Raw genomic sequence first — 72,089 nt, 5'->3', positions numbered from 1 at the left:
AACATGATGCGTAACACAAAATGAACCTCATTGGTTCTTGGTGAGATTCATACATGATGCATAACACAAAATGAACTTCATTGGTTCTTGGTGAGATTCATACATGATGCATAACACAAAATGAACTTCATTGGTTCTTGGTGAGATTCAAACATGATGCGTAACATTGGTTCTTGGTGAGATTCAAACAATGAACAGAATGAACTCATTGGTTCTTGGTGAGATTCAAACATGATGCGTAACACAAAATGAACCTCATTGGTTCTTGGTGAGATTCAAACATGATGCGTAACACAAAATGAACTTCATTGGTTCTTGGTGAGATTCATACATGATGCATAACACAAAATGAACTTCATTGGTTCTTGGTGAGATTCAAACATGATGCGTAACACGAGAATGAACCTCATTGGTTCTTGGTGAGATTCAAACATGATGCGTAACACGAGAATAAACCTCACTGGTTCTTGGTGAGATTCAAACATGATGCGTAACACGAGAATGAACCTCATTGGTTCTTGGTGAGATTCAAACATGATGCGTAACACGAGAATGAACCTCATTGGTTCTTGGTGAGATTCAAACATGATGCGTAACACGAGAATAAACCTCACTGGTTCTCGCACATCAACCAAACATGCTCGAGCTTCCATTTACCAGATCTGATGTGTATTGATCAATGTTTATATGTGAATAAAAGCCTAAATTAAATCTGTTCATCATATAAAGTGAACATGTCTCTTCGGAAAATTTGGACTAAACTGCTGGATTAGTTTTACAATCTCTTTATGAACTTTTTGAAGCATCAAAGTGGTAGTTGTGTAGCTGTCTATGGAGGGACAGAAATTGCTCAGATTTCATCAAAAATGTCTTCATTTGTGTTCCGAAGATGAACGAAAGTCTTACAGGTTTGGAAACGACATGAGGATGAACTAACCCTTTCAAAACTACTTATATTTTTTACGTTTAATAGTTTGTGTCTAATGATATATATATATTTTTTTTTTTTACCCAGATCTAATTTGCTGTGCACAGGAGGCCGTGAAGTGGACGATGTTTGTGTGTGCACCAGGAAGTTTCTGACACACTACCATATTTGAAGTCCCTCATTCTTGGAAACCTTTGTCACACGCTCCGCAATCATGCAGATGGATCCTGTGTTGGTTGAATCCGCTGTGGTGTTTGCCATGGTGATTTCCGTTCACATGGCCGTGTGGAATCAGCTGTCCTGGTGTTGCATCGCTCTGGCCGTCCAGGCTTTTTACGTGCAGCACAAATGGGATCGCCTCCTTCGGACCGGCGCCGCCGTGTTCCAGTTCCGCCCTTCAGCCAACAGCGGCGTCTTACCGGCCAGCATGGTGCTGCCTCTGCTGGGTCTCGCTTTGAGGGGACGCTGCGTCTCTGTGGGAAACGTTTACATGGAGCGCTTCGCCATGGTCATAACAGTGATAGGCATGATGCTGGCACTGTTCCTGTCACTCATCGCGCTGGGAATCACTCGCCCGGTGCCCACAAACACCTGCGTTATAGCCGGTATCGCCAGCAGTGCCATTCTGTACACAGTGAAGCAAACGCTGACCGTGTCCGAGGTGATTGAAGTCTTGGAGGTGTTGCTGATTTTTGTGTACCTCAGCTTGATCCTGTTGTACCTGCTCCCACGCTGCTTCACTCCCGGCGAGGCCCTCCTCATCCTCGGCGGGATTAGTTTCATTATCAATCAGCTCATTAAGCGCTCTCTGGTCTCATCCGGGAACGCAAACTCTGACCCGCTTCCGTATTTCCTCCCGGTTGCCGTGTTAGGTTTGGTGCTGCTGGGAATCTTCTTCGCCGTGCTCTTCGTATTCATGGAATCGGAAACCTGGTCCGCGTCGCTTTTCTTCCACACCATGACTGCTGTTTTGGGCTTGGGCTTGTTGGTTCCTTGGCTCTCCCTGCTCACGCAGCACCACCCCGTCACCTGGCTGATGCATTTCATCACCGAGAGCAACACCCGGCTTTGGCTCATTGGATTCTGGGCTGCACTGTTGCTTCTAGCTATTGCCGTTGTGATGCATCAAAATAGTCATCGTTCGGGCGGCAGTAAGAAGCACCAGGCGTCGACGACCGTACGGAAGTACTTCCACCTCCTCACCGTGTTAACCTTCGCACCCGGACTCGCGCTAGACCGCCCTCTGCTTCATTTGTCTGCAGTCGCATGCCTCTCAGTGCTTTTGTTCCTCGAATTCGTCCGCTATTTCCGCATTCCGACCTCTCGGGCCTCCGCTGAGACACCTTCTCACTTTATTTCTGGACGAAAGAGACTCTGGACCACTCATTCTCACTCACATCTACCTTCTCCTCGGAGTCGCCCTTCCCATCTGGCTCTCACCCGGAAACTGCACTCCTAAAGGAGGCCTAGGGGGCGCCAGTGGTCTGGTGCCATACGCCGGTGTTCTGGCCGTGGGAGTCGGCGACACCGTGGCGTCTATATTCGGCAGCACGGTCGGCGAAATCCGCTGGCCCGGCACCAAGAAGACCTTCGAGGGCACAGCGACCTCCGTGTTCGCTCAGATCATCGCCGTGGTGGTTTTCCTCATCGCCGACAGCAGTATAAACCTGAACGCCAGCTACTCGTGGGTGGTGGGCTCAATCACCATGGTGGCCATGTTGGAGGCGTACACGTCGCAGATAGACAACCTGCTGCTTCCTCTGTACCTCTACATCCTCCTGCTGCTATGAGATCAAACCCAAACTCACATTATGCCAACGCACAGATATTAACAGCATTAAATTCATATGGTACGTTACAGGCCCTAGTATTATCTGACATGGAATTATTCCAGTTTTGAAAGCAAAATGCAAAAATAAAACATCATTAGTGTGTTTATGACCCTAGGACAGTGAATAAAAATGCACAGAAATGTATTCAATAATAAACCATTTCCTATAGCAACCTGATACTAAAACAAAGTGGCACAAAAATAAACGTTTGAAGGTAAAGTGTGTATTTTTGTACCACTAGTGGCACCAAATGGAATTGCACGTTTTTATATCTCCCATTTTAATTTTAGTTTTGTGTCGTTTTGTCATTTTTATTACATTTTGGGGGTTTATGTCTGTATATTTGTTTTTTTTTTTAAATAAATTTTATTTCAGTTTAAGTTTGTTATTGTAGTATAAGTTAATGAAGTTAAATGAAGATGAGAAATGTTACTTTGGCAACTCGCTGACATAAAATAAGTTTATATTCATTTCAGTAAAAGGGGACCTATTATTTCACAACATGTAATATAAGTCTCTGGTGTCCAGAATGTGTCTGTAAAGTTTCAGCTCAAAATACCCCACAGATCATTTATTATAGCTTGTCAAATTTCCCCTATTTGAGTGTGAGCAAAAACATGCAGTTTTTGTGTGTGTCCCTTTAAATGCAAATGAGCTGCTGCTCCCCGCCCCCTTTCCAGAAGAGGGCGGAGCTTTAACAGCTCAACAACAACAAAGCTGGAGAATCTCACACAGCCAAAATGATGATTGTCAGTAACGGTGTTCAGCCTTACATTGTTCAAACCGGAGTCGACACTGATGGAGAGACTCAGGAAGAAGTTACAACTTTTACAATGAAACTGAACGTTTCTGAATGGTTAGTGGATACATTTGTGCCGTCATGTTAATCTTTTGTGCAAATCCAGTGTTGAATTGACCCTCGTTTGTGAAGCAGTCCGACGTAAAACGTCAACAACACTCTACTACAACAACTCTTCCTCTTCTCTAAAGCAGCCCAACATGGCCCCGCCCCCTTTGTTGTGTGTTCCTGGGGGCGGGGTTTATGTAAATTATGGGGTTTGTGATGTCACTAACCTGGGAAGAAGCTCGTTGTAGTCTCTAAAATGTGATTTCTGTAAAAGAAAATATCACCGTTTGCATTGAACTTTGAGCGTCGTAACTTTGCAGATGTTGTTTATGCTCAAACAGCAACATTACACACTAACTAAAGTTAAAAAAGTGAGATCATAATCAAGGACCCCTTTAACATTTATTATATTTCAAGTAACAAAACTAGTTAACCATAATAACAATGGTTTGAAAACACAGTTTGGTGCCGCTTGTGGTGCAGAAATAACTGCAGCTTTAAGGATTCTTCAAATTTTGTATTTTTATTTTTCAAGGTTTACATGTGATAATTATGCTGTTTTGAATGTTTATTTTGTGTGTGCTCACGGGAAGCTCTGATGTCTTGAGTTGCTGTTAATATTTCATTCGCTCAAATCCTGCGTCTGTCACTCCAGTATAAATGACAGGGATTGAGTTGCACATTATTAATATTAAAGAAAGAAATGGAAAATGTAACACCCTTTATCAATGCCTGCACTTGCTGATAAACACACATCTTGGATGCAAACACTGAACGAAGGGCACGATTTCTACTTTTTGGTTATTTAATTTAGGTGAATCTCATGAGAAGTGTATTTTTCTATTTTCTATAGAGCTGCTTTCCAACAACACGTATCGTAAAAGTGCTATAAAAATGGAATTTAATTAATATTTTGCATGAAATTTGCCTGTTTTTAGAGCCATATGATTTTTGTGACATTACTTGACAATTATGTCTCATTACAAATTGCAAACATACTTGACCAATTTAATAATATTTAATTATATATATTTATTAATGGTTCTTAAAACAGGCTTTCATCCAAATATAATTTTTTTTTTTGTGTGTGTGTGTGTGTGTGTGTGTGAAATATGGCATGTTTTTGACGTTTCATCAGATTCACCCATTTATCAAAATGTAATTTCTCCTTTCAGTCCTTTATTACAGCATATTATGCATCACTTGAGCCATTGAAGAACACTTTTGTTTTTCTATTATTGTATAACCCTGTACAAAAATACTCAAATATTATTTTGTTGCTATGAATAGAATACCTGCCTTTATGTCCAATGCAATAGGAAGGACCGGTAGCACAGCTTGTCGCCTTAAAAAGTGTTTTGTATTCTCAATAGTTCAGTGCTATCAGTGGTCCGTCTGCATGGGTCTGTATGTAGATATTAATGTACAGATCACTGTCCTGTAAAAGCATGTATGCAATTGAGCTGTTGTGTCTTTACTCTGATAAAGATGGCGTAATTCAAGCATTTTGTAAATTATGTATGTTTAAACTTTAATTTATTAATGATATTTGACCGAGGCCTTTTACGTAGTTATTGGCGTTTTGGGTCGAGTGGATTACGTTGACAGTTGTCATGGGAACTGTGGTTGAAGCATCAGTCACCTGTTCAGTTTGCAATGCGTTCTGGGACATTTAAAAGTGACACTCGGCATCTGTGGACATTTGCATGACACTCATGTGTAAGCTCGTTTTTTTAAACTACCTGGCAAATGTGTTACTTTATGGTCCATATTTTGACATTGGGATTTGACAAAGATTGTTGGATTTTTATTTTGTAAATGGTCATTTTAATATTTTGTGTATATTTACAGAAAAAAAAAAAACTTTTTTGTTCAATTAATTACTTTGCATCAAAAGAATGGTTGAATATCTTTTACAACAAAAGTGACCCAGCATGAAACACTGTAATAATTTGTTGGAATAGTTGACATTTTTCAATGTTAAATATCTTTTTTTATTATTATTATTGATATCTTTATTGAAGTTTGTTTTAAATCTTTTTCACCAATGACTATAAATATGATTTTCCTGTCATGAGAACTGCAGTTTGGTCCTTTTATTTTCTTCGTCTGGAAATCCAGATCATATCAACATTCATAACTTTTCTATATTGTATTGATTTTGTTGGGTACACAGAGAATGGTGCGTTGAAGGAAATAAACTGAATTTCTAATAAGATTAAATGTTTCTTGTTTACTAAAATATGTCAGATTAAAAATAGAGACTCTTCGGTTAGCAAAAACTAGCCTTTTATTAACACTGTTGTGGCTGGAGGTGAAATATACAGAATGATTCACATTTTATGGTCCATTTACAAAATTTCATATTTAAAGGGGTTATTGTTATCCTGTGATTTAAAAAGTCCAGTCCTGGTATCTCAAGTGTCTTCTGTGTCATTGGTAACAAGTGTCATCGGTAACAAGTGTCATCAGGCCTGTGTTAATGTTGAATGTTGTTTAGGTGTAGAGGGAAGGGAAGGGCAGCTCTTCTGTTGGCTGTAGCCTGAGAGAGAAAAACAGACTCACTTTACACTTGCTAACACATGGCCTGCATTACCCAGCATGCACTGTTCTTACCAGTTCTCAGGACTCCAAACGGTGTTTTGAGACTCCATAATGTGGAAAGTGTAAACGTGGCGTGAGTTGTCAGATGTGTTTGCAGCGCTGCGGTGGACCACTTCCCCGTGAATCAGAACTGCTCCACCTACAGTACCAACATTTATATACACACACACACTACTGTTCAAAAGTTCGATTTTTAAAGTAATAATTTTATTCAGCCAAAGATGCAATAAATTGATCAAAAGTGACAGAAAAGACTGATAATGTTACAGAAGATTCAAATAAATGCTGTTCTTTTGAACTTTCTATTCATCAAATAATCCTGAAAAAAATATATATATCAGTTTCCACATAAATGATGCAGCACTACTGTTTTCAATGTCGATAATAATGTTTTTTGAGCCACAAATCAGCATATTAGAATGATTTCTGAAGGATCATGTGACACTGAAGACTGGAGTAATGATGCTGAAAATTCAGCTTTGATCACAGAAATAAATTATATTTGTCAAAGCCGACATACTGATCTACTATTCAAGCTTATTAATATACTTCTGAGACTAAATTTAAACTGTTGCTGCGTCCAAAATTGAATACTTCTCTACTATATAGTATGCGAAAAATAACCGGATGACCTTCTGCTTCTGGTGAGATTCTGAAGTGCGCATACGATGGACACTTTCGTACTACATAGAACTTAATTTTTCAACGGTTGTGAAGAAAATTTAAATTCAAATGTAGTACGCGATTTCGGACACAGTGAAAATCTCCTCCTAGACCTTTCAAGCTACAACTCGGGTCAGACCTTCAGACTGTTCTGACTCGGGTTTCTATATCTTTTCTAACTGATTCGACTTACGATTTTCATTTAACATGTTAGCCATTTGTTAAATCATACTAACAACATGTTAATCATGCATGTTGATTAGCATGTTGCTAGCATGATTTAGCACATTGTTAGAAACAAGCTAACAGTGTGCCAATTCATGTTTGCAACATGCTAGCAAATGCTAATTCATGCTAACAATGTGCTAAATATGCTAGCAATATGCTCAATTATGCTGGCAAAATGTTAAACATGCTAACATGCTAATTTATGCTACTAATGTGTTAATCATACTTGCAAGATGTTATATCCCGTTAGAAACATGTTACCAATTTGTTAAAACATGCTAGCAATGTGCTCAATCATACTAGAAACATGTTAAAACATGCAAACAATGTGTTAAATCAGGCAAGCAACATGGTAATCATGCTAGCAATGTACTACTACTAGATACTAGAAACATGTTAGCAATGTGTGTTAAAACATATTAGCAATTCAAGCTAGCAACATGTTAAATCATGTCAGAAACATGCTAGCAAAATGCTAATTCATGCTAACAATGTGCTAAAAGATGCTAGCAGTGTGTTAAATAATGCTAGCAACACATTAAAACATGCAAACAATAGGTACGTCCCAATTTGCATACTTATGCACTATTCTATGACGTTTTTAAGTACAAATAGTGCGAGTAGTGTGTTCACACTGAAAATTCCAAAAAGGAAAAAGTGCTAATGTATGCTAACAATGTGTTAATCAAACTAGCAACATGTTAAATCATGTTAGAAATATGTTACCAACTTGTTAAAAAATGCTAGCAATGTGCTCAATCATGCTAACAACATGTTAAAAAATGCAAACAATGTGTTAAATCATGTTAACAAATGCTAAAACATGCTAGCAATGTGTTAAATCAGGCAAGCAACATGCTAATCATGCTAGCAATGTGCTAATCATGCTAACAATGTGCTAAATCATACTAGAAACATGTTAGCAATGCGTGTTCATGCTAGCAATATACTAGCAATTCAAGCTAACAATGTGCTAAAAAGGCTAACAGGATGCTAATTCATGCTAGCAATGTATTAAAATCTGCTACAAAGATGCTAACAAAATGCAAAATAATGCTAGACACATAGTAAGACATGTTAACAACATGATAAAACATGTTAGGAAGCTTATAAAACTTTCAGTCAGTTTTGAATTGTAATAATATTTCACAATATTACTGTTTTTACTGCATTTTTGATCAAATACATCCATGCTTGGTGAGCAGAAGAGACTTATTTCAAAAATGTTTAATTAACAGTTTCATTAACTCACCTTTTTTAACAGGAGCGGGAACGAAGAGCTTGTCGTCATAATTCTTCTCTCGGCCAATGAAATCAGTCAGAGGAAACGTGCCTTTAGGTGTCCGCACCATTCGCCTGGTAATCCCATCTTTCACACACATAAAAAGAGCCACACAAACTCATTTTAAATACACAAATTCATGCAAAACAAGCTTCACTCCAATATCATGCATGCCCAAATGACGTAAAATGCCATGAATCTGCTTAATGCGTTTGAAATTACCGTTGTGTGATCCCGGTATGAACCACAGGCAGCCGTTCTCCAGTGTAGCGTCTTCCAGAGCGATCCATACGCCCATCACCCTTCCCAGAGGCTGCGTGTAAAGGAAGGTGGCATCCTGGTGAGGTGTCACTGAAGTCAAGGGTCAAAGGTCAACAAAGTGTTTTTGTATCGCTTTCTCATTGGTTAAAGATGTAGGCGGGCCTTACCTTCTCCACCAATCCCTGGTTGCTGTTTACAGAAAAGACACAGAAGAGGCGAGTAATGAAAATTTTACCCTTTCACTGAATGTAAGCATCATTTACAAGCCAACATATAGTTACTCTACCTTAAAGATGTACATACTCTGCAGAATAACTGGATTTATCAGGCCGAGTTTCTTACCCAGGTTCTGCAGATAAGAAGCAAACACACACATTATGAAACCGGGTTGTGTTGTTTTAAAGAGGTTTTGGGCCCTAAAGTGTCTCATAAATCTGATTAAAACAAATGAGCGTTTACACGAAGACCACAATTTACTTTCGTTTACATGAAAATTTGGTCTTTACTTGAACTTTTGGTGAGTGGGTGACTGCTTTAAACAGCGGCTCATACGCATGGAGAGCTGTTGGGAAGATAAAACACAAATACATAAGGGGCAAAAGAAATGAAAATAAATCAGATGATAGGGTGTGCTTAAAAATGAATATCTTATATGGCCTGTCAATACTCACCATGGCCGATTTTATTCAAGGAATGTTCTCTTGGCACAATGAACTCTCCTGAAAACACAACAGGTTCATTATGGGATGAATTTCCTGGGCGTTTTTTGTTTACATCTCAGCACAACAAACCTTTATCATCAAACACGCCTTTCTCAAAGAAGAAACGGATCTTGTCTCCGCTTGTGATGAAATAGTCTGCATTTCCCTAGACAAACACAAAATACGACATGATGTGACTGAGTTGACCATTCTAAATGTACATGAATTTACATGGGACTTTTTTCCAGTAGGGTTGGTAATATGTTTAAAGGGTTAGTTCACCCAAAAATGAAAATAATGTCATTATTTACTCACCCTCATGCCATTCTACACTCCTTCATTCATCTTCAGAACACAAATTAAGATATTTTGATAAAATCTGATGGCTCAGTGCATACTGCATTGACGGCAAGATCATCAACACCTTCAATGCCCAGAAAGCTACTAAAGACATTTAAAACAGTTCATGTGACTACAGTGGTTCAACCTTAATGTTATGAAGCAACGAGAATACTTTTTGTGTGCCAAAAAAATCAAAATAATGACTTTTCAACAACATAGTGATGGGCAGATTTCAAAACACTACTTTGGAGCTTTACAAATCGAATCAGTGATTCAGATCTCTACGAAGCCCCGCACATGTCACGCAAGAAAAAAAATTGAATTGTGTGCACAATTTACTATTTCGTTCCCTCGATTTACTAATTCGTGCACATGATTTACTATTTCTTTCCCTCGATTTACTAATTTGTGCGCACAATTTACTATTTCGTTCCCTCCATTTACTAATTCGTGAGCACGATTTACTATTTCGTTCCCTCCATTTACTACGGAGCCCCTAAAGGGACCTTTGCAAAAATAAAAAATGAAGGAGTTTCGTGTGCTCACGAGATACTTTAGCGTGCGCACGAGAAACTTTCGCGTGCGCGTGTTACAATTTCCGGTTTGTGAACTTGTGCACATGAACTAATACAGCTGTATTTGCTCAAAATCTGGCTTTCTTAGACCAGATCGTCTAGGATGAATCCAGCTAATTATTCGTTTTAATTAAACGTGCCTTCCTTATATCTAAAGTGCTTTATGTCAATGGCTCTGCTCGCAATAAGCGCTGTTAGAATTGAATGGAGAAAATAAGCATGTCTCCGCCACCTGTAAGGATGCTTTAAATCCGTTAAAAATAAAGGGCCATTTGATCTTGTGAAATATGAAATTTTAGTACGCCTACATTTTACAGTTCCAGTACTTTTACATGGGAAAATATAAATATGGCCTACTGCCCTAACGAAATACAAAGTTTCATCATTTTTACTGTACCAATGTTTTTTCATGAACCATTAAACGTGGCATTATGACAGTGCACACTGAGCCCATTTCACAGCGCGATTCTTGGATGCCACAAAGTTAAATACGTTAAAATGGACAAACGTCCTTGAAAAATGATGCACTTCCCTAACGAAAGCCACATTTTGAGCACTTTTTACTGTATCAGCCTTATTTATTTATTTAACTTAGCAAAAACAACAATGCACACAACTATTCATATCCCGGCCGTCACAGAGAATGCTTTAAAGCAGACAGACATAAGGCCGTGATATAAACTGCCCTACGAAAGCCACATTTCAGCAAATAGATCGTTATTAATTTATGCACATCCATACTCGCATTTTCTGCATATTTTTGAGCAAAAAAGTATCTCGTGCGCACGCGAAAGTTTCTCGTGCGCACGCGAAACTCCGTCATTTTTTAATTTTTGCAAAGGTCCCTTTAGGGGCTCCGTAATTTACTAATTCATGAGCACGATTTACTATTTCTTTCCCTCGATTTACTAATTCGTGCGCATGATTTACTATTTCGTTCCCTCCATTTACTAATTTGTGCGCACGATTTACTATTTCGTTCCCTCCATTTACTAATTTGTGCGCACGATTTACTATTTCGTTCCCTCCATTTACTAATTTGTGCGCACGATTTACTATTTCGTTCCCTCCATTTACTAATTTGAGCGCACGATTTACTATTTCGTTCCCTCCATTTACTAATTCGTGTGCACGATTTACTATTTCGTTCCCTCCATTTACTAATTCGTGAGCACGATTTACTATTTCATTCCCTCGATTTACTAATTCGTGCGCACGATTTACTATTTCGTTCCCTCCATTTACTAATTCATGAGCACGATTTACTATTTTGTTCCCTCGATTTACTAATTCGTGAGCACGATTTACTATTTCGTTCCCTCCATTTACTAATTCATGAGCACGATTTACTATTTCATTCCCTCGATTTACTAATTCGTGCGCACGATTTACTATTTCGTTCCCTCCATTTACTAATTCATGAGCACGATTTACTATTTTGTTCCCTCGATTTACTAATTCGTGAGCACGATTTACTATTTCGTTCCCTCGATTTACTAATTCATGAGCACGATTTACTATTTCGTTCCCTCGATTTACTAATCCGTGCGCATGATTTACTATTTCGTTCCCTCGATTTACTAATTCGTGTGCATGATTTACTATTTCGTTCCCTCGATTTACTAATTAGTGCGCACGATTTACTATTTCGTTCCCTCAATATACTAATTTGTGCACATGATTTACTATTTCGTTCCCTCGATTTACTAATTTGTGCGCACGATTTACTAAAATGTGCACACGTTTTACTAATTTGTTCCCTTGATTTATAAATTATGTGCATGATTTATAAATCGAGGGAATGAAATAGTAAATCGTGCGCATGATTTACTATTTCGTTCCCTCGATTTACTAATTCGTGCACATGATTTACTATTTCGTTCCCTCGATTTACTAATTCGTGCACATGATTTACTATTTCGTTCCCTCGATTTACTAATTCGTGCGCACGATTTACTAAAATGTGCACACTTTTTACTAATTCGTTCCCTTGATTTATAAATTATGTGCATGATTTATAAATCGAGGGAACGAAATAGTAAATCGTGCGCATGATTTAGCGTACTATTTTTTCCTGCATGTCATGTCCGGGGCTCCATAGATCTCCTATCAAATGGCTAAACTGCTGAAATCACGTGACTTTGGCGCTCTGAATCACTGATTCAATTCGTAAAGCTCCGAAGCAGTGTTTTGAAATCGGCCATCACTATATTGTTGAAAAGTCGTTATTTTGTTTTTTGGCGCAAAAAAAGTATTCTCATCGCTTTATAATATTAAGGTAGAACCTTTAGTAGCTTTCTGGGCACTGAAAGTGTTATTTATCTTGTTGGCAATGCAGGCCTCACTGAGCCATCGGATTTCATCAAAATTATCTTAATTTGTGTTCTGAAGATGAACGAAGGTCTTACGGGTGTGGAACGACATGAGGGTGAGTAATACATGACATTATTTTCATTTAAAGCATTTTTAACTACATTTACCTACAGTCAGTAGTCTTACCTGCATCTTTACCCATAAATATTTGGTTGCATGTGGAAATTAATGCATAGATAATGTTAATAATGACACTGCTGTAAATGCACGATGATGATCATTCTGCACTCTGGAATGCCGTTTACCTGTGTTTTCAGCTGCTCGTCGTGGTCAGTGGAGAACTGTATCCTGCAGTGTTCAGGAACATCCATCCGGTCAATAATCTCACTCATTCGTTCCCGTAAAGCATCACATTCCTCTGGGGTCAAAAGCCCGTCCAGCACCAGATAGCCTTCATCCTGGTACTACAGAATAAAAACAATACAGAAACCTATTCAGTACTACATATGCAAATTATATTAATCCAATTAGGTCGTTAACATAATTTGCTCTTCCTGATATCACAAAAAAAGTAGCAAAAATATAATGGTTTGGTATTTTTTGAAGTACTATGTAAATACAATGGAATATTAGTATGGCATTCATTTTGTCTCATGGTATATTTCAAAATGCCATGGTATTACCATTCTTGTACTATTGAATACTCAAAAAAGTGGCTTTGGGGTGCAAATACAGTTGATTAAACTTTTTTTAATCTTACTTAAAATGTGTTTAGGTATTTGTCATTGCGAATATGCTACAGATCCACAAACGTTTGAAAAAGTTGTATGCTTTGGGTGGAATTGAATAGGCCCACATGAAAAAATACTATAGTGTTTTTGAACCATACTATAGTAAAGTACTTTATTCATTAATTTGTTGTGGTCATTAGTTGCTGTGGTAATATAACAACTATAGTAATATAAACAAATTTCTTTATCCAATACTGTAATAAGTTTTCTACAACTATAGGGTACAATACTACAATACACAAACTACATTTTACTGTAGTAAAAACTAAAGTATACTACAATATTTATTACAGTTTATCAGTTCACTATACTACAGTATGTTGTAGCATTCATTAAAAAAGTGTTATAAATACAATAATATATACAGTATAATACAATTTACTATAGTATGGTTCAAAAACCCTATAGTATTTACTATAAATTAGTATTTTTTCATGTGAAGGGGCGATCGGTGATTCAGAAAAACGACTAACGTTACTCCATCGAGGCCACACATATCTCAGGACGATTTTTTTTTTTTTTTTTTTTTTAGATATCTGAACATTAATAAGTGGAATCGATTAAATCTGTTAATTTTAATAATTCCAGACACGCAAATAGAAAAAAAAATTAGAAATCGTCTCATCGATCTTTACAACTACGACTGTGATTGGTCGCTCCTCAACAGCGATGAGAAAAGTAACAGGTGTCACATGACACACAAGTCCGCTCAGGACAATAATGATTTTTTTTTTTAAATAAAACTTTATACTACTACTACTACTAATGATAATAATAATAATACGCAGCCATTAAACTGAAAACCACACAATGAAGAGTTAAAATATGTAAATTTTAAGGCCCCGCCCACTTCACGCCCCTCTTTTCATGGCACAACCCATTCTACCTGCTTGTCCTGTTTCTAGCGAATTACGTAACAGACTTCCAATATGGACAACAGTTATTCCACACGTGTTTTTACGACATTATTTTTTTATTTGTGCATGTTTTGCACGCATGCACGAGGCGCTGATCTGTGAAAACAAGAATTAAAAAGATGCAAAACACTGACTGCAAGAAAAGTCTTGCAATCGTAAAAGTGCGTTTTCCAGCGTTTCTGGTTAACTTGCACATAACAAGGACAACAGAACAATGTGTAGCATATTGTGATAGCAAGTTGTGATAGCAATTTAGAGGCGGTTTCATACCTTTTGCACGTCTTGTTCTGTCAAAACATCCATGCTGAGGAAGAAGGCTAAAATGAAGGCTGTCTCATCCAAATCTCTCTCTCTCTCTCTCTCTCTCTCTCTCTCTCTCTCTCTCTAAGGAACCACGTGGTTGCACCATGTCAAATACGATTAAACTGTAACCATAGTGATGCAATAATTGGATTTTGAACAGTAACTCTTTCACTGCACTGCACGAAAGTCAAATGTGCATTCATAACTTGAGTTACTGAGAGTTTAAGTAAACCTAAAAGTTAAACATGTGCCTCCAGTAAACTTAATTCCAGGTAAAGGGTGACCACAGGTCATGTTCTGTCCTGTGGAGGATTGAAATCAATTTCATTACGTGCAGGATTGCACAGTGGTGAAGAAGGCTTCACTAAAGAGATCCAAACTTTAAAAAAAAATGTGTCTGTGTTTAGTCAGTGTCTCTATTCACTTTCATAAAGTTAACCCTTTGGTCAAAATGTGTATGAGCCGGTCATTAATAATGTGCTTAACATGTTAGTTTGTCTAGGATTCACCCCTCAAGTGAATAGTGTGTGTGACAGATTTTGAAAATAATAATTCTGTCATCATTTACTCTCCCTCAAGTTGTTCCAGACCTTTATAAATCGCTTAGTTCTGTTGAACACAAAAGAAGATATTTTGAAGAATGTTTGTAACCAAACAGTTATTGACTGCCATAGTATTTTTTTTCCATAAGACAATCTTGCCCCATAACTGTTTGGTTACAAACATTCTTCAAAATATCTTCTTTTGTGTTCAGCAGAACTAAGAAATCTCTTATCCATACAACAAAACAATAAATTCTGAAGTCACACAGTAACTAAACGGTCATATTATTCACTGATAATATTTCCCTGCAATGAGCTGTAACTCGGACTGATCTAGCTCATCATGTTCAACTTTTCAATTTTTTGTTAATAACAACTTAATTTTTTAGACCGAGAGAGAATTAAAGGGTTAGTTCACGCAAAAATGAAAATTCTGTCATTAATTACTCACCCTCATGTCGTTCCACACCCGTAAGACCTTCGTTCATCTTCACAACACAAATTAAGATATTTTTGATTAAATCCGATGGCTCAGCGAGGCCTGCATTGACATTTCCTCTCATATTTTATATTTATAAACATATTTAAATCAGTTCATCTGAGTACAGTGGTTCTGTCTTAATATTATAAAGTGATGAAAATATTTTTGTGCGCCAAAGAAACAAACAAACACTTTTTTAACAATATCTAGTGATGGCCGATTTCAAAACACTGCTTCGGAGCATTATGAATCTTTTGAATCAAATCCGTGATTCGGATCACGTATCAAACCGCCAAACTGCTGACATCACGTGACTTTGGCGCTCCGATCCACTGATTTGATAACGCTCCGAAGCTTTAAAGGTCCCGTTCTTCGTGATCCCATGTTTCAAACTTTAGTTAGTGTGTAATGTTGTTGTTAGAGTATAAATAAAATCTGTAAAATTTTAAAGCTCAAAGTTCAATGCCAAGCGAGATATTTTATTTAACAGAAGTCGCCTACATCGAACGGCCAGTTTGGACTACATCCCTCTACTTCCTTCTTTAATGACGTCACTAAAACAGTTTTTTGACTAACCTCCGCCCACAGGAATACACAAGAGTTGCGTTTTTTAGAGTGTGTTTGTCGCCGTGTCGTCGAAACGCTGTTATTTTCATCCCGCAGTCCAATCACCGGGTCTGATTCCGGCTCAAATTGATAGGGTAAAATTAAAGACATGTTTACAATAACACTGAGCGCGTGCATCTCCACGTTATGGTAAGAGGCGTGACCTTTCCGGGCGAGGTTCGCTAAGCTGCTGTCGAATCACAACACAGGAACCGCTGGCACAATCAGAACTCGTTACGTATTTCTGAAGGAGGGACTTCATAGAACAAGGAAGTCATCAGCCCGTTCTTATGACAGTGGAAACAGCGGTATACAGATAAGTAAATTATGTGAAAAATACTGTGTTTTTTTACACGCGAAACATGAACGCATGTTATATTGCACACTATAAACACAATCAAAGCTTCAAAAAACCACGAAAAACAGGACCTTTAAGAAGCAGCAAAGTCCCTTTAAGACAAGTCATTTCACTCGGCGGCCATCTTTGAAACGCCTCTCGGGCATCCTGGGCATCATGCAATCTCTTTGAATGGGGAAACATCAAATTCTCCAAAACTGTTCGCCAAGCTTACGATTAAATTTCATATTTGAAATCACCAATGAAATCTAACAACAACCGGCTCATAAATTTAGTTTCCAAACGCTCGAATCATGACAAAAAACTGTATTTTTCAGGCTGGATCAAGCTAATGCGCATGCGCAGACCTAAATGCGCGTCTCTTCGGAGGCGCGCGTCTGACTGTTTCTATAGAAACCGGTGATTCTAACGGCCGCTGAAGTGACGCAATGACTTTACCAGTCAGCGATTGGCTCTTATTTAGAAGGCGGGACTTATTCCGCCATATTGCGCGTTACACTTTCTCCCATTCAAAACAATACGACGAGTGACGCGTCTTGTGTTATTTTATAGTCTTTGGAAACAGTGTTTTGAAATCGGCCATCACTAGATATTGTTAAAAAAAAATCGTTATTTTGTTTTTTTGGCGCACCAAAAATATTTTCGTCGCTTTATAATATTAATATTGAACCACTGTACTCACATGAACTTATTTAAATATGTTTTTAGTACATTAATGGATCTTGAGAGAGGAAATGTCATTGCTGGCTATGCAGGCCTCACGGAGCCATCGGATTTCAACTAAAATATCTTAATTTGTGTTCTGAAGATAAACGAAGGTCTTACGGGTGTGGAACGACATGAGGGTGAGTAATTAATGACAGAAATTTCATTTTTTGGTGAACAGAAATGGAGTACTTTTGCGGTGTTTATGTGCATTTTACCTCTTCACCTGCAGGAGGCGCCTGCGTCACACAAACTGTCAACACAGTCTGCTTGACTGTCCACCACTGAGGATATGGAGGAACCGAAAGCTTATATAGATGATAACCTTGCAGTTTGGTCGTTTGCGTAAATTCACAAACATTTCAAATCAGCTGGAAAAACAGTATCAGTCCTTGCTGCTTATATTCGATACACAGTTCTCTTAATCTAGCAGAAATTTGATAGAGCAAAACAGAAGTTAACAGGATGCTTCCACTTCATAGGATATCAGTTCTCCATTAACACCTTCTTGTCATTGTCACGGCTGTGCAACATTCAGACTTTTAGTATTTGACTAAGTTTATAGTGCATTTTGTTTGAACTGGCTGCCATCTGGTTGGAATTGACCATGAGCTGACTTCACTGACAGAAGGAGAGAAGTGAATGAATGGGAGCTTTCATGTGGCGCCTTTACTCACAGAAAGAGAGGGCCTGTGTTCACTGTTTGTGTGTTGAGAGGTGTGGCACTAAAGAACATAGGTGTGAATGACGCATTCTCAGACAACAATGGCACGCGTGCCCATGACTTTAAATGCTAAAAGGATATTAAACTTAAAGGATTAGTTCACTTTCAAATGAAAACTACCCCATGATTCATTCATGCCATCCTAGGTGTATATGACTTTCTTCTTTCTGATGAACACAATCGGAATAAATATCCTGACGCATCTGAGCTTTATAATGGCAGTGATTGGGAAACAATGAGTTTGAAGCTCAAGAAAGTGCATCCATCCAAAGCAAAACGTACTCCACACGGCTCCGGGGGTTATTAAAGGCCTTGTGAAGCGATAGAGACAGAGCACATTTAGGCCACCGTCTCCATTGACTTTGTATTGCGTGAGGCTGCCTCCATGTCATTTCTGACTTATAACAAAAAACAGAACAATGCCTTAAAGGGATAGTTCACCCAAAAATGAAAATGTGATGTTTATCTGCTTACCCCCAGGGCATCCAAGATGTAGATGACTTTGTTTCTTCAGTAGAGCACAAATGATGATTTTTAACTCCAACCGTTGTGGTTTGTCAGCCGTATAATGTGGGTCAATGGGAACTTCATCTATAAGAGTGAATAAAACTTGCTTAGACAAATTTAAATTAAACCCTGCGGCTTGTGATGACACATTGATGTCCTAAGACACGAAACGGTCAGTTTGTGCGAGAAACCGAACAGTATTTATATAATTTTTTACCTCTAATACACCACTATGCGTTCATAGTAACACCAACTGCGTTCAGCATTCGGTTAGTGAGGTCTGATCGCGCTCTGACAACGGCAGTGATGTCTCGCGCTTTGCTTCAATGAGTGCTAGACATCACTGCCGTTGTCAGAGCGCGATCAGACCTCACCAAAAAAATTATATAAATACTGTTCGGTTTCTCGCACAAACCGAACGTTTCGTGTCTTAGGACATCAACGTGTCGTCACGAGCCGCAGGGTTTAATTTGGATTTGTCTGTGCATGTTTTTTTTACTCTTATAGATGAAGTTCCCATTGATATGCATTATACGGCTGACAGACCGCAACGGTTGGAGTTAAAAATCATCATTTGTGTTCTACTGAAGAAACAAAGTCACCTACATCTTGGATGCCCTGGGGGTAAGCAGATAAACATCAAATTTTCATTTTTGGGTGAATTATCCCTTTAAAGCTGCTGTGTGACAAGGTGTACAGCAAACAAGCTAAAAAACCCAGAATTAAGTTTTTATAAGCTACCGAACTGTAAAAGCCAGCCTTTAAGGAGACAAAAATGGATACAGGCAATAAGACGTGTAGTATCAGCAGAAAGAATGGGTAAATTTTGGGATCCTGACACTCAGTATGCCTCAGTAAGCCTACGTGTGCAGTAAACATTTAGTCACTCTTAAGTCAAATATCCAAATGTCAGTTTTATATATTATATTTCCTGTCGCTGATTTCATTCTCCTCCAGTGGGCGTAGTTCTCATAGTAATATGACGTGTCACGCTCTGTCTCAATCGCCTGTATCCACTTTTTAGTCCTTAAACGCTGTTTTTTTGGGTCGACAGCTTATAAAAACTTCTGTGTTTTTGGTTCTGTTTTTTTAGCTTGTTTGCTGTATACCTTGTCGCATAGCAGCTTTTAGATATTGTCGGTGGGCGTGGTTTTCAGATTATGACGCGTGTCGCTCTGTCTGTACGCGATGCATTTGTGTAAGAAAATAGAAAAAAAGTTTTTTTTGAACTGCAAGAGTTTTACACTTTCTTCGTACGTTGAATACGGAAGGCAGTCTGGCGGAAGCTAGATATTTTACTTCATAACTTGTTAAATATGGTGAACTAATCCTTTAAGACAATTGTTGAGACAAACTTTGATGTTGGCTTGAGAAAGCCTGACCAGAAAGTATGAAGTAGTTTTAAAAGCTGGAAGGGTTTTAAAGCCAAACAGTCTATTAGAAAAACTGATCGATATTCTGGATTGTTTGTGTTTGTGTTTTTATATGGTTGCTAGAGTGTTGCTATGCGGTTGCTAGGGTACTCTTTTATCACAATTCTTACTTTTCTTAGCAATATATCGCAATGCTGAGAAAAAAAGTCAGAATTATGAGAAATACTTGCAATTTTTTACTTTTTTTCCTTCACAATTCCTAGTTTAGATATAAACTAGTCCCTAGTCTTTGATATACATTTAGAATTGTGAGATATAAACCTGTAATTGCAGAAAATAAAGTCAGAGTTACGAGTCATAAACTCGGAATTGCCAGATTTTTACTTTCAGAATTCTGAGAAAAATGTCAGAATTGTGAGGGAAAAAAAGTCACAATTATCTTTTTATTTTTATATTCCACTGCAGAAATGAGCTTCTAAAAATCTGACAGTATTTTGTGTCTAATGCAATAAACTGTATAAATAAAACTTATTTGTTTTTCATCAGAATATCAGCCAATTTGCATGGACACACAATAACCATTACATTTAAGTTCTACATACGTTAAAATATATTTTAAATATGCTTTCTATATTATAAACATTCTGTATTTTTGTTCTAAAATGCTTTATTTGCTAAGAAAATACAACCACAATTTAATCTTGCTTAATCATTTTCTGACCACATGATTTAGAAAGTGTCTCTTATCTCACATCAGTGTTTCAGTTTTTAGTTTACTTTTACATTAACATCATCTTCTGTCGCAATCATATATATATATACACACATTCTAAACTTTCGGTGAAATAATGCAGTGCTTTAAGCTTAGTAACTAATAATGTGGGTTTTAATAAACGTTTTTTTCTCCAACTGCTTAAAAAGAGACAAAATGTTCAGATACGAACAGCACAATTTCCTGAGAATGACCCGTGTGTGTGTGACTCAAGAAACATATGAAAACGCATTTGAATGTGTATCAGAAATTTTTACTTGGTTTTGTTTAAAGCCATACTGTGTACATTAGGCAGTCTTCCCAACAAAAGAAAAGTTCAAATAAAAATCATAAAATAAAATCATATGAACATATACATATAAAAAAAAAAAAAAAGATACATTAACGCATAGGATTTTTGTACTTGCAAACAGTTTGCACAAGTCTTTCAGTTCTGTTTCTTTTTGTTCTTTCTCTTATTATTTTTTTGTAAAATTATAAAACTTATAAACGTAAAATGTACACTTTGTCTTTGAGGTGACCTCCAGCATACAGCTCAGAGACAGTTAAGGCCATGATAGTGTTGGAACGTTGCTACGACAACAGTCATTATGACGTCATCATTCCCTTTGAGTCAACCAATCGGATGTGATGTGCAGGTCACCTGATCCAAACTTGAGTCAGTCCAACATTTGTGAAAAGGCGGCAAAATTTTGTTTGTTTGCCGTCAGAGCGTTTGAGTTCGCGGTTTCTAGTCTGTGGAGTGTAAGATTTCAGCAAGACATTTTCAAGAGTTTATGGCATCATATTCATCTTTAAAAATCCTTAAAAGCATATATATATGTAGTAGATTTTATATATGACCTTTTTGGCATTTATTTCTGTGGGTATTCGCTTGCAGAGGTCTAAAATGTACATTTTACATATTCGATAACTCAGCTGGCACATTCATAAACAGTCGACTCTTCCCTGATTGGACGCAGCCACTAAGTAAATAATGCACAAACCACATATTGCTTGTTATATCTATGCATTCCCATAATGCCACTGCTTTAACAGGCACTCCATGTTGGTGTCGTCGTCATCTATATGCATGCCCCTCCGTGCCTGTAGGGGGCAGTGCATAAATGACTTGACCTCGCAAAATGTGCGTTTGTGTATGAGAACGTGTTTGAGTGAGTGTATCAGTGTATGTGTGTGTTTCGAAGGACAGATGGCACCGTACTGTCCACAACTTCCCTTCATACGGACGAGAAACGAATGCTTTTTCGCCCAAATAAAATGAATTAAAAATCACTTAAAAAAATGAAAGGAAAGCAGAATGACCACATTAAGAGTTGCTTCTCTTCCATCCGTCTCGCTCAGGCTTGTTCTTTATCGGTTCTCCACAGCTGCTCCTTGACCTCCGGTGGCAGAGTGTTGAAGAGATCCTCCTCCACGATCAGCCCGGAGCGCTTGAGAAGGCGACATTCGGAGAGCTCCACCGGTAATCCCTCCAGCCGGTTGCCGCGGAGCTCCAGCTGCGTGAGGCCCGTTAACTCTCCGAAACGCGACGGCAACACTGTAAGGCAGTTATTTCCCAGATTCAGCGTCCTCAGCTTCTTACACTGGAACAGCTCGGGTGGCAATGTCTCGATCTGAAACGAAAAAAATCCCCAATTATTTCATTTGTTAACATTAAAAGGCAAAAATTGAAAATTTTCACCACTAGAGGTCGCTTATTCGAAACAAAGGCGTAGCTTAATGATGGCTTGATTTTGTGGTATCATGGGAGGTGTTGTCTTCACCTCACAGTCGGTGGAAAAGACTCTGGCAGAAATCATGTTCATGGATGCGATTATTAACGTTACTGTAATATGAAGTAGAGCAGGACTGAGTGTTGTAGGAGCAGAAACAAGGCCGCTGGAGGGATTGTTGATGAGAGACGAGCGCAACACACGGCTCAAGAGCAGCGGGACTTTTATTATGCCACAGTCACCGCTTACACTTCTTGCGATCAAGCGTATGTGGGGTAAAGCAGCGCTGTTTATCATATTAGATACATTTGCGTGTTGAAAATTGTTATAATGCTCGGCGGCTGCTATGTGACACATTTGTTGCACACTGCAGTAAACTAGATCGATTTTAGGTGTGGTAAAGCATGGTACTCGCGGTAAATCAAGAAAACGAGATTTAAACAAGAAGGCTTACTGTGTTGAGCTATATAACATTAGTTTGTATTCATTCATCGACAGAAAAATAACAGTTGTTCCCTTGTCTGATAAAACAAATAATAAAGCGTCTTTGGTGTTTCTGTGGTTTCTACAAAATAAAATCGTGGGTAACGCGGGTATGATGTCATTGATAGGCGAGTGGCGACACAGACACTGGTTAAAATTGCTTATTTCTCTGGATTTAAACATTCTTGGAAACATTTGGGATAATGTAAGTGCACAAGTCAACAAAATATATAACACTGTTCTAGAGGTTTTTGGATATTTTAATCCAATTATCTTACATATTGTGCCTTTATGTTAGTTCAAAAATGAAATTAATTTTCATTTTAGGGTGAACTATCCCTACATTTACTAATACATTTTCATTAACTAACATTAACAAAGATGAATAAATATATATTGCTCATATTACTCCATGTTAGTTAATACTCTACTAAATAATGTTAACAAATGAAACCTTATTTGTAAAAGCATTACCAACATTTTTAAACTTAAATGAACACTTTATTTGTGCATAATATTTATTAAACTCACAGAAAATATTCCTGTTATGATTAAAACACAAGTGTTTGTACATGATCTCTTTTTTTGTGCAATATTAGGTTATTACACACATTAAATTTTTCTATTTGCACAGGAAAATATATATAATTTACCTATTTTTTGAGAATTTAAAATGTGATTTTAAAGTCCCCCTGTGGTGAAAATCAAGTTTTTACTGTTGTTTATTTGTCTATGTGGTGTTTTTAATGTGCTTTAAGACCAGTGTATCTCTGAGCTGGTGAGTGGAGGCGGGGCTAATTAGCATATTCATATATCCACGTATATTAAATGAAGCAAGGGCTACACCCTTGCTTCATTTAATATACATGGATATATAAATATGTTACATTCAAGCTATTTTAAAAGGCATGAAGAAATTTGTTTCAAAGAAAAAAACATTTAAATATGTAATTTTGGTGATTTAAGGGATAAAATTATTGACTACAAGGGGACTTAAAAAATAAAAAATAAACAAATTTTTTTTTTTGCTGTATTTGATTGTAGCGGTGCTACTTTAGTAGACCTATCATTTACATTGATTAATTGTCAACCGTTATTAATTACACGTTATTAATTAACTCAATATCTGATAAACCTTTTAATTATTTTTGTCAAAGTAAAATAAATGTAATTTATGTAAATGTATACTAAATAATGTAAAATATAACTGTAAAATTTGATTTCAGCTATTTCAGTTTTGTTCAGCACATAATAGATAATGTAGTAGGTCAGAGTAGGGTGATCTGGTGTCTTGGTTTGGGTTTATTTAGCAATAATGACCAGCTGATTGGATTGATACGAGAAACCCAAAACCAGCACGGCCTATGCAGGGAATCGTTTGTTCGGCAAAACAGTCAGTTATCCGTTTTAACAGCTGTAATGCTACAATAATTGACCGCAGAATGCCACGACTGACCAATCAGAATCAAGTATTCCAGAGAGCTCTGTAATATAATCTATCTGTAATAAACAACGTGCCCCATTTAAAGCCACTCGCTCGGCAGGGCGGAGACCCTGAAAACATATTATACACAGGAAAACCAATTATCTCCAGAGTAAGCTGCTAATTTTGGCCCACACACACACGCACACGCACACACACACACACACTCTAAAAAAAAGCAAACATATGCATCTAGTTATGGTCCACCTTGATTCTCAACAAATACCACAAATTACACAACTCATTAGATAATAATGAGCGAATGAAGGAAACGGGAAGAGAGAGAGAAAGAGAGAGAGTGTGTGTGTTATGTTAGTATTGAGATAATATTGTGGTTTTTATTAATATTTTTATATTTTCCATTAGGTTATAGACCAAAGGGTCTATGTCTGTCTATATAGTTTTTATTGATTTATGCACACACATATATACATACACACGCACATACATACATGCACACACATACAAACACACACATACATTTTTTTTTAATGGTTTTAGTTGTAGTTTACTATAATAACCCTGGTGCTCACACTGCTCGACAGGAGGTCCCATAAACCCGCTATTTTCAGAAACATGCCACACACACTCTCAAACACGCCCGTTACTAAAAACAACCACAAGTGCACGTCAAACTCAAAACACATGAGAGAGACAGGTTTTGTGTGCTGCATAATAATGTTCCTGGACTTTATGTCTGTACATTCCCTGTTTACCTCCTTGGAATTATCTGACTCGCATCCAAAGAATCCAGGTTCAGTAAAACAACGGCGCCGTATAATGCCACTTCCACCCTAGAGAAAGCTCAAAAGGGCGTTTGACGGATAGGTGTGCACAACAGGCATTTGAGGGTGTGGAAAGAGCCGAGTTGCTTTGAAATCAGGAAGACCGCAAACAGGATTTCTGGACCCGTTCATTCAGACGTGAGCAAAGTTAGTATAATGAAAGATTATGAAAACATCTTTGAAATGACGTGCACTGATGAATCCTTCACAATAAGACCAAAGCTGAATTTTCAGCATCATTCAGTGTCACATGATCCATCAGGAGTCATTTTGCTGAATATAAAGTTTAAAAGAAAAGCATTTATTTCAAATATAACCTTTTGTGACATTATAAAATGTTTTTACTGTACTTGCTCAATTAAACTACTAATTTCTTTTTCTTTTCTTCTTTTTTGAAACACATTAAATTGGTTATCCACCTTTTTCCTGATGAGTCTACTGCATTTTGAATTATGGGAGGCACTTCCGGTTTGGGGAAGTTCCACTCAAAAAGACTGAAACAAATAATTTCAGATGATAAGGTTGTGCTACAAATGATCCTTATCTGTCCGTTTTATTCTCCGATGTCAGAAGAATAACGCGACATGATATAGCAAATATACGTGGCGAGAGCTGCATTCTTTTCCTCCTGATTATTTTATTTTTTTCTTTGTATTCCACACATATTCTGCTCACTTGTGGACTGCTTTCCCGATTCAATTTACGATACATCCCATGAATGATTCACTGGAAGGCACTGAGAATCTTGTTTTTCTCTCCAAATCCTCACGTCTCATTCCAGGTTTGTTTTCACACGGATGCTTTAAGATATAATTGCCTCCACTTTTCACTTCTAATCCCTATTAGCAGTGTGTTCTGGATTGTTTCTAAAGCAGGTAAATACAATATTTATTGTCACAATGGCAGAAATCACTTTGAAAAGGATACCAGATGGTGTTATCTGAGTTTATGTCTATCTTTCTCTGTAAAACTGCAGCCGACTCAAAGTCAGATAACACGTCTTATGAAATCTCTCAGGAACATGAGGTGACGTGCATATGCAAGTCTGCACATTTATGCTCAACTCACTCTGTTCGCAGTCACCGCGAAGTACTGCAGGTTCTGTAGGAAGCCGATGTCCGGAGGGATGCTGGTCAGGTTGTTGTGGCTGAGGTCCAGGTAACGCAGCTTCCTGCAGAAGAACAGCTGAGCGGGAATCTTCTCGATCTTGTTCCTGTTCAGGTAGAGTCGCTCCAGGTTGGTGAGGGTGCCGATCTGGATGGGGATGTAGGCGATCTGGTTGTACCAGAGTTTGAGGCACACCAGTCTGTGGAGATGCTGGAAGCTGATGATCTCCTCGATGGTCTTCAGGTTGTTGTCCTTCAGATCAATCTCCTACAGAGAGAAGTTATGATGTGCACATCAGAATAAATGAACAGAGCCCAAGGGGAAATTCCTATGGTAAGCAGCCAAACTTTAAGAAATGAACAACATTTATGTGATGAGGCAAGTTTAAAGGGGACATATCATGAACGTTTATGACTTTTTCCATGTTTAAGTGCTATAATCGGGTCCCCAGTGCATCTACCAAGCCAGAAAATGTGAAAAAGGACTTTATTTTGGTAAGCCTTTATCTGCAAGCATGTGAAAAAAAAAACGAGCCGTTCAGATTTCGCTCCCCTAGTGACATAGGAAGGGGATCTTATTATAATATTGCCGCCCCTTAATCTGCACGTGCATGAGCAATGTAAGGCTGAACACCGTTACTGACAATCCTCATTTTGGCTGCGTGAGATTCTCCTGCTTTGTTGTTGTTGAGCAAACGAAGTGTGAACTGTTAAAGCTCCGCCCTCTTCTGGAAAAGGGGGCGGGAGCAGCAGCTCATTTGCATTTAAAGGGACACACACAAAAACGGTGTGTTTTTGCTCACACCCAAATGGGGCAAATTTGTCAAGCTATAATAAATGATCTGTGGGGTATTTTGAGCTGAAACTTCACAGACACATTCTGGGAACACCAGAGACTTATATTACATCTTGTGAAAAGGGGCTTTATAGGTCCCCTTTAAAGAGGACCCATTATGCCCTTTTAAAAAGTACTGATTTTGTTTTTGGGCTCTACTAGAATAGGTCTGTCAGTAACGCTCTGGGGCGCGTTTCCCGAAGCGAACTATGGTCGCAAGTTCGGTCGTTACCAATAGAGTTCAATGGGACTTACGACCATGGTTCACCAACGATGCTTTCGGGAAACGCACCCCTGTTTAGTTCCTGTCTCTATGAAGCTCCTCCTTCTGAAAAGCACAATGTGCTCTGATTGGTCAGCTGGACCAGTGTGTTGTGATTGGTCAACTGCTTCGAGCGTGTTTGGGAAATGTCCCACCCCTTACCATAACCACAAGTTTCAACACACTACTAACTAACTCAACCAGGCCCCGCCCCTTTATTTTGCATGTGAATTATTTAAATGAGGAATATTGTGACGTGTTTGATAACCCAAGACTACAATGGAGGCGTTTCAGAAACAGTAACACTGATATAGAGAAGAACTCCCGCTGGAGGAACATTTTTCATGCTCAAACAGCAACATTACACACTAAAGAAAAGCATAACAGGTTCTCTTTAAGACACTCAAGTCATCTGATTTTACTTGCATACATTAGTTCTGTAGTATCTAATTATATGCACAGGTTTTAAGATTACCTGTAGATTGTGCAGGCTGAATATGGAGTGCGGGATCCTCTCTAGATCACAGCGCACCAGCTCCAGCTCCGTCAGGTTCACCATCTTCTTCAGACTGTTCAGAACCATCAGTTTGGTCCCTTCGTTATTGATAGACAGCTTCTGCAAGTGAACGCCAACGTCCGTCACCACCTGCAAGGGGAAAAAGACGTACTTGAATCATTATTTTGTCCTAAAAAAAATTGCAAAATGCAATTCCGTTATTCCGATTAAAAGCAAAACCAGAACAGTAGGACAGTTATTAGAATTTCCCTACTGGTCTTATATCTTCACTCTATATATTAAATAAAAATTTTTGTAACATTTTCTTCAGAATATTTACAAAAAGTACCTACACTAATAGCGTAGCACAATGCATAAATACAGTAGCTATTTAAATATTGGTAAGCATGATCTCTGAATGAAAGTCATGAGTGGAACTATTTGTTAAATATAGTTAAAATATATTAATAATATATAATTATTTATACAACATTCATTTATATACAAAAAATTATAAAAAAATCTGTATATAATATAAAAATATAATAATAGGTTATACAGATTATTATATAGACAAAAGTATGATCATTAATCAAAATATTTTACAAAAAGATAAAATAATTTTTTTGTAGGAATATATATATTTAAATTATATATTATTTCAACTGAATTTAAAATATTTATATAAAATTTACCTTTTATTTTTGGGAAAAAATTATGTAATTTTATTATATTCATTTTAATTATATAATATTTATATAGAAATAACATTTATATATAAATTAAATAATATATATATATATATATATATATATATATATATATATATATATATATATATATATATATATATATGTGTGTATATATATATATATATATATATATATATATATATATATATATATATATATATATATAATTTATTTTGTATTATACAGATTATTATATAGACAAAAATATTATTTATCAAAATACTTTACAAAAAGATTACATATATAAAATAATAATATATTATTTGTATAAACAATATATATATATATATATATATATTATATTATATTATATTATTTAAACTAATTAAAAGATATATTATTTGAACTGTATTTAACACATTTATATAAAATCTTCCTTTTTATTTTTCAGTAAAAGAAACAAAACAAAAATCACATTTTTTGTCTTTATAATAATATGCACTGATAAATAATGCACAACAAGACCAGGAACATGTATTAAGAAAGTAAACAGTCTCAGTTTTAAATTTAATCTTTCATCAGGATGGTATTACCGTCATCAGATACACATACTGTGATATGCTTCCACACAGTAAGAATTTATGAATATGAATTTATGAAAATGTATGTATTTCTGTCTTTAACTTCATCTTACCTGAGGCAGTTTAGTGAGGTTGCTCTTCAGCCGCAGGACCTTGAGCCTCTTGAGCTCCCGTAGGCCGTCGATGACGATGAATCGGTTGTTCTCCGCGCTAAGGTTTCCAGTGAGATGGAGCTCGCTGAGGTTCTTGAGGCTGTAGATCCACAGCGGAATCTCTTAATGTCTGTGAACTTTATGTGTAGTGATTTGAGGTTCTCACGGAGGAAGGCCAGAGCGGGAGCCTCGATCTTGGCCGGTGTGTGGTAAAGCCACATCTCCCTCAGGTTAGACAGCTGTGCGATAATAGGCGGGATTGTAACGTCAGGGATCAGCTCCAATTTCAGGACCTGGATGAAATTATGAAATGGATGGATGAAAAAGATAATGAGTGCATTTTTTTATACTTTCTCCCATAGCAAAGTAATATGCAAAAGCAACATTACATAAACTCTTCTCAAGTTGATTAGGCATCCTAAAAAGCTGATTGGGCAATGGTGTGAGATTGGGGCGTGACCATATTTCATTAACCAATAGCACAGAGGATCTTATTCCGGAAGCCTTGTTATTTTGCAGTTCCATCTGATGTCAGTGGCACAGAAATTACACCCTTCGCCTTTAACAACAAAAGGCCTGAAAGAAAAAAACCACAAACCATGTGGGAGGAAATACCTCCCACTTCCTTCTCAGCTGTGAAGCAAGAATGAAACGTATATCATAAGGAGGCATCATAATGCACACAAGCGGTTACTTAAGAAGAAGCTGATTTGAACTTGTGTAGGGCTGCACAAATTTGGGGAAAAAATTAATTCATATTTTTCAGTTAAAATCACCAGGAAATCTTATTTTTTTTACAATCTGCCTCCATTTAGTTATCAACATTCAACTTCCTATGATCCAATCAATTACCGAAGGACAAAAGCGAGTCCCGCCCTACATTTTTTCTTATTCCAGAGGCTGATTCACTTGGGAAGAAAAGACTATTGCAAGCAACTTCCGTTTCAGGCCGACTTTAAAGATTTCAGTTTAAAATGCTATTTTGTTAAAGGTGCCCTAGAATTAAAAATTGAATTTATCTTGGTGTAGTTGAATAACAAGAGTTATATATAATATTATATTATATATATATAATCAATATGACATAATAATAATAATAATAATAATAATAATTATTATTATTATTATTATTATTATTATTACTACTACTACTAAATACAAATATTTAATATTAATTTATTATTTATAAAAATGATTAATACTACTATTACTAAATACAAATATAAACAAAATAAATATTATTGTAATATTTCACTGTGAAATAAAAATTAGTTTAGAGAATTTTTATTTTACAGTAAATGTTAAATTATAATACTAACATTTATGTCTTTTTCATTTTCAAATGTTAAACCATCATCTATAACAATTTATTTTGGCGGTAAACCTCATGGAGTCCTTAAAGCTTCTCTTTTGTTGACAACAGCCAGTTTATAAGCACTTCTCATTACAGGTATTGGAAGATGTTGCGTTCTCAAATGCATGTTATTATCATCCCAAACTCAGAGAATGGCCCTATTTCCACCTGGTATTAAGATGCGTTTTGGTTGACGAGGGAGACACGTTCCTGTTTACACCTGGTGTTTTAATCTGTCTCTTTTGTCCACTTCTGTCCTGATTTCTTCGAGGGGAGGGTCTATGGGCTTTTTCAAATCTTTCAATCTCATGGACAAAATAAGCTCACGCAATTTACATATGAACAGGACCGGAAACGACAGAAAAACCTACAAAGAACAGCAGCTTTAGTTTCTGCTACTAAACAAACAGTGTGTGTTAGAAATCAGAAATGGTGAGAGAACATTGTGCTTGGTACATTTTTCATCTTCAAAATAAACTTGGGTCTTCAGCCGACAAAGTTTAAATCCCGTCTGGCTAGCGCGATTCCCATAATGTTTACACATCAGGTCAGTAGATGGAGAGTAGGTGGTCTTTAGTGGCTGTTTGAACACATTCGACCACTAAAGCATTTACACTACAAAAGCAATCCGGTTGAATGAGTTTTCGACTACCTCTGAAAACGTTTTAGACCCCTTTACACCTGTATTTAGTAAAGGTGTAATGGTACATGTATTCGTCCCAAACCGTACAGTACAGACGTCATGGTTCAGTTCAGTTCAAGCAGTTAGACGACGGATACAGTTAGTCACAGGCGATCCACACTGCACGCGGTAATGCAATGCTGTTTGCTAACCACCACAACAGGAATAAGAGCAGAAGAATAACAGCGGATACGCAAATGACCGCTTGAAAACAAGTCCTAGATAATGCGCACGCGTCTAATGCGTCGTTCTGTGCTCAAGGACAAAAGAGGATACTTGGAAAGGCTCGCGCTCTCAACTGTGCGTGAAATGGACAGGAACGGGAAAATTAAGTATTGGAGGATTAGGCTTAAGCTTTGAATGTTTAAATATAGTTTTAAGTGGAGCAAATTGTAACACTCCTAATGCACAAGTTTTATTTTTCATTCTGTTTATTTTGCACTTTTATAACATTTAAAGTACTTTTTACTTGTACTTGTACTTTTAAAGATGCTTTTCAGCTTTTGTAGCTGATTGTGGTCAAATACCTTTTGTTTTTATCAGCCCTGCAAAAAAATATGACCTATGCAAGAGTGCATTTTGTTTACTGCTTAGTGCTCAATACACTATAGGAGGCTGTACTGACCAACTAGGGGACTAAATGCCGCTAGGTGGAACAAACTGTGATTTGCACTACTGTCTGTTCAAAATAAATGAAAAGTAACCTTGCATTGTGGATTTGTTCCTTTGTCGGTTACTTTAGTTTAGGGTCCAATTCTCACTATTAACTAGTTGTTTATTAGCATGCATATTACTAGGATATTGGCTGTTTATTAGTACTTATAAAGCATATATTAATGCCATATTAATTCCACATCCCTTAATCCTACCCAATACCTAAACTTAACAACCTTAATAAGCAGTAATTAGAGGTTTATTGAGGCAGAAGTTAATAGTGAGAATTGGACCCTAAAACTAAAGTGTGACCATTTTTCCTATTATACCAGAATCATACTGAACCAGTGACCCCAAAACCGAGGTACGTAATCAAACCGTAACTTCTATGTACCGTTACAGCCCTAGTATTTAGCCTGGTATGCATCCCAATACCAGGTGTAAACAGGGCCCATGTGAAGCAGCGTTTACTGTGAACCGAGATGCTCTGATTTTTTAAATTAAATCGCAGCCTTTGCCATTTGATAATTGCGATATCGAGATTTTGGATTCATTTTGATTAATTGTGCAGCCGTACTTGTGTGGGTACAGCAAGTCTACATCAGGCCTATAAGCATGACCTTCTAACATGTCTACTTGAACCTTTGAATATGCAACTAGTAGGTCGTTTATATATACAAACATTCAAGCATGCAATCCTACACACCTCCAGCTCTACCAGGTCAAACACCGTGTCTGGAATCCCGCTCAGCATGAAGAGGTGCAGCTCTAGTTTCTCCTGCGAGTTCTTGGTTATCCTCTGTCGGAGTTTCTCCAGAGTCCATTCGTTATTCAGGTTCAGCTGCCGCAGTTTGTTTTCGCTAACCTCCGACAGGAACACGGCGAACCGCTTCGAGTACAGCGGGTCGTACTGGTCGATCATGTGCAGCATGAAGGCAAAGTCGTTCTTCACGTCCGGGATGTCGCTGTAGCTGCTCTCCTCGCGGATTGACTCGAAGGAATATCGTTTTAGCGAGCGGCTAATTATCCAGTAGAGCGTGTACATGCATATGAGGCCGTAAACCACCACCAGACTGATGTAGAAGCAGGCCAGGATCTTAAAAAGTGTGGCCAGAGGATGAGCGCAGTGGTATGTGCGATAACCGGTCAGCCGCTCGATGTCCACGGTGCATGTCACGCTGAACGTGATGTAGTGAACGTAGTACATGGTGTAGCAGATGATGATGATGAACTGGAAGACTTTGATGATTATCTGGCGGATGTAAAGGCGGTGAACGATGTCGCCCTCCTCCACATGGATACGGAACTTCTTCACCTGCAAAAAGAGGATGAGATGATATACTCGGAATATTTGGGCTCTGTTCCGAAACCTAGTGAACTACCTTGCTGTCTACTACCTACATAGACAACTGCATAGAAGGCATTCTAACTGAAGATCCATGTAAATGATTTACTAGTTAAAATTGTGACACATATTAAATAATAATTCAATAAAATAAAACAAAAAAAAATACCGTAAATAATTATTGAGTAAAATATAATAAATATAAAAACATATTTAATAACATTTATCAATGAACCTAAGATTAAATAAGTATGTTTTATTTATTTATTAGTATATAAAGCAAGTATATATTTATACATTTTAAATATATATTTTTAAATGACTACTAATAAATAAATATTTATTTAATAATATTTAGTAATACTTTTCAGAATGGGATGAAATAAGTATTTTATTTATTATTATATATTTACATTATAAATATATTTATTAAATATATATTTATTTAATAATATTTAGCAATACTTTTCAGCATTGGATGAAATAAATATATTTTATTTATTAGTATATGAAGTATGTATAAATGTGTAAATCATAAATGTGCATTAAATATATTTTAATAGATAAATATTTATTTCATAATATTTAGCAATAATATTTTAGCATTGGATAAAATATTTTGTTTATTAGTAGATGAAATAAGTATAAATGTATAAATTAAATTATATTTATTTATATATCAATATATAAATATTTATATATCAATATTTATCAATACTTTTTAGTATAGGATGAAATAAGGATGAAAAATACATTTATACATTATAAAATACATATATATCTAAATATATATAATACTATAATATAATAAAATACAATACTAACAAAATACTAATATCTAAATATTTATTTAATATTATCACTACTTTTCAGCTTCGGATGAAAAAGTATATATTTTATTTATTTATTAAATATATATTAATATATACATTTTGGTAATATTTATCAATACTTTTTTTTAGCTTTGGTTGAAGTATGTATTTTTTTTATTTATTAGTATATGAAATTAGTATAAATGTATAAATTAAATTATATTTATATATCAATATATAAATATTTATTTAGTAATATTTATCAATACTTTTCAGTATAGGATGAAATAAGCATATTTTTTATTCATTAGTATAGGAAAAAAAATATACATTTATACATTATTAAATAAATAAAGCATATGCACACACCTTCTCAAACAGTGCCTTGGCCTGCTCCCCTTCCTTCTTATCCAAGACACCCGTCTCCGAGCGGTCCACGATTCCCTGCTCAATCCGGGACTTGGTCCTCTGCAGCATTGGAACGCTCGCTTCCACATCCTGGTCACTCACGCTGGAGGCTTTCTTATCCATCGAGCCGTTCATCTTCCCTGTCGGCTTTGGGTCGCTCTCCTCCACCACCGTCTCAGACAGCGCACGCGTCGTCCACGGCGAGTCGAAGCATTTCAACAGAATGGACACAAAATGCTCCAGCTTCGAACTGGTCCGCGGAAACTTAAACCAGAAGTTGCTACATGCTAGAAAAATCAGGGTGTGCAGCAGCACCAGATACGGGAAGTACTTGGCGAACCAGTGGAGCTTGTTCTCGTAACATACGGCGTCCACGTAGTTGTACTGGTGTCTGTCGAGGTCGTACTGGATGCCCTTCGGTTCGGAGTTGTGCGCCACGCTGACATTGAGGTGTTCGCAGGTCTGGTTGACGACCCATTTGCACGGAAGGCAAATCATCTTGTCCTGCGTGACCTGCAGTGTGCCACCGAACACTGCGATCATCAGCATGACGATGGAGATGTAGTCTGTGAACACGTCCCACCATGGTTTCAGAATTCGATACGCCGGCTGAGTGTCAGCAAAGTACCGCAACTCAGTGATGGGAATCATGACGGTTTACCTGAGAAACAGAGAGGACAAGAGTGAAAATGACATGGGCAAATAATAATTGGCAACATCATTTCTACTTTTTTTGAATACGCTCATTTCTACAATAAATGAAAATAAAATGAAATTAAAGGTACAATATGTAAGATTTTTAGATGTAATATACAAAAACCATGAACGGTGATCTGCACAGCTGAATCATCAGACTAGGTAAGCAAGCAAGAACAACAGCGAAAAATGGCAGATGGAGCAATAATAACTGACATGATCCATGATTACATGATATTTTTAGTGATATTTGTAAATTGTCTTTCTAAATGTTTCGTTAGCATGTTGCTAATGTACTGTTAAATGTGGTTAAAGTTACCATTGTTTATTACTGTATTCATGGAGACAAGAGCTGTCGCTATTTTCATTTTTAAACACTTGCAGTCTGTATAATTCATAAACACAACTTCATTCTTTATAAATCTCTCCAACAGCCGTTAGCCACGTATCACAGCCTCAAATTCATTCAAAATCAAATGTAAACAATGTAACAGTATGCATACTCACATAATCCGACGCATGAATGACGAACACTTTATAAAGATCAATTTGAGGGTTATATTAGCTGTGTGAACTTTGTTTAGGCACTGTTTAAGGCCACACAACTTCATTCTTTATAAATCTCTCCAACAGTGTAGCATTAGCCGTTAGCCACGGAGCACAGCCTCAAACTCATAGAGAATCAAATATAAACATCAAAATAAATACTTTACTCACATAATTCGAAGCATGCATACAGCATGCATGATGAACACTTTGTAAAGATCCATTTGAGGGTTATATTAGGGTTACATTGAACTTTGTAAATGTGCTGTAATATAATCGAGAGCTCGTGTGGCAGGGAGCACGCGAATTAAAGGGGCGGCGCGCTGAAAAAAATCGGTGCATAGTTAATGATGCCCCAAAATAGGCAGTTAAAAAAATTTATTAAAAAAAATCTATGGGGTATTTTGAGCTGAAACTTCACAGACACATTCAGGAGACACCTTAGATTTATATTACATCTTGTGAAAAAGCATTCTTGGGCACCTTTAATATATTGTGTGTTTTATTAGACAGATGAGCAACTGTTTTGATACATTTATAGACAGAAAACTAATCATTGTTATTTAGCTCAGCATGTTTAGTCTTATTGTTTAAATCTCGTCTTCTTGATTTACCACGAGTACCATGTTTTTACCATGACTAATATCAATCTAGCTTACTGCAGTGTCTCATAGCAGCCACCGAGTGAATGCACAGAGTAGCATTATAACAACTTTCAACACATAAATGTATCTAATATGATAAACAGCGCTGCTTTACCCACATACACTTGACTGGAAGAAGCGGAAGCGGCGACTGTGGCATAATAAAAGCTCCACTGCTCTCGTCACATGTGTCGCACTCGTCTCTCATCAACAATCGCTCCAGCGCCTCGTTCAGCTCCCACAACACTCGCCCTGCTCTGCTTCATACTACAGTAACATTAATAATCACATCCATGAACATGATTTCTGTTCGAATCCCATCCCAATTCTTTTCCGCCAGCTGTAGACGTGAAGATGCTACGCATTTGTTTTGAATAAGCGACCTCTAGTGGCGAAAATGTACATATTGTGCCTTTAAATTAAAAAAAAAAAAATCCATAAAAGGTTATTTGTACAATAAAATACATTAAACAAATAAATAAAAATATTTTGCATAGGCATTTCATATTACGCTTAAACTTTTGCAAAAGGTAAATATAAAATAAATGAAATAAAATAAATAAATAAAATGTTTAAGCCTTTCATATTCTCATCTCAGCTGTTCGCAAAGGGTATTTCAAAAGGTAATTTCTACCTATCACTTCGCTTCAGAAGGCCTTTATTAACCCACTGGAGTCATATGGATTACTTTTATGATGGATCAATGTGCTTTTTTGGGCTTTAAACATTCAGGCACTATTTTATGCCATTATAAAGCTTGGAAGAGCCAGGATCATTTTTCATATAACTCCGATTGTGTTCGTCTGAAAGAAGATCAAATCATATACACCTAAGATGGCATGAGGATGAGTAAATTATGGGATAATTTTCATTTTTGGGTCAACTATCCCTTTAAGATGTTCACAGAAAGACCAGAAGTGTTAAGACAGTAAACAGAAGAAAGTAATAGAAGAGGCCGTTTTGATTTCACGCTGAAGATCTCTTAATAAACTCTGAGAAAAATGCATGTTTTATAATGACCTTTAACCTTGTTCTGTCTGCTGCCCGTTTCACTTCACACTCAGGGTTTCACTTTCCAAGCCTGTCATTTATTCTTTTCCTTACAGTAGCTGTGAGTCAAAGCTCAGATCATGGACATGGGAAGTGGCTGAAATGAGTCAGCAAAACATCTTGTGCTGTGCAGTGTTTGTGGGAGTACAGTTACACAGGACAAGAAAACTCCATTAACCACATGCACGCACACAAATTCAAAGTTGTACCTAATTTTAGCATTCATTTCAGATGCATGCTTGGCTTATAAAGGCCATTTATGCCCCGAGGTTTCTTTATGGCGACTGGCACAACATCATTAGGGTTCCTAGATTGGATCTCAGAATTGACAACAGCTGCTGTCTGCTATAGTCCGGACAAAAAAAGTATGTCCCAATCATTGTATGCTGAAAACAGGATGCCAAAAGCACCCGATGAAATAATATTTATGATGGATTTTTAAAGTTTGCATCCATTCATGCTTTGAGCATTCCTATTCCTCAAAAAAATAATTATAACGTCACTTTTGATCAATTTTTTGCATCCTTGCTAAATAAAAATGCATTATTTTTTCAAATAAAAATCTTATCGACCCCAAACTTTTGAGCAGCAGCGTATGAACCTAAAAAAGCAAAATAAGGATATTTTTATTATGATTATGTAAAAGTAACAAGAGACTTGTATTGTAGCTACATGTTTACTTGCAGAAGCAATCAGGGTAGTATTTTGGCAACGCTAAAGAAATACATATTTTTAGTGCATAAGCATGTGAATTAGGACACAGCCCCATGACTATATGACTGCGAAACCTCTCTGGGAGGTTTAATGATTGTGCAAGAATGAAAGCTAAAAAGTAATGATTCACATCAAAGGATGGACGGACACACACACACACACACTTTAGCCATGATATAGTCCAAAATCACCATATAATAGTCCATATGATTTGAGCACTACATTTCAAGTCAAACGAAAGCCTTGTTTGAGTAACAGACCAAAATAAAAAGGGGAGGAGAGAAGGAGAGGAGGGACGGGAGAAAAAGAAAGAGCTGGTGAGTTTATTAGCTGGGGAAAAAGGCTAATGGGAGCGAGACAGGAGAGAGAGAACACAAGTGAAGAAGAGATGAACAAAGAAACGGCGATTTAATGAGGCATCCAGTCAGACAGCCCGTAATTTCCCGCTCAAAATCAATCATTCCAGGATTTAGACGACTACAGACACCAAACAAGTGTTTGTGTGGGCCGTATGCGTGTGCTCGATGAAGAGTCTGGAATCAGTGACTCAGTATAAATTGAGAATCACCCCGACTAACGTCTATACTTAGACTCGGAAAGGCTGGGAATTTTCCGTTTGGCATTCAGGAGCTGGAGTGAAAATGCAGAAAAGGCCCCAGCAATTGTTTATTGGGAGACCTTGTAAAAATTCCACGTTGGGCTGAAACGATTCCAAGTTACTAGAGCACCTCTGTTTCAAAACATCCTGTAATGGTTTAAGATGAGATGCTTTAAAATCTTACATTATGTGGTTTATTTAGTTAAACTACTTAAAGCTATTTGGATGCATGTACTCATATGCAAATATCCATATGTATATGAAACACCCTGTGTCTGCTTAAAATGCATGTCTGCAGCTCTAGAGGTGTGCTATTACTTTACTCAAAGAGCAAAAACTCTCAAAGGCTCAAGTAATTTCTAGAGAATAGAACATCACTATAAAAGTCCTACACACAGAAACCTTGCACACTGAGTCTGATGCGTATTAATTAATACGTTGTGAGAAAAAAAATAGCAAAACAGGCTAAAATGGCTTTGAATTGTCAAAACACCTCTCAAAATGCAGAAAATTGAAACCGATCCTGAATTTTTTATGACGGATGAAAGTTTCGGAGGCAACATGTGTGTGTGTGTGTGTGTAAACGTGATTGACACAACGTGACGTCATATTTATTTTTTAATGAGCAGAAATTTCGGACAAGAATTTTGGACTCCAATTCTGGAATCAGATACTTAATATAAAAAGTCCTATCCTATACTAAACCTAAACTAATCTTGACAAACCATGTATCATTTGAAAGCTTACAATCTCTAGTTGTCATATTTGGTGACTGATTTTCAAAATAAATTATAGAACAGCAGTAATTTATCAACCTGTAACAAGAATATTTTCATACTCATAAGGTGTGTTCAGACCTTTATTTTGAAATAGCGATGAACATTGGTAGAAACCTCAGTTTGTTTTCATGCCAAGAGTTCAAAAGATAACATCCATTCAATGTTTTGAGAAAAAAAGGTCTGAAAATGTTTTAAATATAAAGAAAAAAAATTATAGATTTGCCATTTGTGATGTGGCGGTGAGCTATAACGTGCCACATCCTGCCAAATTGCCCATACTAATTCTGAATAGGATGTCTACTTCATAAATTGTATGAAAATTATGGAAATATAGGTTCAGATCAGTCAAACCATATATGGAAATGGAGGCACCCTTATATGGTCAGTAATGGAGCTTGGTTGTCATCTAGTGCAAAGTTTGGTACTGTGGCCAAACAAAATTTTACTGAAAGCTCATTTTTTGAGATATCAACCTGAAATTTGGAACACAAATTAAAACATGTTTTGTAAAATATATTTTATATAAAATATTATATTTTTACATTTTACATTTTCATAAACTTAAACTTCATAAACTGGGAAAGAGAATTATGCAGTGTTATCTTACATTTGATCTAATTTGCTTATTTGTTCTTATTGTATTACTGACTGTATACTTGTCTTTAATAATGTTTAAAAATTAATATTAGTCTAGTTTATTAGTTAGTTGTTCTTTAGGCTGCAGATTTTTGTTCATGTTATTCAGCTGCAACAGAATGTTTTGCAAAAAGATACAGAATTAATATGTTTGATATCTAAATCATGTTTAACTTTTTTTTTTTTTTTACCATATTGGAATTAAAACTGGGAAACTGGGAATCGATAAGCAGAATTGGAATTGCTAAAATTCCAATGATACCCGACCCTAGTAAGTGTTATTTTAGTAATATTTATATACTATTATAGTATATACTAATATTTTGAATTAGCTTTTATTGCTATATGAAATTTTAATTTTAATTTTCATTTATATCAAAATATATAACCCTGTTCTAGTGTTTTTTGGATATTTTAATCCAAAAATCTTACATATTGTGCCTAACTTTTTAAAATTTTATTTCAGTGAACAAAAAACAAATTTTAACAGTTTTAGTTAACTATTACAACATAAACCAGTAAGCAACCATGCAAAACACCCTATGAGCAATATGCTAAAACTATATGCTGAAACCCTAAAGCAATTCCTTGGCAAATACTTACAACACCCTATTTACATTAACGCCTCCCTATCTCCCAAACACACACTGTCTGAATATTCACACATGATTCACACAAAGATAAAAACATATACTTACACTCTACAACCAACCATTCACACACCATTCACACTTGCATTCAGATGCTCCGCAGATAAATAACCCACAAACACCATAGTTGGTACAGTCCTTTGGGGAAAAAGAAAGGCACACTAAATATGTGCTGAAGAAGAATATAACACTTGTAGGACAAAATCATTCTGAAAAGCAGGAAAACAGAAATAAAATTCACCCAAAATGACAATTTTGTCCATATTTACAGACTCAAATGACTGTTATTATCTTTATTCCCCACCTCTTTCCTGTATAATGAAAGTTACAACATACTGGGGTTTTCAAGCTCCATTTGTGCACTATATTTAAGAAAATGTACCATGTGATTTGCAGATAATTTTCCTATCCATCTCTCAGTCAGTCATATGTGCTCATCACAATGCAAATGAAGTGAATAATGAGGGAATTCATTTTTTTTTGGGTGAAATATTCCTCTGAAAATCAAAATGCACATATAAAAGGTGTCTCATGGGTCTCAGCTGAAAGTCTATTAACAATTAACAAACACAAACCTTTGTACGCACACACAACCGCCTTCTTTGCAAAGCTGGAAGCACTTTACTAAACTTCAAGTATTTCAAAAGCGTCTTCTAAACAGGCAATTTCCTCATATCCTTCAGAAAGTAAACAGAAGATGCCGCCTGTGTGTGTGCATTGAGGATCAGCTTCTTTCCTTTAGGAGTGATTGGAGATGTGTTGTTTTAACACAAGGCCCTCTGAGGGTGTTTGTCTCCGTCCGGCTCCTCACACTGTCTACTGATCCAGTCTAGACCAGCGTTGGCCGTCCATGAGACGTCTGTTCCATCACAATAATCTTTGGCAAAGCCATGAAAGTGTACACACACATTCTCCTCGTTTATCGCGTGCTCGCTTGAGATAAAAGCCTCTTTCTTTGAATGTAATTACACTTGACATTTTCCCTCAGCGTTCTGGCTTCCACACTAAACATCCCATTCCTCATCATAATAATGAGGGTAATACTTCATATAGCAAAAATACCTCAATTCTTTCCCTCATAAATGTAAATTAATGTTATAAATACTTTCACAAAGTAAGTGGCATTCACTACTCTCATAACCTCTAGAAAGCAACGTCATCTAGCTGACAAAAAAAAACCTTTATCAGCAGGAAAGCTGGAACAAGCTACTAAGACAGAAACTGCATTCTCTGTGTTTGTTCCTACTTCTCTGAATCTGAACATTGTGTCATAATAACAGACTGTTAGATTTATATGCACTACAGTGTGTGCTCCCCTGAGTTGTCACGACAAATACAGCACAAGATATGGTTGACAAAATACAACAGGACCTTCATTGTGAGACCTCTAGATCAGAATATGACAGAATGTCTTCTGGTGGAACTGCTAAATCGCTTTAAGGCAAAAAAAAAACTTCTATAATGGAACATCCCGATCACTATATATGAAAAAGAATCTTCTATACTGAAACATCTTGACCATTATTTGGCAAAGACATTTATAGCAGAACATACTGTTCCAGTATAGGTTCTTTTCCATATAGTGATCGCATTGATCACTATATCGTAAAGAAACTTCTATAGAAGAACATTGCGATCATTATATGGCAAAGAAGCTTTTATAGTGGAACATATTGTTCATTATATGGCAAAAAATATTTTATAGTGGAACATATTGTTCCAGTATAGAAGGTTCTTTTCCATATAGTGATCATCTTGATCACTAATATAGCAAATAACCTTCTATGGTGGAACATCTTGATCACTATATGGCAAAGAACCTTCTACAGTGTAATATTATTATCATTATATGGCAAAGAACTTTCTGTAGTGGAATATCTTGATCACTATATAGCAACAAACCTTCTAAAGTGGAACATCTTTATCATTAAATATGGCAAAGAACCTTCTATAGTGGAATATCTTGATCATTATATGTCAAAGAACCTTCTATAGGAGGAACATCTTACTCGCTATATGGGAAAGAACCTTCTATAGGAGGAACATCTTACTCGCTATATGGGAAAGAACCTTCTATAGGAGGAACATCTTACTCGCTATATGGGAAAAAACCTTCTATAGGAGGAACATCTTACTCGCCATATGGGAAAGAACCTTCTATAGGAGGAACATCTTACTCGCTATATGGGAAAAAACCTTCTATAGGAGGAACATCTTACTTGCTATATGGGAAAAAACCTTCTATAGGAGGAACATCTTACTCGCTATATGGGAAAAAACCTTCTATAGGAGGAACATCTTGACCACTATATGAACCGTTTTGACCACTATATAGAACCGTATTTAGTGGAATATCTTGATCACCATATGGCAAAGAACCTTCTAAAGTGTAACATCTTGAGCACTATATGGCAAAAAAACATTTATAGTGCAACATCTTGATCGCTCTAAGGGAAAGAACCTTCTATAGTGGAACATCTTGATCGCCATATGGCAAATAAGCTTCTATAGTGGAACATCTTGATCATTATATGGCAAAGAACATTCTAGAATGGAACATCTTGATCACTATATGGCAAAGAACCTTCTATAGTGGAACATCTTGATCACCATATGGCAAATAAGCTTCTATAGTGGAACATCTTGATCATTATATGGCAAAGAACATTCTAGAATGGAATATCTTGATCACCATATGGCAAAGAACCTTCTAAAGTGTAACATCTTGATCACTATATGGCAAAAAAACATTTATAGTGTAACATCTTGATCACTCTAAGGGAAAGAACCTTCTATAGTGGAACATCTTGATCATTATATGGCAAAGAACATTCTAGAATGGAACATCTTGATCACTATATGGCAAAGAACCTTCTATAGTGGAACATCTTGATCACCATATGGCAAATAAGCTTCTATAGTGGAACATCTTGATCATTATATGGCAAAGAACATTCTAGAATGGAACATCTTGATCACTATATGGCAAAGAACCTTCTATAGTGGAACATCTTGATCACCATATGGCAAAGAACCTTCTATAGTGGAACATCTTGATCACCATATGGCAAATAAGCTTCTATAGTGGAACATCTTGATCATTATATGGCAAAGAACATTCTAGAATGGAACATCTTGATCACTATATGGGAAAGAACCTTCTATAGTTGAACATCTTGATCATTATATGGGAAAGAAGCTTCTATAATGGAACATCTTGATCATTATATGGGAAATAAACTTCTATAGTGGAACATCTTGATCAGTATATGGTAAAGAAGCTTCTATAATGGAACATCTTGATCATTATACGGGAAAGAAGCTTCTATGGTGGAACATCTTGATCATTATATGGGAAAGAAGCTTCTATAGTGGAACATCTTGATCATTATATGGGAAAGAAGCTTCTATAGTGGAACATCTTGATCAGTATATGGGAAAGAACCTTCTATAGTGGAACATCTTGTTCATTATATGGCAAAAAACCTTCTATAATTAGTTATCTAGAAAAAAATGAAGGCAGATAGAAAGAGGTTTGTTTTTGTGGACAGCACTGGAGGGTTCAAGACTACAATAGCACTTTAAAGATGTACTTTCTCCTAATGCGGGTTTGCAGTGTCTACATTTGCAATTTATTTCCAATTTATGCATATTTATATCCTCACATTAAAGGATATTTTGTTATTTTGGAAAAACTGCACAACACGTTACAGATCATCAGTACTTAGAGCTCTCTACAACTATTCTGACGCCTTTCTGAAAGAAAAATCATATTATTGACAATATCTCATGAGTATATATGACCTGTTTTAACTTATTACATGCTTTTAAAGTCCAATAGTGAACACATGAAATAAAGTCTTCTTCCGTACAACATTTTGTCCTGGGTCCCGTGAAATCCAGGTGCGTCTCGCAAACACACACAAAGGGTCTGTTGTTTAATTCGCTCTCCGTTTAGTTCCCCCAAGGGCATACTGTCCCCATCTGCTGCTAACGGCTGGTATTAAAGACAGACATCACCCAAACACATCATCTCTAACCATCACAGTCTGTCCAAAAGAGCTGAACAACATACTGAGATACAGAGTCAGAATTGAGGTTTTAACATGTCAAATTGTCTTTACGTGTTGAAATCCTATGGCTCCTCTGCTGAAAGGGCTTCACATAATGACACTGAAATTAACACTTGCTATTTCTCGCCACTAATTCAAACTACCTGCATCTACATGCCAGAAAGACTGACTCTAAAGTGCTATACTGATGGAGTTTCAACCACTCAAAGCAATTAAACATGCATTTTGGTATGAAACCACACTTTCAGCCGTGGAAAGTGAAATAAAAAGCTCTTATCTCTTAGTTTGTAAAAACAAAATGCATGGAAGTAATGGACGTTTTATGGGAGAAGGCCTAACAGAGTCAACTCAGGAACCTGATTAATCCGATTCATTTGTCAATGAATCATCTAGTTTTGAGAACTGGAATAAAACAAATTCACTGAAAAGATCAGAAACAAAAGAATGATTCATTCACAAATCAGATACATTTCTCCCACAAACATGCCAAAGAGATCAAGGGCAGATTTCAAAATTTTCAGTGAGCAATGACCTAAATTATGGTCTGTTCCTCACAAAAAGCACTGTAGAGTGAGTTTGTTACATTAGACAGCTTTTTTATTTAATTAATTAAAAATCTCAGATTCATTAACTGATTTTTGACATGACACAGTATGTAAAATTTTTGCAGCTAGAGGTCGCCTATTCAAAAGCATATTCAAAAGGCGCGGAATCATGGGAGATGTTGTCCTCACCTCACAGCCGGCGGAAAAGAATCAGGACGGGACTTGGGCAGAAATCATGTTCATGGATGCGATTATTAACGTTACTGTAGTATGAAGCAGAGCAGGACGAGTGTTGTGGGAGCTGAAACAAGGCCGCTGGAGCGATTGCTAATGAGAGACAAGTGCGACACACGTATGGAGAGCAGTGGGACTTTTATTATGCCACAGTCTCCGTTTCCGCTTCTTCCAGTCAACCGTATGTGGGTAAAGCAGCGCTGTTCGCTCTGCGGCTGCTGTGAGACACTGTTACACACTGCAGTAAGATAGATCGATTTTAGAATGTCATATTAATAATTGCTGCATGGCTTGTGCTGATAAATGGCATGCAATTAAATACAAACGTATTATATGATGGAGAAAATGCTGTATTACTGTTACTAAAAATCAAGCTGCATCTGATTATGCTATGTTAGCTACTTGAAAAAAAGTGTTTTTCTCTGAGGCATGGTAAAGCATGGTACTCGCGGAAAATCAAGAAAATTAGATTTAAACAGTAAGACTAAACGTGTTGAGCTATATAACAATGATTCGTTTTCTGTCTATAAATGTATCCAAACAGTTGTTCCCTTGTCTATTAAAACATATAATATATTAAAGCGTCTTTGGTGTTTCCATGGTTTCTACATTCTTGGAAACATCTGGGATAATGTAAGTACACAAGTCAACAAAATATATAACACTGTTCTAGTGGTTTTTGGATATTTTAATCCAAAAATCCTACATATTTTACCTTTAAAATAACTGTTTTCTGTGTGAATATATTCCAAAACGTAATGTATTCCTGTGATCAAAGCTGAATTTTCAGCATCATTACTCCAGTCTTCAGTGTCACATGATCCTTCAGAAATCATTCTGATATGATGACCTGCTGCACAATTTATTATAACATTTATTATTATTGTCAGTGAAAAAATTGTTTAGGATTCTTTGATGAGTAGAAAGTTCAAAAGAACAGCATTTATCTGAAATAAAAGCTTTTGTAACATTATACAGCGCCGTTTAAAAGTTTGGGGTCAGTACAATTTTTTTTGTTTAAGAAATTAATACTTTAATTCAGAAAGGATGCGTTAAATTTATCAGAAGTGACAGCAAAGACATTTACAAAGTTACAAAAGATTTCCATTTCAGATAAATGCTGTTCGTTTGAACTTAAATCTTACTGATCCCTTGTAATGGGAATGAATCATTTCAAGAACTGCAAATACACCAATTAACTCAGAGATCCGACTCAAAAGATTGAATCATTCACAATCAGACATCAGTCTGTATTCATTCCCTTTGTTCTGAGGCATTTGACTCATTCACAGATACTAGAAAAGGGCATTTGATGAGTTTATGGGGGCGTATGGCGTCCCACAGACATGCAGGCTTTGGGTTTTACACCCCACACTGCAGCCAGTCAATTACGGGTGTGTCCTGCTCAGATAAACCATGCTTCCTGGAACGCATGCTGAAAAGACATCTCCACACGCATGGAGACAAAACATCAGGCCTGCACTTGTTCAAAACGCACATATCTCTCGCCCTTAGGATCAAAATCGAACCCTCACCCAAAGCAAACATCATGTTACAGGATGCAAATGATGGAAAAAGCACAATAAAAGTAGCCACTTCTGTGCTATTTTCTGAAGTGATACGGCAGCTTTGTGTGAAAAACAGACCCTCTCAGTTGCACAATGGCGGTACACCCATTCTGAGGTTTAAACCTACAACCAACAGGTTACTAGCCTACATTTTTAACCACTAACCCACAACACACCCAGCAGAGAGTGTCCCAAAATCAATCCATTACTACAGTAAGTGGAGAAAAACACTTGTATTTTTATCACTAGCCCTATTTGTTCAGAGTCTTTCAATCTTTTAGATGCCATCGTTCTTATGCAAGGGACCCCCATCCTAAAATTTAAAAGGCAACTATATATTTTTATGTATAAAGAACCAATTTATACTTTATACTCTATTCTATTCCTATGGTACTCTTCTGTTAGATGCATTATTTAATTTCTTATTTATTCTAGCACTTATATATATTATAAATTAGATATACATGTACACACACATATACATATATATATATATATATATATATATATATATATATATATATATATATATATATATATATATATATTAGGGCTGTCAAACGATTAATCGCATACAAAATAAAAGTTTGTATGTGGGTGTACTGTGTGTAATTATTATGTATATATAAATACAAACACATTCATGTATATATATATTTGAGAAATATTTACAAATATATTTATTTATATTTTATATAATTTATTATTTATTTATTTTAACCATTTTGTTATTTATTTAAGGCAATTTTATTTAGTTAGTTTTTTTGTTTATTTATTTTACACAGTTTTTCTCTGAACTTTTGCTTGGACCCCTTAGTGCTCCCATGCAAACCCCACTTTGAAATCCTCTAGTTTAAAGGGGCCCTATAAAATTACATGATATGTTATATTAATCAGATCAGAACCACGTATAGACACAACCACTGGAATATAGTCAAAAATCACAAGCACACAAACACAATAATTCATTAATTTATAGACTAGCTCAAGACACACAAAGTTAAGCGCACATACTCAGTCCTTGGCCTGCAGTTTAATGGTTTTCCGTGGGTGGAAAATTAAAGCTTGTCTTGCTGGTCTGCTAAAAGCCTTTTGTGTTGTCGAACACACCCTGAACACACTCAAACCCCTGAGAAACACACACATCTGCGCAACTCACCGGCCTCGTTACTGAGTGGATCTCTGGCTCCTGTGGCGCATAACTGATACATGTCTTTCCTCCGGTCCACGGTTCCACAGCGGCTGCCTCACACTCCGCAGCCCGAGGAAAGAGTTGAGGAACGCGGCTAAACCACGCCCAGGAATACGCGTCAGCTGCACCTCCCGGGACTCGTCTTCTTCGAATCCTACTACAGCGAAGGATCGGCGAAGGCTCGGCTCATGAACATTAATGACGTATCTTTACGTTGGCCCGTTAGGCTCACCTGATTGGCTGAAAGAAACTCCGCGGGCCCTAGTTTGACGGTGGATTGACGAATCGATTCAATTTAACGGAGCCTCATTTGCATGACAAAAGGGTACAGTGCCAAAGCGCTGCAAAGTTAGTTTATTACATTAGATAGTATTATTTCAAAATCTCTGATTCATTAATTATGATTCTGATTGCCATTTCTATACATATATATTTTTAGATATTTTTGCTAACCTATAGTGAAGTTAGTGAGTTTTATATAATTTTAAATAAATAAAAATAATTTTAAAAGGCTATAATATAAAAATACATATTTTACGTATCTTACGTAACACACACACACACACACACACACATATAAGTATATTTATATATTATAAATTAGATATATTTTATACATTTTTAATATATATACATATATATATGTGTGTGTGTGTGTGTCAAATGATTAATCGCGATTAATCGCATACAAATTAAAAGTTTGTATGTGGGTGTACTGTGTGTAATTATTATGTATATATAAATACAAACACATTCATGTATATATTTGAGAACTATTAACAAGTATATTTATTAATTTATATTTTTAGATAATTTATATTATATATAAATAAAAATATTTTGTACATAAATAACATATTTCTCTTAAATATATACATTAATTTGTGTGTATTTATATACGTATTAATTACACAGTACACACACACACATTATGCAAACTCAAACTTTTATTTTGTATGCGATTAATCGTTTGACAGCCCTAATATATATATATCGTGATTAATCGTATCCAAAATAAAAGTTTGTTTTTAGATACTATATGTGTATGTACTATGCATATTTATTTTGTATTTATAAACACATACACCTACGTGTATATATTTAATAATTATTTACATGTATATATTTATATATAATTTAAATTATATAAAATATTTATTGATTTCTAAATTTTTATATTTTTCTTAAATATATACATGTATGTGTATGTGTTTATAAATACAAAATTAATATACACAGCACACACACAAATATTATGTAAACAAACTTTTTTCTGGATGCGAATAATAGTTAAACAGCCCTCATATTATTCTATAGAACTGATTTTTCCAATTTGATAAATCTTGGATATTGTTGTTAACCTGTGATATTTCCTTTTATATAATTTTATATTGATCTTCTTTAATGGTCAAATATAATTTGAAGTAAAGATTTAAACTGTTTACATTTTTTACGATTTTTTTTTTTTAAAGATATTTGTCCTTCTTTCTGAATTTTTGTAGCAACCTTTTCCAATATAAAATAAGGTAAATATCTAACACATCTGCATTCCCTCAGGTCCGAAAGCTGTGCTCATGAATATTTAATTACGTTACGTGACGGACATTCCAAGAACGTTACCGAGCAACGTCAAGACGAGTCAATTAATTTTCATGAGCCGGTTCTTCGCCATAGTAGGATTTGTACTGCGGCGCGACCGGGCGCGTTGACTGGGGCTGCGCTGATACAGCACAAGCGGGCGTGACTTTGACGCAGGGTGGAGCGGACGGTGCAGACTATCCTTGTGAGATGAAGGTCGTTTGACTGTTTACTGTAAAAGAAGGAACTGTCGCAAGACACAGACGCGCGGGAAGTCAAGAAAAGTCACAACAACTGTTGAATAACGGAAATATGAAGTTACCATGACATCATACAGTTCTCCTCATCACAATCAAAACGGAAGCAGATGTTACAACATTTATCTGCGGAATGTTTTCCACTGTGAATAGCATAATAATCATAATTAATTAAATATATATTCACCAAAAATGTGTTTGTATGTATTTGTATGCGTACAAGATTTTACTTTAAAAACTTCTTATGACGTCAGCTGGCTATGACGTCACTGAAACACACTGTGAGCAAAGTTTGGCATATACAAGCCTCTCCCTTCAAGCACGCAAGTCATGTAATTTGAGTTGTCTGACAGCAATATTAAAAAAACATATTTGGTCAGGAAAACAATCTTACAGACACACCCAAAACCAGCTAATCATTTAATAATTATCACATTGTCATATTATGTATTATATATGCCTAGGAAAATGTTGGAATTATTAAATTATTAGGTTGTTGTATGTGCGTATGTTGTTTTTGTGTCCTCTGTGATAAATTTTTTTTCACAAATAATTATTTATGTTTAATCGCAATTAATCGCATACAAAATAAAAGTTTGTTTTTAGATACAATATGTACGGAGCCCCGCACATGACATGCAAGAAAAAAAATTAAATCGTGCGCACAATTTACTAATTCGTTCCCTCGATTTATAAATCATGCGCATGATTTATGAATCAAGGGAATGAAATAGTAAAGCATTCGCACGCTTTAGTAAATCGAGGGAACTAATTAATAAATAGTTTATGATAGTACTCGGTAATAAATGTCATTTATGTGTGTGTACTATGCATATTTATTTTGTATTTATAAACACATACACCAACATGTATATATTTAAGAAATATTTACATTTATATATTTATATATAATTTAAATTATATAAAATATTTATTGATTTCAAATATTTATATTTATATTTTTCTTAAATATGTATGTGTATGTGTTTATAAATACAAAATTAATATACACAGTACACACACAAATATTATGTAAGCAAACTTTTTTTCTGGATGCGATTATTCGTTAAACAGCCCTCATATTATAACTATGTTTCTGATTTTTCCAATTTGATAAATCTTGGATATTGTTGTTAACCTGTGATATTTCCTTTTATATAATTGTATATTCATCTTCTTTAATGGTCAAATATAATTTGAAGTAAATATTTAAACTGTTTAAAATTTTCCGATTGTTATAATTATATAATTAATTATTTTAATGTATATTAAATGTATTTAATGTCCATCTTTCATCTCAAACTGACGTAATCTACATGTAAATTCACTTGTAAATAAACATTATGGGCGGGGCTTCGGGTTGACGTTGCGTCTCTGTCGTCATCGGCAAGCGACGAGTGATTCAACTCGGTGTGAGCAGATATGGCATGTCAATAGAGATATAACGTTAGCGTGTGTTTAAAAAGTTTAAATAGTCTGGTAACGTTTCGATAATGAGCTCTCGATTATTTTTCTATGTATTCAGACCGAGAATACCCAGATCACGTGGTACGGGATGTCTGTCTGTAACCAAAACACACAGTCCTGCGAGAGGCAAACATGAGGAGGCACAGAGAAGAGCCCCAAACACCTCCTTACACCTTACTAATTCATCACTGGGGTTCGCTGTGTCACAGAATGGAGGCAGATTGAGTTTCTGCAGGAGCTTCACAACCTCTGCGTGCAGGACTGACGCCATTGGACAGGTGCAGTCGACGCACTATCACCTGGTGTACACCTGCAAAGTAAGATCATTTATATTTGTGTATGTGGGACTCTTTAGCTAGGGGAACGTTTGACTAGGTGATATTGCTCAGTCTATTTTGTCTCTTTAGGTGTGCTCCACTCGCTCCATGAAGAAAATATCCAAGATAGCCTATCACAAGGGTGTTGTCATAGTAACGTGCCCTGGATGCAACAACCACCACGTCATCGCTGATAATCTGAACTGGTTCTCTGACCTGGAGGGGAAAAGGTGTGTTTGTTCCTGTGCATGAACGATTCATCTGTGTGATTCATCCGTGCAAATGTTAAACACTAAAAAGAAAAATATTTTTTAATACAGTGTTTTCCTCTAAACTTGTCCCCTAGCTCATCTTTCTAAAGCATTATGACAAAAACTTTGTTGTGAAGTTGACTGTTGTGTGTTCTGTGTTGCCATAGAAACATTGAGGAGATCCTTGCTGCTAAAGGAGAATCGGTCCGAAGAGTTCAAGGGAACGAGGCCCTGGAAATTGTTGCAGAGGAATCAATAAAGGAGGCGTCAAGAAATGATCCAGATGAACAGAATCCACCACATCTGAGCGACGGCTCGGACAAAACATGACTGACATTTGTGAATTGCATCACTGGACATTTATATCGTCTAAAATGATCAGTTTTGAGTGCTGTTCATTGTATTATATTGTTAAACTTTTTATATTGTTGTTCATATTAAAGGGTTAGTTCACCCAAAAATGAAAATTCAGTCATTTATTACTCACCCTTGTGTCGTTGCACATCCATAAGACCTTTTTTCATCTCCAGAACACAAATTAAGGTATTTTTAATGAAATCCGAGAGGTTTCTGTCTCTCCATAGAGATCCAATGCAACTACCACTCCAAAATCCATAAAGGTAGTAAAGACATCATTAAAGTAATCCATGTGACTCCAGTGGCTTAAAGGGTTAGTTCACCCAAAAATGAAAATAATGTCATTTATTACTTACCCTCATGTTGTTCCACACCCGTAAGACCTTCGTTCATTTTCAGAACACAAATTAAGATATTTTTGAAGAAATCTAATGACTCAGTGAGGCCTGCATTCAAAGCAATGACATTTCCTCACTCAAGATCCATGAATGTACTAAAAACATATTTAAATCAGTTCATGTGAGTACAGTGGTTCAATATTAATATTATAAAGCGATGAGAATATTTTTTGTGCGCCAAAAAAACAAAATAACGACTTTTCAACAATATAGTTTCGGAGCTTTACGAATCGAATCAGTGACTCGGAGTGCCAAAGTCATGTTTAGCCGTTTGATAGGAGATCCGAGTCACTGATTCAGTTCTAAGGCATTACAGGTGTGGAATGACATGAGGGTGAGTAATAAATGGCATTATTTTCATTTTTGGGTGAACTAACCCTTTAAACTCAATTTTATGAAGCGATGTGAGTGCTTTGCTTGTGCAAAAAACACATACGTTACCACTTTATTTACAAAATAATATTATCCAAAGCGTGTTCACACAATGCCAGCTCTCGCGTGAATGCAAACGCATGCGTTGTGATGCTCTCTTGTGAACACTTGCGCATGTGCGTTGTTGACGCGCAAATCTGAACACAAAACGCATGTGTAATTTTTGTAAATAAAGTGGTAAATTATGTTTTTTGCACAAAGAAAGCTCTCACATCGCTTCATAAAACTGAGTTTAAGTCACTGGAGTCACATGGAGTACTTATGTCTTTTTCCTACCTTTCTGTACCTTGGAGTGGTAGTTGTGCTGGATCTCTATGGAGGGACAGAAACCTCTCAGACTTCATCAAAAATATCTTAATTTGTATTCTGATGATGAACGAAGGTCTTACAGAGGTGGAAAAACACAAAGGTGAGTAATAAATGACAGAATTTTTATTTTTGGGTGAACTAACTCTTTAAAGCACTGAAAAACAACCGTCTCATCACTTTGAAGGTTTTTAAGTGTTCGGCTCCTCCTTGTGGTCACTGCAATATTTTCACTCTAATGTCCTTATATTTTTAGATGACTTGCACTATATCAGCGACTGATAAACATGAATACAACTAAATCAATACTGGTTTTGCAACACTTTTGTTTGTTTATTTTTTTCAACAAAAACACATTTACAAGCAAAAGAGGTTTGGAAATTCTGAAATGGACTAAAGCACATTATAAGCAGTGTTGGGTAAGTTAAAAAAGTATTTAATTACTAGCTGCTTCAACAGTATAATTAGATTACTATACTAATTACTCTCTCTAAAATGTATTGGATTACTTATTACTCCATAAATCATACTCGACCAGATGAACAATAAAAGGATAGACATGAAACTGGACTTTTGATTCTTTCAAATAAACAATACAATTACATAAATTAATCTTGAACTGACCAAAGTGTGTAAAGGAACAAGGTTACATTAAAAACATACATTTTAACATTAAATCCTCTTGTTTTGTAACGAATTGTTCTAAAGTCACATCAGAAGTAACTGTAATTAAATTACTGAAAAAAAATGAAGAGACATACACTACTTTCTCAAGGGAAAATTAAATTACGTAGCTAATTAATTACACCCAACACTTATTATAAGTATTACATCATTGAAGAGACTTTCTTAAAATTTAAAAGAGTATTTTCTTTGAAAATGTATATTTAGTTAATGTAAAATTTTTAAAGGAACAGTAGCTAATATAATAGTTATAAATTTAATATGAAAAGAGTCTATTTTCAAACACATTTCTGGCTAATACAACAGAATAAATTATTTTTAACACAATTTGCACTAAGTGATGGCTTTGTTTACAAGTTTTGTGGAGTTTGCGCAGCGTGGTGTGACGCAGCATTAACGTCCCGAAGCGAAACCATTATAAACAGAAAGAGGAAGTAGAGTGGCGCTCAACGATGAAGCGGGGATCCGACTAAGGTCGCGGTTTATTGGAATGCTATAATTTGTGAGGATAAAATAACTGTTCTACTTTTTAATTCTGTGCCATATTTCTATTAAAATGTCTCATTATCTGTACACAATTGTAGATTATTATCCTGAAGCGGCGCGTAGGCAGAATGGTCACATGACAGCTGTTACTTTTCTCAGCGCTGGAGTAGGACGGACCGATCACAGCCGTTTGCGGTTACTAAACAAGGATGTTTAAAACGACATTATTACAAAAACGAATGATGCTGTTTCCGCTTCTATGTCAGGAATCGATCTCGGGAATTCGTAGATTCATAAGATGATACTTTCCAGACTACAAATGCCTCCAGTAAGACAAAAAACATCATGAGATTTGAATGAGACTCAATGGGGACTTGTCTGTCTGAGTCACTGAGCGCCCCGTGCTGGAAGAGAATGTCATGTCCCTTAAACCGATGCGAACCAGTACAGTAATACTGGAGTACTTAATCGGCCGTGGCTGATAGTGAAACCAGGCGGAATTCGATCACACACCGCCCAACATCCACCCGAGCTCCATACTTGAAGGAAACGCAGTTTTTCTAACTGTAGCAGCATGAATCCAGCCGGACTGTTGTGTGAAAGCGAGCGGCCGCGTCACCGTCCTTTCCTGATCGGGGTGAGCGGAGGAACAGCCAGTGGAAAGGTACGAGACGCTACATGCATGGTGGAAACTGATGCATACTGCTGGCTTTGGCGTTTTAATGCATGCAAACTTATAAATGTTGTAGTTACAGTCAACACGTCTCTCTTTTGTGCTTCACATTATATAGTGCATTGCATTTGCATTTAGGTGATGTAATGTATGAAATGCACATGCTGGAAGTAATTATAGGCAATGAAATGTATTTTTTTCACAAACAAATAAACTATAGCAAAGATAAAAGGCCCTTATCTTAAAATGTGGTGTCCAGTGTCTGAGGATATTCAGGCTGATGCAATTACAAATGGACACTAGACTATCAATCCAGATTAGGGGTGTAATGTAACGATAAACTAACGGTTCGGTGGTTCATACCGCGGTTTTTAAGTCACGGTTTGCTTCAGCAGGGGGAAAAAACTAAACAAAATCGCTTTTTTTTCTTTTCTTTTTTAAATTGAACAGTACTTTACTGAACAAATTGTGTTTCTATCTTTAAATGAATTAAATTATAATTAAAAGTTTCTTATGGATATAAAAAATTATCTCTGTTGATGCTGTGAACTATGTAGGGAGAACTTACTTGGACATTACTATAATAATAAAGGTTCAGAGCCCAAACTATTAGCCTAAATTCAGTTGCTATTTTTAGATATTATAAATAACATTGTAATCAACAAACAAATTGTATGCAAACTTGTAAACTGCACATAAGGCAGATACTTTTGATGAAATCCGATGGCTCAGTGAGGCCTGCGTAGCCAGCAATGACATTTCCTCTCTCAAGATCCATTAATGTACTAAAAACATATTTAAATCGGTTCATGTGAGTACAGTGGTTAAATATTAATATTATAAAACAACAAGAATATTTTTGCCAAAAAAACAAAATAACGACTTATTTAGTGATGGCCGATTTCAAAACACTGCTTCAGGAAGCTTCGGAACGTTATGAATCTTCTGTGTCGAATCATGATTCGGATCGCGTGTCAAACCGTCAAACTGCTGAAATCACGTGACTTTGGCGCTCCGAACAGCTGATTCGACACAAAAGATTCATAACGCTCTGAAGATTCATAATGCACGTTCAGCAGTAAGTCAGCGTCAGCGTCAACACTTGACGGAGGGCGTGTCTGAAGCTTGTGTTGACACGACCGTTATAGTGATAACAGCCAATCACATTACTTTGATTGGCTGCACAAACGCAATTGGCTAGCAACTGCTCTAGGGTGACTGCATAAAGCGATCTGATTGGCTGCCACCTGCGTTGGCACTTGAAAAGATGAGAAATCTTCTGCCGCTTGCAATGTGAGTGAAGCGACGCGACGGAACCTACAATTCAGTTCGGCAACGCATGACGTCACCCATTCAAAGTAAATGAGAAGAGTTAACGCAGCGTTAACCTTTCTAAATCTGATTATAAAATTATGTTTTTACTCCAATTCGTTAAATAATATAATTAATATAATATAATACTTTACACAGTGGCTGTCATGTTCATCACAGATTTATTTAAACATACATTAAATAATCAAGACATCAAGTAAAATATAATGAATATATAGGCTAATATAGTGCATATATTTAACGAAAGAGTTCATTTCTCTGACGAACTAACAAGCTGTGGACTCGCCTGAGGTAAATGCTACATGACAAGTTGTTTTATTGACGTCTTTCCACCGTTGAAACACTGATTGAGCGATTATATGAAATATTTCAGTAAGTTGTATCTTTCAACATACCTTCAGATGTTCATTCATGTTTATTCTGTAACTAGTATTAAAGAGGAAAGATTATTTTTTTGCTTGAATTTGTGATAAAATGGACAGAATTCTAAAGATGAAATTGTTTCTTATCAAAAGGATTAAAATGCGGAGCTTATTGCAATTATTGGTGGTGGGGCAGCAGGGGGCGGGGGGCATTCGGTACGTCATGAGAGTATCGCGGTTTTTCGGTCCTAGTCCAGATCATTAACTGCTGTTTTTCTCTTGCTAGTCCACGGTGTGTGCCAAAATCATGGAGCTTTTGGGTCAGAACAAGGTGGATCACCACCACAGGAAGGTCACTATCGTCAGCCAGGACAGTTTCTACCGGATTCTCACTCCAGAACAGAAGGCCAAAGCTTTGAAAGGCCAGTACAACTTTGACCATCCAGGTAAGAAAAATGATTGAGCCATGAATGAAAATGCTGTCGTCATTTACTCACCCTCATGTTGATTGATTTTGATGTCCTTACAAAACACAAAATCAATAGAAGGTCAGCAAAACAAGTTTGGAGCAACACGTGTGTCAGCTTTCAATGCCCTATAATGTTTTCTCTCTCCTAGATGCGTTTGATACGGAGTTCATGTGTCAGACGTTGAAGGATATAGTTGAAGGGAAAGTGGTGGAGGTTCCAACATATGACTTCGTCACCCATTCCAGGCAATAACACACGCACACTTTCTCCTCACAATGACACGTCAACCAATGACACACATGCTGAAACTCTGTCTCTTCACGTGTACATTGATAATTTGATAGTATTTTATTGTCTGTCTGATAACAGAGTATTTAATGATTGTCAATCATGTGTTCAGGCTGCCAGAGAAGATACGCGTGTATCCCGCCGATGTGGTGCTGTTTGAGGGGATTCTGGTGTTCTACACACAGGAAGTCAGAGACATGTTCCACATGAAACTGTTCGTCGACACGGACTCAGATGTTCGCCTGTCTCGCAGAGGTAACGCACATATTATCGTTAAAGCACACAGAAACCCAACAAGTGTGGAGGTATTATTTATAGGTTTATACACTGCCCGGCCAAAAAAAAGATTTCAGAAAAAGAGTCCATTCATTGAAAGACTATGGGATGTGCTGGAGGTAGACTTTACAGAGTGCTTGACTCTTGCATTGTTAATACAATATCTTGACCAAAAAATGATTCACCTCTTGATGGAAATAAATGTTGTGATGTTATTTCCATCAAGAGGTGCATCAACTTTTGGACTAATGGACTAAATAAGCTTGTGCAATTTACATATGAACACGAACGGAGATGTTGGAAGAACATACGGAGAGCATTGAGCTTGATACGTTTTTCATCTTCAAACCAAACTTGGGTCTTCAGCCGACAAAGTTTCAATCCCGTCTGGCTAGCGCGCTTCCCACAATGTTTACGCATTAGGTCAGTAGACGGACAGTAGACGGTCTTTAGTGTCTGTTCGAACACATTCGACCGCATGAGAGTTTCCACTACAAAAGTAATCCGGTCGAGTGAGTTTTTTCGACTACCTCTGAAAGTGGACAAGCTCAAAACGTTTTACACCCAGTTTACACCTGTATTTAGCGTCGTCCACTTGTGATACGATCGATCAAAACACATCTTAATACCTGTGCCAAAGGTGCCGATTCACGTGTGAAAATGATTCTTCATGCTCCTTCCCAACCATTCTTTCTCAATTTGAGCCTGATGAATCTTGACATCCTGGAATATGGCCATGATGTGTCTTCCTACACGGTTGTTTAAGAAATGAAAAGCTACACACTTCATCAATTAGGGTTAGAAGAACTGTTGCCAAACATATAACATGCTAGAAACATAATAATCACTGCAATAATGATCCAGTCAGAGACTTAAGCATTTGCCTGTTTCAATCCAAATAGCGACTGCTTTTTGTTTTGTTTTTTGGCCGGACAGTGTATAATGTAATATTTACTTTCAGCTGGTGTTTAAAGCAAGTTTTTTAATTTTTGCATTTTCAACATAAAGTATTTATTTGAATATAACTTTCAGACATTCTTAAGGGTGCCATCGAATGAAAAATTGAATTTATCTTGGCATAGTTGAATAACAAGAGTTCAGTACATGGAAAAGACATACAGTGAGTTTCAAACTCCATTGTTTCCTCCTCCTTTTATAAATCTCATATAAGTCCTCAGAGGAACAGGCGAATCTCAACATAACACCGACTGTTACGTAACAGTCGGGATCATTAATATGTACGCCCCCAATATTTGCATATGCCAGCCCATGATCGAGGCATTACACAAGGGTAAGCAAGCAAGGACAATAGCGAAAAACAGCAGATGGAGCAATAATAACTGACATGATCCATGATAACATGATATTTTTAGTGATATTTGTAAATTGTCTATCTAAATGTTTCGTTAGCATGTTGCTAATGTACTGTTAAATGTGGTTAAAGTTACCATTGTTTCTTACTGTATTCACGGAGACAAGAGCCGTCGCTATTTTCATTATTAAACACTTGCAGTCTGTATAATTCATAAACACAACTTCATTCTTTATAAATCTCTCCAACAGTGTAGCATTAGCTGTTAGCCACAGAGCACAGCCTTAAACTCATTCAGAATCAAATGTAAACATCCAAATAAATACTACACTCACAGGAATCGACGTATGCATGATGAACACTTTGTAAAGATCCATTTTGAGGGTTATATTAGCTGTGTGAACTTTGTATTTGCTGTTTAAGGCAGTTGAGAGCTCGCGGGGGCGGGGGAGCGGGAGATTTAAAGGGGCCGCACGCTTAATCGTTGCATATGTAATAATGGCTCAAAATAGACAGTTAAAAAAATTTATTTAAAAAAATCTATGGGGTATTTTGAGCTGAAACTTCACAGACACATTCAGGGGACACCTTAGACTTATATTACATCTTTTGAAAAGGGGTTCTAGGGCACCTTTAAAGGTACAGTGTTGTTATTGTTAAGTTCAATTTTGTTTTTATTTCATAGACACATTTCAAATTTGTATTTATTAGTTTTGTTCGTATTAATTATAGTTAGGAAATAGTACATTTCAAGAGTTTAAAATAAGATCTTAAGAATTTAAAATGGGCAAAACTTAATAGAGGAACTTTAAATTTGTGATTAGGAATTATGTACACTATCATTCATAACTTTGGGGTTGGTAAGATTTTTTAATGTTTTTGAAAGAAGTTTTTCTGCTCACCAAGGCTGCTTGTATTTGATCAAAAATACAGTAAAAACAGTAATATTTTGAAATATTATTGCAATTTAAAATAACTGTTTTCTATGTGAATATATATTAAAATGTAATTTATTTCTGTAATGCAAAGCTGAATTTTCAGCATCATTACTCCAGTCTTCAGTGTCACATGATCCTTCAGAAATCATTCTAATATGCTGATTTGCTGCTCAAGAAACATTCCTGATTATTATCAGTGTTTAAAACCGGTTGCTTCACATTTTTGCGGAAACCATGATACATTTTTTTTTCAGGATTCTTTGTTCAAAAGAACAGAAACAGAAATGTATTTTGAAATAGGAAGCGCTTGTAACATTATCAGTGTCTTTACTGTAACTTTTGAGCATTGAATGAGTCCTCGCTCTTTAATTAAAATATATTAAATATTAGAATAATTACCATAGATGCATGTTGCCTGTGTAACAGTGTCTGTGTAATATTGTGTGTTTAGTTCTGCGCGACATGAGGAGAGGCCGAGATCTGGAACAGATTCTCTCACAGTACACCACGTTTGTTAAACCGGCCTTTGAAGAGTTCTGCCTTCCGGTGAGAAAACACACACACGTGACCATTTGATATTCGTGTTAAATTATTTAATGCATTCATGACGTCTGAAATGTCTCTCCAACTCAGACCAAGAAATATGCAGATGTCATAATACCTCGTGGAGTTGATAACATGGGTAAATATGAGGCAAAATAATTGTGCGTGTATAAAATTAAGCCTTGCTTTTCAAACCTGTTGCTTCTCTTTTGTCTTTTAAATCTTCAGTGGCAATAAACCTGATTGTTCAGCATATTCAGGACATCCTAAACGGTGACATCTGCAAATGGCAGAGGGGTTCTGTCAATGGACACGCCCACGGGCGGAGTCTAAAGAGAGGCGTGGCCGAACACAGTGAGAAATCGAGCGGAGGCGGGAATCTTCCGGCAAAACGCCCCCTACTGGAGCCCAGCACACGACCACATTAACACACAAACACACAGAAGAGAATCATAAGTTCTCAAAACCTGAAAGCTTGAATTTTTCTGCATGCTTCCAACACACGATCTCTGTCAAGTTCATTTTTCACTGAGTTTAAGAATGCCTTCTGCTGCTTATCTGAGTCACCTTTGAACTGTAGTCATGTCTCTCTCAAAGAGGAACTGTTGTGTATATGTACAATAGTTAATGTCCTACATTATCTGTCATACTAATCACATTAATCTGTACAGAAATGATACAACAACCAGTACCTGTAACAGGGTAAACACAATGGTACATAAGCAAAAACTGCATTTCACTGCCTGACTTGTCTCATTGGGATGTAATTTCACTATAAAACATGAGATTTTCAATTACACCTGCAGTGTATAATGGCATTTTAAACAGTTCCAGTGTTTCTTGCCTTATCTAGATCACAAACTCCTGTTTGATCAGATTTAGGATAAGATGAAATAGATGAAGTAAAATACTTCTAGTGAATCTTGTGATAGTTTAGTATTTAAAATATTAATCTATCACTGATGTGTCTCTTTGTTTTGAATGTTCCACTGTATAATTTATGTTACTCGGTCTGAAATTGGAATGTGAATATTTTAAGATAGTTTTGCATTTCTTCTACAAACTTTTTTTTAAATATTAAAGAGAACATGCTTATGTGACTTCACATCTCATTATTTTTACATGCAACTTTGTGTCTGAAAAAAAACAAACAATTTTTATGATTTTTATAGTACTATGAAAAGCGCTATACAAATAAAGGTAATGTACCATGGTACAGAATTGATTTTTCAGAATTGAATGATTACTGTATTCATTAACCATGATAATTTACTTCAAGATAAACTAGCATTCAAAAGTTTAGGGTCAGTAAGATAAGTCTCTTCTGCTCAACAAGGCTGTATTTATTCTATCATAAATACATGAAATATTACAATTGATACTACAGGGCTGTTGTATGCTCGGATCTGATTGGCTGATGAACGTTCTTATTTTTTCAGGGCAATTATTTTCAGGGAAATGCACAGCTAAAGTAGTTCTAGCAGGTCTTGACCGCATTACAACTCCATATCACTTCGCCAAATGATTTCCGTTATGTCAGTGGGACTTTACCGCCTACAACTGCAAAAGAAACAAAACCTACAATGACACCGACCAAGCAAATAAATATAGTAAACAATAGGATAAAAACAAAATGCATTTTATTGTGTCATGAAAGCGCATTCTCAAACGTACACATGGTACGGACTACAATCGCACAGAAACCTGTTATTCATGCTGCTCTGATGAATTAATCAGTAAAATAGTTTAGCAACGTAAAAGCTACATGACATTTCTCACCAGCGAGGTAATAACTGCAGTTCTTGATGTAGATAAACTTATAGTTTCGCTATTAGACACTGCTGCCGTTAGAGACACACAGATGAGGTAAGCTAATTAGGGCCTAAATCTGCGGCCATTAGGACGTCGCAGAAGGTGGTACCTGGGCGTGGCAGGGGGGCTCGACAGCGCCCCCTTGAACAAAGTCTGAAATCTTGGTCCATATCTCAAACACGCTTGCACGTATTAGTATGAAACTTGGTACACATATAAACCTCATTGGGCCAAACAACTTTCATGCTTTAAGTTATAGCCACCCCAACAGGAAGTCAGCTATTATGGGTTGTTTGAAAAACACATGCTCTGGAATTTGATATAGTCCTCCTAGGCGATTAATCCGATCGCCACCAAACTCGGTCAGCATGAAGTCAAGACACTGAGAATGTAAAATTGCCAGTGGATTTTTGATATCTCGAATGGTTTGGCCATGGCGAGGCAACGAATTTATGGCGAGAAAAGGGAATCAGGAAGAGTGTTATAACGTCTGCATACATTGACTGATTTTTATGAAACTTCAGCTGTGTGTTCGTTATAGGAGTCTGATCACATGGATGTGACTATTGTGAGTCAAAGTTATAGCGCCACCAACTGGCAGCAGGAAGTGTGTCACTTTCAAAATGGTTTGATATCACCCTCTTATTGTTTTACCCAATTTGCTTCAAACTTCATCACAATAATGACAAAACATGGCAGATGTAGACCTGTGAATGAATTTGTGATATCTTAAATATTGTTGCTATGGCAACATGTCAAACTTTAATAATATTCTTGAGGCTCTTAACATGCTTCAAATTGCATGAAACTCAACATACACACCAATTGTCAACCAACAGACATGGACAAAGCCTTAGAAATGGGCGTGGTGGAGGGGCTCAGTAGTGCCACCTCTTGACAAAAGTGTGGGGGGGTATTTTTACCTACAGTCACCAAACTCTCTACACATATTGTTCTCATTAAGCCGGACAACTTTCTAAAAACAGTCATTAGCTCCGTCCAACAGAAAGTCAGATATTTTGGTATGAATGTGGATTTTTCACACTCTCTCTTTCCCTCTCTCTCTATGTCCTACCTCCTTCCCCCCTCAGTCTCACTCTTTCTTTCTTTCTCTCTCTCTCTCTCTGTGTGATCATATGGGCACCAACTGCTGCAGTAAATGTGGTGTATTCAAATGACTTTGAAATAATTCTTTGATGTTTAACCGTTTTAAATGCCTATATGCCTAAATGCCGTTTTAAATGCCTATGTTTAACCGTTTTAAATGCCTATAATGCACAGTTGCCCTGAAGCCACCGGGCTTGGGCCCGCCATTGCTGCTTGCAGCTATATTTCACATATATTTCTCTCTCTCAACTGCGTAGATAACTGTATTATTCTGCTATCAAGGCTCAAGCCTCCGTTACTAGTTCTGAAATGATGTTTTGGAATTAGCAATGGAGGCTTGGGATGAGATGCGTAAGAAATTAGTCCCACACACGAGTGTTGCAGCATGTAAATACAACATTGGAACATTGTCTTAAGGTGTGGTAACCGTAGTATAAGCAGAATAATTGACTCCAAACTGTTGAATTATTAGAAAATAATGCGTCATTGCAGCGGCCGCTAGAAGCTCCGGTTCCTTTAGAAACAGTCAGAGGCACGCCTCCGAAATGAGGCACGAGACACATATGCATTTGGTTGATCCAGCCTGAACAATACAGTTTTATGTCATGATTTGAGCGTTTAGAAACAAAATTTGTGAGACAGTTGTTGTCAGATTTCACTGGCGATTACAAATATTAAATTTAATCGAATTTAATCATATTTAATTGATAAATACATCGAAACCTCTTTGGAGGATTTGATGTTTCCCCATTCAAAGAGATAGGAGCTGCACTTGAATGCCCGAGAGGTGTTTCAAAGATGGCCACCGAGTGAAATGACTTGTCTTAAAGGGACTTTGTTATAATTCAACGCCCCTTGGTCAATTATTCCTTATGTGAATAAATTTTAAAATGTGATTTATTCCTGTGATCAAAGCTGAATTTTCAGCATCATTACTCCAGTCTTCAGTGTCACATGATCCTTCAGAAATCATTCTTTGTTGATTTGATGCTCAAGAAACATTTCTGGTTATCAATGTTGATATATATATATATATATATATATATATATATATATATATATATATATATATATATATATATATATATATATATATATTTTTTTTTTTTTTTTTTTTTTCAGGATTTGTTGTTCAAAATAACAGCATTTATTTGAAATAGAAACGTTCTGTAACATAATAAATGTGTTTACTTTCACTTTTGATCAATTTAATGCGTCTTTCCTAAATAAACAGTGTTAAAAAAGAAAGAAAATCTTACTGACCCCTTCTGAACAGTGGTCTATTTAACAAAATATCATGGTATAACCCTTAAAAACATGGCAATAGTGTGGCACTTGTAGTTGTAAACACATGCAAGTGTTGGAAAAATACAAACACAATACAAAGAGAGCAGTTTTATTGGTGGTTGAATATACAGGATGTTATAGGTGTAACAGGAAAAAAATTCCCAGGAGTCAGTAAACGTCAACATCTCAGATGCACACTGAAGAAAGCCTTTTTAGCTTCCTTTTTTTCCCATATATGAATAACAACATTCTGTAGAAAAACCGCACGCGCGCACACACTCACTCACGCAAACACACACGCCCAGAGATCACAGCATATTCAGTCCTTGTGTTTTTTTTGCCTCATAATGTTAGTTATTTTAGTGCGTGACTCGTTTGGTTTGAAAATATATTTCCTCGTAACTGCCCTCTACATGATGGGAGATTATACATCACAACTGTACATGTACATTTATACAGAACATAATATCATACACATCCCAAAAGAATCAAAATCATACACATGCACGCTGGCAAACTGCTCGTCGCCAGGCAACACTGAGCCCCGCCCCCCTCTGTGACATCATAGTCGCAAATGTTCGGGCCTTTTTCCCCCACAATAATCAAAAGATAAAAAAAATGATAAATTAATTTTGAATAAAGAAAAAAATGCCTTTTTGGGACCATTAGGATAAGTTTTTGCATTGTGACACTATTTTCAAAAAATAAAATAAAACATGACAAAATAAGCCTCATTCGTGAAGCACGAGCAGAACAAATTACTTTTTGTTCTGATTTGTTTATTAAACATTTATGTGTTGAACTTATGTAATGAATAAACTTGCATAAACTTCTGAAAAAATTGCATAAAAGGCTTTATGAACAATTTGCATTTTCAAATTTGCTCTGCTTGTGTTTGATGAATGTGACCTATTTAAATTCAGTACAAATACTACAATTTGTTTGTACCTTATAAATGCACTTTGCAGTTTTTTTTGGCATTTCGTGTTATTGAGCTATTGAGAATTGGGAAGAGGAATGAAAATGAAAATAATGTCACAATGCAAATTGTACGCATAAAAAGTTTGTTTTAAGGTGAAAACACACGTTCTCGACAGATTTCGTGGGATTTGAGGGGCTGTCAGCGATAAACAGTAATAATAATGGTTGCACATGGTCACACACAAAACAATATAGCAAGATGACATGAAAAATGAGTCCAAACGTCCAGTTCAGTCTTTAATTTTTGAATTAATATAATATATTCCACTTATCCAATACTCACCGTGTCTGTCAAAACATTAATTTTAACAAATCAGTGAATATTCCTCATAAAACGGTTTATAAGATTGCACACACGTCTGCCCATTTCCCAATCGTATGGTCTGAACGGTCGACCCGACGGGCGAATGGTAGGTTGAATGACCTTTGGAAGGCCGAACGGTACGTCCGAACGGGACAAACAAACATGAACTCACTCCATCAGGCACAGTGTATTAATATTAAATGAACCAAGCCCTCTTAGAGTGTGTCTTTCTGTACACCCACACATAAACACACGCAAACATAGAAAGTTGTGAGGATGTAGCTTTATATCACAGCGTTCGGGTCCTCTTGAGCCCTCTGTGTGCGCGTGCGAATGCGTATCTGTATATTGATACTGAATTAGGATTCCCCTCTTGAGTTTTTAAAGTCCACAATCAGGGGAAAATACTGCTAATGTCTCAGTTTTTTGGTGCAAATTGGAGCTTGCGTGTTCTCGGTTTAGTCCAATTCATCTCCAGAACCGGATAAGGAACTCAAAAAGCCTAGCGAGGGTTCCCAAGGTTCTGCAGGAGGTTCAGGTCTCACCGTAAATTGTCTCTGAGGTTGTAGATCTCAGGTTCTAGGTCTTCTCCTCTCGCTCTGTCCTGCGCCGCGAGATGTTTCGTGGTTTGATCTTGAGCGAGAGTTCCCATAATGCCTCCTCCGCCAGGTGATCGCTAAAGTCGTTGAAGAACGAGACGATGTCTTCGTTCCGTTTCAGGTCGTAGTGTCTGCAAAGACAATTAAGGAAACAATTACAGTTACTGGTGAAATCGGCAACTACATTAATATAATATCTCAATTTCAACTTTTAATGTCATAATTATGTAATAATTTATATCATAATCTTATTAACTTGTGTCATAATTTTGAATTTTTATCTCATATTGACAGATATAATTATGACAAGTCGAAATTATGCTGAAAGACAATTATATTAATAATTAACAATTTAGTTTGTCGTCAAAATTTCAACTTATGACATTATAATAGTGACAAGTCAAAATTATGAGATACTTTTTCAGTTGTTTTTTTTTTGTTGTTGTTAATTTTAACTTTGCCAATTATGACTGTCATTTTTTTGTTCGTTTCAACTTTTATCTCAATGACTTAGTATTTTGTAATTTCAACTTTTTAATCTCAATTTTAACATGCCATAATTATGAATGTCAGTTTTTGCCATTTTATGTTAAGATTATGACTGTCAAATGTAATTTTTTTAACTTATGATCATAGTTTCAACCTTTTGTCATAATTGTTTTTTTTTGCAATCATTTGACTTATGTCGTAATTATAACCTTTATGTAATATTTCTATCATAATTTTATTAAGTTACGACATAATTGTCATTTTTTTTGCCATAATTTCAAATGATTTTCTCATAACGAGTTATAATCATGAAAGTCGAAATTATAATAGAAGACAATTATATTAATAAATGACAATTTAGTTTGTCAATTTCGGCTTATGTTCTAATAATAAATTATGAGATACTTTTTGTCATAATTGTTTTTTTTTTTTGTCAATTTCGACTTTTATCTCAATGACTTGGTATCTTATAATTTCAACTTTTTATCTCAAAATTTTGACATGTCATAATTATGAATGTCAGTTTTTGCCATTTGATGTTATAATTATGACTTTGTCAGTTGTTTTTTAGTCAAATTTGATTTTTTTTAATCTTATGATCATAGTTTCAACCTTTTATTTCATAATTGGTTTTTTTGCAATTATTTGACTTATGTCATAATTATAACCTTTATGTAATATTTATATCATAATTTTATTAAGTTACGTCATAATTGTCTTTTTGTCATAATTTCACATTTTTATCTCATAATGAGTTATAATCATGAAAGTCAAAATTATAACAAAAGTCAATTATAATAACTGACAATTTAGTTTGTCAAATTCGACTTATGTTCTAATAATGAATTATGAGATATTTTGTCATAATTGTTTTTTTTGTCAATTTCGACTTCTCAATGACTTAGTATCTTATAATTTAAACTTTTTATCTCAAAATTATGACTTTATGTCAATTATGAATGTCAATTGTTTTTGCCATTTTTGTGTTATAATTATGACTGTCAATTATGACAGTCATAATTGGTTCTTATAATTTTTATGTCAATCATGGCTAGTTGAAAAAATTATTAAAGGTCAAAATTATGAGATACTTTTTATGTCACAAATATTTTTTTGTCAATTTCAAATGCCAATTATGACTGTCAATTTCAACTTTTACCTCAATGACTTAGAATATTATAATTTCAACTTTCTATCTCAAAATTATGACTTATGTCATGTTTATGAATGTCGATTGTTTTTGCCATTTTTTTTATAATTAAGACTGTCAATTATTTTTTGTCAAATTTGATTTATCTGGACTCATCTCATAGTTTCAACCTTTCAAGTCATTATTATGTTTTTTTTGCAATTATTTGACTGTTTATGTAATATTTATATCATAATTTTATCTTTTCTTTTATTGTCATAATTTTGCATTTTTATCTCATAATGACAGTTATAATCATGACAAGTCAAAATTATGATACTTTTTGTCAATTGTTTTTTGTCAATTTCAACTTTTACCTCAACGACTTAGAATCTTATAATTTCAACTTTTTCTCAAAATTATGACTTTTTATGTCATAATTATGAATGTAAATTGTTTTTGCCATTTTTATATTATAATTATGACTTTGTCAATTGTTTTTTGTCAAATTTGATCTTTTATCTTATGACTCATTATCTCATAGTTTCAACCTTTTATGTCATAATTATGTTGTTTTGCAATCGTTTGCCTTTTTATGTCATAATTATGACTTTTAACAAAAGATGATTTTTTTTCCTTATGTGGCAGAATGGGCTTCCATATAAATATGATTGAACGAGCGATGTTTGATTTGACCGCAGCCTCTCATGCCTCATTGCTTTATTATAAGTCTATTAAAGCAAAGTCCAGGCCAGACTCCTGGACCGCAGCATGAATCACGTGTAATTTAATCTCGTGCTAGTCAAACGTCAGATTTCAGGCCAGCGGATTACTCACACTTGCTGGAAGCGTCTCATGCTGTCCAGAATGTTGAACTGCTGCCAGCGCTTGGAGAAATTCACTTTACCATCAATAAAATCCGGGTTTCCGAGGTGAACAAACGTCAGGTCCTGTAGGATCAAACCCCTGCAGGGAACAAAAACATTATTAGCAAAACTACAACATTCTTCAGTGTGAATATCTTAAGCACAACTGTCAGGAAATGATTGATTTGCTTTATTTCATTTCAGTTCATTTTCCAGCTCCTGTTTTTATTTATTTATTTTTTTAAACACACAAACTCACAGATAGGGAATACATGGAGGCTCCACTTCAGCTAGAGCCGCTCTATATGCTCGGAAAGATGACGAACTGTCAATCAAAGTGCAGTACTCCTCCAAGCCCTGGAAAAAGACAGGAAAAGGGAGACAAAGAGACAGGTTAAAATATCTTATTGAATGATGTTCTTCAGTTATGCTAACTTTAATCAGTTTGTGACTGACCTCAGATGTCTGTTTCTGCCATTCCAGTCGTCTGATTGGTGCAGAGTCCAGCGCAGAGAGAATCGCCAAGTAAGAGTTGAAGTTATTCAGTTTCCGCAAGTGCTACAGATGAGATGAAAACATTAAATCACTCAGAAAATAGAGCAAGTGATAGAGAAAGAGAGAAAGTGTCAACTGTGATTTACCTTCATGATTTTGATGAATTTGAGCAGCAGTTTCTCTCTGTCCTGAGCTTTCTCCTGCTGGATGATTATAGAGCGCACCCTAGTGGACAGGACAAATTACAGAGTGAGTATGGGAACTCTTCAGGGCATGAGGGTGTAGTATACAGGGTCATAGTGTGAAGGCATTCATCCTCCATAACCAGATTTAAAACTATCCACATACAAGTGTGGTCCACACAGCAGCTAATTCAGACCAGAGCTGCCCACTTATACAGGAAGACCAACATCTGAACAATATGTAGATTTTCCATCCAAAGTTTTTGCATTACGTTTAAGGGCCAAAATTGGCAACTTTCCAAATTCAATGTTGAATTTAATCCCTAGTTCTTTCTCAGAAGTGCTCCTGGGAACTTTTACACAACTTTCTTTGTTGGAAAATTGTGTGTAAAGTCAGCAAATCAGAGTCGAGCATGCTGTTTTGAGAAATAATTTCCAAATTTTGTGTGCAATATGCATAGGGTCCTATGAAATCAGTTCCATTTTATTTTTTTCCCAAATTCCTTTTTTTTTTTTAGTTTACTAATAAAATTAAAACATGGAAATAAAAGTATGCAGACTTTGTATTTGATAAATTAGAAATAAATAGAAATATAAAAAAAATAAAAATGACAAAAGCACTAAATATAAAAATAAACTATAAAAATAAAAGCATATTCTAAATATTGATAAATACTATAACAGTATATAAAGAAAATATATATCTTTTCATATTCAGTTTACTGTTAAAACATGGAAGTGAGCAGATTTCATATTTAATAAATAAATTAAAGATAAATAGAAATATAAAAAAAAAATACAAAAGCACAAAACAAAACTAAAATTAAAATAAAAACTGAAAATATAAAAATAAAAGCTTATTCTAAATACTGATAAATACTATAACAGTATATAATTAAAACATGGAGGTGTGCAGACTTCATTTTTGATAAATAAATTAGAGATAAATATTTAAAAAAATATTAAAACAATATTAAAACAAAATTATTAAAACTAAAATAAAAATAAAAACAAAATATAAAAATAAAAGCTAATTCTAAATAATGATAAATAATACAATAGCATATAAAGAATATAAAGAATAGTATATATAGAATATATAAAGAAATATATATATATATATATATATATATATATATATATATATATATATATATATATATAAATTTTAAAATTTTATATATAAAATATATTTTAAAATTAAAATAAAAACTGAAAATATGAAAATAAAAGCTTAAATACTGAATAAATACTATAACACTATATAAATAAAATGTATATATTTTAAATTCTGTCTACTGTAAAATTAAAACATGGAAGTAAAAGTGTGCAGACTTTAAAAAATAAAAATGACAAAAGCACAAAACAAAATTATTAAAACTAAAATTAAAAATGAAAATATAAAAATAAAAAGCTTATTCTAAATACTGATATATACTATAACAGTATATCATTAAAACATGGAAGTAAAAGTGTGCAGACTTACATATAACATATTTAAACAGCAGTCCTTTTGCACTTTAATATTCACAGACACTAGTCCATATCATGATTTGATTAAGCGTACAGCCCTACTTTTGATTAATTCATCCAAAATTTCCCAATTCCGTGACATTCCGTGTAATACAATGAATTCCATTTTTAACACTGGATTCTGCAATTCCGCCATCGCAGAACTCATAGGGC

General features: G+C 35.9%; 6 protein-coding genes across 15 annotated transcripts in view; 3 read left to right on the top strand and 3 right to left on the bottom strand.

The window, feature by feature from the left end:
- Positions 1 to 2,979, top strand: part of dolk (dolichol kinase) — a 6,602-nt gene extending 3,623 nt beyond the window's left edge. The window contains 2 exon segments of the mRNA XM_048165887.1: positions 1,016 to 2,243; positions 2,245 to 2,979. Coding sequence (XP_048021844.1) covers positions 1,143 to 2,243; positions 2,245 to 2,718 — 1,575 coding nt within the window. The 5' untranslated portion in view covers positions 1,016 to 1,142 and the 3' untranslated portion in view covers positions 2,719 to 2,979.
- A 2,900-nt stretch (positions 2,980 to 5,879) lies between these two features.
- On the bottom strand, positions 5,880 to 14,697 carry phyhd1 (phytanoyl-CoA dioxygenase domain containing 1). The gene is made up of 11 exons (XM_048166555.1): positions 14,555 to 14,697; positions 12,882 to 13,040; positions 9,437 to 9,512; positions 9,317 to 9,364; positions 9,152 to 9,207; positions 8,932 to 8,994; positions 8,813 to 8,834; positions 8,607 to 8,735; positions 8,355 to 8,471; positions 6,224 to 6,350; positions 5,880 to 6,149 (listed from the first exon to the last, which is right to left on the bottom strand). Exons 1-11 carry the CDS (start codon positions 14,585 to 14,587, stop codon positions 6,104 to 6,106), a joined length of 876 nt encoding a protein of 291 aa, XP_048022512.1. The 5' UTR covers positions 14,588 to 14,697; the 3' UTR covers positions 5,880 to 6,103.
- A 6,189-nt stretch (positions 14,698 to 20,886) lies between these two features.
- lrrc8aa (leucine rich repeat containing 8 VRAC subunit Aa) lies at positions 20,887 to 48,584 on the bottom strand. Its single transcript, XM_048165587.1, is given in 8 exon segments — positions 20,887 to 22,271; positions 26,190 to 26,495; positions 27,800 to 27,970; positions 29,207 to 29,370; positions 29,373 to 29,538; positions 32,642 to 33,250; positions 34,462 to 35,161; positions 48,393 to 48,584. Coding segments are annotated over 7 exon segments (2,382 nt in total). The 5' UTR covers positions 35,152 to 35,161; positions 48,393 to 48,584; the 3' UTR covers positions 20,887 to 21,995.
- A 3,029-nt stretch (positions 48,585 to 51,613) lies between these two features.
- Positions 51,614 to 52,756, top strand: dnlz (DNL-type zinc finger). Its single transcript, XM_048165977.1, has 3 exons — positions 51,614 to 52,044; positions 52,135 to 52,274; positions 52,463 to 52,756. Exons 1-3 carry the CDS (start codon positions 51,754 to 51,756, stop codon positions 52,623 to 52,625), a joined length of 594 nt encoding a protein of 197 aa, XP_048021934.1. The 5' UTR covers positions 51,614 to 51,753; the 3' UTR covers positions 52,626 to 52,756.
- Positions 52,757 to 53,884: 1,128 nt separating this feature from the next.
- On the top strand, positions 53,885 to 62,252 carry uck1 (uridine-cytidine kinase 1). 2 transcript variants are annotated; one of them, XM_048166313.1, is made up of 7 exons: positions 53,885 to 54,207; positions 57,612 to 57,771; positions 57,944 to 58,040; positions 58,196 to 58,338; positions 61,061 to 61,155; positions 61,243 to 61,291; positions 61,381 to 62,252. In XM_048166313.1, the coding sequence occupies exons 1-7, from the start codon at positions 54,076 to 54,078 to the stop codon at positions 61,578 to 61,580; spliced, it is 876 nt and encodes a 291-aa protein (XP_048022270.1). In that variant the 5' UTR covers positions 53,885 to 54,075; the 3' UTR covers positions 61,581 to 62,252. The 2 variants fall into 2 exon arrangements, with proteins under 2 accessions (XP_048022270.1, XP_048022271.1); XM_048166314.1 differs by lacking the exon at positions 53,885 to 54,207 and adding an exon at positions 54,814 to 55,622.
- A 3,199-nt stretch (positions 62,253 to 65,451) lies between these two features.
- Positions 65,452 to 72,089, bottom strand: part of rapgef1b (Rap guanine nucleotide exchange factor (GEF) 1b) — a 50,756-nt gene continuing 44,118 nt past the window's right edge. For all 9 annotated transcript variants that reach the window (XM_048165138.1, XM_048165135.1, XM_048165134.1 and 6 more), the window contains 5 exons: positions 70,368 to 70,446; positions 70,183 to 70,284; positions 69,986 to 70,083; positions 69,698 to 69,826; positions 65,452 to 67,373 (listed from right to left, as the gene is read on the bottom strand). In XM_048165138.1, the coding sequence (XP_048021095.1) occupies positions 67,223 to 67,373; positions 69,698 to 69,826; positions 69,986 to 70,083; positions 70,183 to 70,284; positions 70,368 to 70,446 (559 nt within the window). In that variant the 3' untranslated portion in view covers positions 65,452 to 67,222. The remainder of the gene's footprint in view (positions 67,374 to 69,697; positions 69,827 to 69,985; positions 70,084 to 70,182; positions 70,285 to 70,367; positions 70,447 to 72,089) is intronic.

This window comes from Megalobrama amblycephala, linkage group LG18 (assembly GCF_018812025.1).
Source record: "Megalobrama amblycephala isolate DHTTF-2021 linkage group LG18, ASM1881202v1, whole genome shotgun sequence".
Lineage (NCBI taxonomy): Eukaryota > Metazoa > Chordata > Actinopteri > Cypriniformes > Xenocyprididae > Megalobrama > Megalobrama amblycephala.
The sequence above is the reverse complement of the archived record's forward strand: the minus strand, read 5'-3'. Positions and strand labels throughout refer to the sequence as shown.

Excerpts from the sequence above, each read along its gene's own strand:
- uck1 (XM_048166313.1), top strand. The coding sequence starts at position 54,076 with ATGAATACAACTAAATCAATACTGGTTTTGCAACACTTTTGTTTGTTT. Across the intron at positions 58,339-61,060 it reads TGTTCGCCTGTCTCGCAGAG|TTCTGCGCGACATGAGGAGA; the intron begins GTAACGCACATA and ends TTGTGTGTTTAG. Across the intron at positions 61,156-61,242 it reads TTGAAGAGTTCTGCCTTCCG|ACCAAGAAATATGCAGATGT; the intron begins GTGAGAAAACAC and ends TCTCCAACTCAG.
- dnlz (XM_048165977.1), top strand. The coding sequence starts at position 51,754 with ATGAGCTCTCGATTATTTTTCTATGTATTCAGACCGAGAATACCCAGA. Across the intron at positions 52,045-52,134 it reads ACCTGGTGTACACCTGCAAA|GTGTGCTCCACTCGCTCCAT; the intron begins GTAAGATCATTT and ends TTGTCTCTTTAG. Across the intron at positions 52,275-52,462 it reads TCTGACCTGGAGGGGAAAAG|AAACATTGAGGAGATCCTTG; the intron begins GTGTGTTTGTTC and ends GTGTTGCCATAG.
- phyhd1 (XM_048166555.1), bottom strand. The coding sequence starts at position 14,587 with ATGGATGTTTTGACAGAACAAGACGTGCAAAAG. Across the intron at positions 9,365-9,436 it reads AGGCGTGTTTGATGATAAAG|GAGAGTTCATTGTGCCAAGA; the intron begins GTTTGTTGTGCT and ends TTGTGTTTTCAG. Across the intron at positions 9,208-9,316 it reads CTTGAATAAAATCGGCCATG|CTCTCCATGCGTATGAGCCG; the intron begins GTGAGTATTGAC and ends TCTTCCCAACAG.